This window comes from Prosopis cineraria, unplaced genomic scaffold (assembly GCF_029017545.1).
Source record: "Prosopis cineraria cultivar Desert tree isolate PC_DT_omini unplaced genomic scaffold, ASM2901754v1 PC5, whole genome shotgun sequence".
Taxonomy (NCBI): domain Eukaryota; kingdom Viridiplantae; phylum Streptophyta; class Magnoliopsida; order Fabales; family Fabaceae; genus Prosopis; species Prosopis cineraria.
In genome coordinates, this window is record NW_026555336.1 from 30,283,411 (window position 1) to 30,355,499 (window position 72,089).

Consider the following 72,089-nt stretch of genomic DNA (forward strand, 5'->3'; position numbering starts at 1 on the left):
AACCGCCAAACTTGATAATGAAAGCTTGTATTTCAAGTAATGACACCGTTAATTAGTTGGTTGGGGTTAGTTAGGGTTAGTCATGTTAAGTTTAAAAATATCAAAATAAATTTTTTTAAAAATGTTATTATTTTTTATTTTTAAAAGAAAAAAATGAAAATACCTTAGAATTGTTTTCACTTTCTTTTATTATTTAAAAAAATATTACATTTGATTATTGTAAATATGTTCAGTTATGTTCAATCACCATCAAAGGCGATAATTAACCACTATCAACTATCATTATCGGCCATTTTTAATTTTAAAATTATTTTTAAATTAACATAATCAAATGAATTATTATTTTGTTGTGTTTTGAAAGATACTTTTTAAATTTTGATTTATAAAATAGTTTTTAAAAATAAATAATGACAACAAAACCAAACAAGCCCTAATTGAATCATTGTTCAGTAAAATGTAAATCACATCTTAAAGAAAGATTCAGGTATTAATCACATCTTAAAGAAAGATTCAGGTATTAGTTAAAAAAATTATAAAATATCTAAGCCTGTTAAGTCTCTACGTTAATTGAAAGCCTTGAAGATAAGCACAGACTAATTAGTGGCGGCCTAGTCAAACAAATGTAGATCAATATGAAATAAACAGTAAATCAAATGTGACAAGTAATTTTGTCTTTATATATTCATTGGTTTTTTAATAGTAAATAAAATAATATAGTAAATCAAAAGTATTTTTGTTTTATTTTCTATCGATCAAACAACAGTTCGTGCCCCAGATACGCTGTCAAAAGTAGCTTTCATAACCTTTTTTTTAAAGAAAGGAAAGTAAATGTTTAAATTTAATTAAGAAATAAGGTTTTGAAAATTTAATTTAAATTTAGCAATAAGTATAAAATAGACAAACAAACAAAATCAATTAGAGTGCATAATACGAGGTTCACTGTTTGTGAAAACTAATTAAAAATATTCAATGGGCTGTGAAATTAGAATAGTCTTATGGACTACGAAGGCCCATATGAGAAAATGTTCGGGCTCAAGAAATGGTTTGTGTGAGGCAACACCTTTTGGTTTGGACTGAATTATCTTATTATGGGCCAATCTAGCCTTCCTTTTAATGGCATTGATTTAAATGGGTAAGAAGAAAATGTCTCGCTTCACATATATTTAACTAAAAGTTGGATTTTACCAACCACCCCCCCAAAGAAAAAAAAAGTTGAATTTTACCAAGGCTTCAACTTGTAGAAGGGATAAAATCATTTTATAACTATCGAGGTTGAGTCTTGAAATATATAGTTATGTTAAATAAGTATGTCAAAAAATTCTCTAAGTACCCATAAAACTATTATTAATAATAATGATCTCACACAACGAGTTGAATTTTTTGTTTAAAGAAATCACTTTTTGATTTCTTTTTAATTTCTATTAAATTAGCACCATTGATTCACTAGTTTACATGGAGCTGCATTATATTCAAGCAATTATTATACATCATTCTCTTCAAACCAAACACAAGTCCTTGTTTTTTTTTTTTAATAAATATAAGGAGTAGGCTTTGCCCATAATAAGAAATATCTCTTCTTAGATATTGAGAGTAATGAATAGATCTCTCTTAACTAAATTGTCGCATACACAAAAGTTAAAGTTTGAATCCCCAACCACTTATTTAATATGGGTTAAAATGAAAAGAATCTCCCTTGATTATAACTCGTGTAGATAAGTTTGTTGATCTAAAATTACTTCTAAGGAAGTTTTGTATATTTCTACATTGGTAGGGTTCAAAAATCTACGTCCTCACAATACAAAAAACAGATGAATTCTCCACACTTAAGAATTGTTTTAAATATGATTTAATTATGTTAGAAACCGTGATACACACGCCATCCTCCTTCATTACTCTTGTTTTTTTTTTTTAACTTTATTCAAGCACTTGTATAATAGCACACTAATACTGATAGCCTTGTTGCATGTAATTTTAATTGGATTCATACTATTCACACAGTAGTGTCAATATATTTTAATTTGTGTGCACAAGGCTCTATATATATGTACCAACAAATCCAAAACTACCACACTAGATCTTCTTAGTTTTGTGACTCCAATTTATTTATTGAATTAAAATCATTCACTGACACAGATTAAAAGATATTAATTATTAGAGGTCCCTTCAAACTAAATTTAATTTAAACTATATATATATATATATATATATATATATAGGGATACTATAATGATGCGTCAGAAAAGTCTCCACAAATGGATGTATAAGGATATAAGAGAAATAATCAACTTATACAATTTAAAAAAGTTGGTTAACTGTAATAATATTATTTGAAAATAAAAAAATTTGGACTAAAATATTGTTGTACTTAATCACATAAGTTTGCAATAATGTTTTTTCTCTTATATTTTTTGAAATGTATAATTTTGCTTATTAAAAAAATACCACGTGATAGTTTCTCTTATATTCAGAAATAGAGAATATCTCCTTTGGCAAGAAAGAAAGAAAGAAATGGAGAGAATATGCCTATTATCCATGGGATAATTTTTGGCAGCGTATAGTCCACTCAGAACATTAATAATTGCTAGAATTATATATAATTCTCGTGTAAGAAAATTAATTATCTATAGGCCCCAACTACAACTACTAGTAAATATTGAAGTTCCACATGTAAATATTAAAATTTGAAGACTTGTAAATAAGCTGAAGAAATAATCGATTTACTTATTTAAAGCCTGCTTGTAACAAACAGTACGGTCTATTTGGAGAAACCAAACTTGTATTGTTAACAGCGGATATGACATCGATCTCTCCTCATTTACTGATGGATTTGCATGACTTTAACTCTCAAGTTAAAAGCAAGTTTCCATGGATCAATCAAGTATAGTGTGTGTGTGTGTGGTGCTAGGTCTGTTTCTGATAATGTGAGCCTTGAAGACTGAAGTACACTGGCGTGGCAAGTTAATGGAAATGTGAAACCCTAATAAACAATGCTGAAGAAGAAGAACAGGAGAAGCAGGGTTTGGTAAAAGTAAATAATGAGAAGTGGGGAAAAGGTCCACAGCTTTTCAGAGAATGATGTAAGAGCCTAAGGTATATAGAGAAGAGACAGGGGAGAGCCAGAAAGGAGTTAGAGTTTAAAAATGGAGGAAAATGGCAAGAGGAAAAGGTCAAGCAGAAAAAGGCAAATGTTACACAAGAGGACAGGTTAAGAGAATTAAAGGGATTGAACCAGAAACAGAAATAATAATGAGAACAGGTACGTAATTAAATTAAAGTTAAACTAAAGGCTAAAAAGTTATCAACTTTTATGTGTCTGAATCTGATGCCTGCAGAATCATGCTAGCAGCTATATATATATATATATATATATCAATGGCAGTATCTATCGGAAACTCTGATGACTCCTTTTTCATACTTTATATTTGGTTGAACTTTCTGTGATTGAATCAAAGAGAAGAGACGAAGAGTGTGCCTTTTTAACTTTTTCAGGGAAAACACATCACAACAAAGCCCACTTTTTATTGTCCTCTCGGGACTGCCCGCAGGCACACATTTAATTTTCTGCTGCAGCGGACATCTTCTGCATCGGATGTCCCACCCACAGATTCAGTATTGTTGCTCTCATATATATTAGCTATTAGAATTGAAAATTTAAATTCTTCCTCAAATTATCTCATCTGTTTTATACTAGAAAGGGCTAAATATATGTATATATCATAAATGCTTTTACAACATTTTTAGAACTCCATGAGTAAATTAATTGCAGGAATATAGAAGTGTCTCGCCAAAGGTGCACTTGGTCCTACTAGTCGATGGAGTTGGACCAGCTAATGCTAGGATCTTGGATTTGAGTTCTAAAATATGTAATTGTATTAAATAAGAATACTAAAAGTATCTTCAAGGTATATCCATGAGGCTGTTATTGATAATAATGGTCCCATGAACATGGTGGGAAGATCGAGATTAAATCTGGATGGTTGTTGATAATATTCTTATGTTTCCCAGGACATCAGACATTCAAACAGAAGAAAGTGTCTCATACACGATCATCAAGTGTCTGGTTTAGCTGGCAAAGGTTGTACCCACTTAATCTTGAGTTTGGGTGCATAAGAGTTATGTTATCTTTTGTGATCATGCACGGTTTGATTCGAATTAGTCCGTTAAGTTCAGTTCTCTAGTTGAAGTGGGGTAGACCCAAATGCCACGTGGTCCAATGAAAAAAAAAACCATATGGCATGCATGTTGAACTTAACCAAACCACTTGGAGGAAGAATTCAAATCTATTAGGGGTCATCAAGTTTAAAAATAAAAATAAAAAAAAGAACGAGATAAAGAAAAGAGAGTCTAAAATTGCAACTCGATTTAGACCTCAAGCCGGAACACTCAAGGTCAATGCATGCCTAACTTAACCAACCATGTGTATACATCAGTAACAATAAGTGGAAAAAAGAGCTAATTACAAAAGTGTGGCGAAGAAATTCAAATATGTAGTTCAAAATCAAGCTTTAAATCATGGTTTCCAAAGAAAATCCACATGTTAAGTGTTGACTCTACAAAAGGCAGGGAACACCTTAATCTGTAGTGTCCCTTATTTCTTTAATTGGAATTCAATGTGGCAAGAATTGGTTTGTATTTTTTTCAAAAAAATTCATATAGATTTTTTAGTCTTAAAAAATAACATTTTTACATGATATTAGTTTTGGAGTTCAAAGTATATTTCTGTAAAATGAAAGGGAGTCAGTTTTTTAGATTAGACCAGTGCGGTTTTAAAATTAAACATTTGTTCACACATGAAACAGATTCATCTATATTTGTTATTGGCAAGTGTTGAAATCAAATCCTGCTAAGAATCAATTTAATTAATTAAACATTGTTGATTAAACTGAGTCAAACATTAATTATATGGCAGTACGTAGGTGTTCAGAGATCCTGAGACCAAGTCAGTCAAATAGTCTAATCACATCTGAAATGACGTATCCTATTAAACCACCCTCTAGATTGATTCTTTTGCCCTTTAATCATTCAGCATTCGGCAAAAGATGCCCAAAGAAATATAATATGCAAAATATTTTTTAAAAATCTTTTATTTTTTCAACCATACGCCAATGAGGCAATGACCAAACAAGACACTGTAAATCTGTAATCAGTGAAAATGAATGCATTTTACCCTTGTTGGTTGAGTGAGTTGCTATATATATATATATATATATATTTATTTCATGTCATTGTCGACCATATACTCATTATGAGTAAAAATTTAATGAGTCCCTCTTTCAATTTTCCATATGAGATCTGACAGTCTACAGAAGAAAACTGTTCATATTATTTTCTGCGATCTGCTTCGGTTAACACTTCAATTCCTGACTCCTCGCTGAAACTAATAATACTAATAAGAACAAAGGGGGAAAAAACTACTACTACCACTACTATTTTTTGCCGAGTCAATCTCAACTCTTTGCAAGGGAAACTGTACTCTGTGGTTTTCACCAAAAAATGAACTACACTCTCTGGATCCTCCAAAGTCCAAACTTGTTGATGGCATGTGGGGTATGAGACTAGGAGAGTATCCTAAGTTGTGGGGTACTTTTGATTTTTGAAGTTTTTTGCTTTTTTTTTTTAGAAAATTTAAAACTAATATTTTATTTAGAATACTATTTATTGATAGAAAATAAATAATTTTTTATCCTATTTATAAGTTATGTTACTATATTTTTATTATAATTTTTTTTACTTAGTGAGAAAAAATACTTTATTAAAATATATAATTTAAAAAAGACAAAGATGAATACTTATTAAATTTTTGAATAGAGTTAATAAGTTTTAAAATTCTATTTAATTCTGATAAAACATATTAAAAAGTAAAAACTTATTAATTTTTTTCCAAGTTATTCTAATGAGTACAAAATAGGCTTTCAACTACTCCATTCTTTCCTTTTTTTATTAAAAATAAATAATCAAATTTTAAAAAGGGGCATTTAAAGCATAAAACCATTTAATGGTCCAGATAAGTTAGACAATGACTTATTTCCTCCAAACCATAATATAGAGTATATTTTAGAAATAACGCATGGTCCAAAATGTGGAATATATATTAGGAAATTTTATGATTATTTATTAAACTATACCCTATTATACTTCAATATTTATGACTCTTCTTTAAAAAAGATAATGCTTTAAAATTTCAACTAACATTATTAAGGCACTTATATAAAATATTTCAATTGTTCAAAGTTCTCTTGTAAACAAAACAAAACAAAAAACAAAAAAAGTACTTCCGTAGGTCTTTTGCATAGTAGTGTTATAACTGTAAAATAGTTACTAACACTATATTTTATTACCAAAGACACGATGTCATGATTAATTATGGGTAAAAGTGAAAACTCATGCATATGGTTAGAAAGTGTTTGTTCTTAAATTGTGAGTGAATGAATTTTGTATAAAGAAGAATTACTAATTCAGGCGATGAGGTCATGCATGGATCATAACTTAAGTATGCATGCATGTGCTTCTTTGTAGATAGAGTTGTAAAACGAGCGGGCTCAATCTTTATAGGCTCAACCCTTAAGCACTAGAGCCCTTAAGTCTGATTTTTTTAAAATATCTCATTTTCAAAGCCCGACCTTTATATAAAGGGCTTAAGGCCAAGCTCGTAAGCCCTTATTATTTTTTTTTTATTTTTTAGAATTTTTAAAAATTCAAATTTTTAATTTTAATATTTCATATATTTTTTAAAAATACAAATTATAATGTTTAAAAATTTAAAATAAATAATAAAAATTTTAATTTTAAGGTATAAACATATATTTTAAAGTTTAAATTCAATTTAAAAATTAAAAATATTTTATTTTTTAAGGGAAAAATGAAAATAGGCCTAAAAGGATCGCCCGAGCCCGAGCCCGAGCCCATTTTTTCAGGACCTATCAAAGCTAGGCTTGAAAGCTCAATTTTCTTAAAAAAATATCTTTTTTTAAGCCCGAACTCTTATAAAATGAGCTTAAATGAGTGACACTTTTGACGCAATTTTTATTCTCGACTCTATTTGTAAGAGAGTTTTGAATGTACATGCCTCAAATTGATTCCATGTAGTGAGGAGATTAGTAGTGCACATGAATGACTATAGCTTCACATGGATTCTCAACACCAAATTGAATTACTTAAATTTAATTCATTTATAATTTTAATATTTACAGATTGAACCGAGACGAAAAGAAAATGAAGCATGGAGAGGCAAACCAAAGCACCAATTTATCTCATATTCTCCCACATTTCTATATTCTCCCACATTTCTATATTTTTCCTTAAAAAAATATCTTTTTTTAAGCCCGAACTCTTATAAAATGAGCTTAAATGAGTGACACTTTTGACGCAATTTTTATTCTCGACTCTATTTGTAAGAGAGTTTTGAATGTACATGCCTCAAATTGATTCCATGTAGTGAGGAGATTAGTAGTGCACATGAATGACTATAGCTTCACATGGATTCTCAACACCAAATTGAATTACTTAAATTTAATTCATTTATAATTTTAATATTTACAGATTGAACCGAGACGAAAAGAAAATGAAGCATGGAGAGGCAAACCAAAGCACCAATTTATCTCATATTCTCCCACATTTCTATATTTTTCCTTTATTTTATATCAAAGTGCTCCCTCTGTTTTTGGATATAAGAAAAACTTATACCATGTGTTTCTTTGTTTTTATTTATAAAAAAAACTATAAATTTTAAAAAAAATTTATCACATTTTTCCCAAATTATTATCTTTCATAAAGTTAATGTTTATTTTAACTAGACAAATTTATTTCATTAATTAATGGATAATTTCGTCCAGATTTTTTTAATTTTAGAGACATAATTATTATACATAACTAATTGTTTTGAATTGTGTGAATGAATTAATTTTTTCTTATAGTATTTGAAAATGGAGCCGTACTCTTAGATCTTAGTAACTTTATTTTAAAATTTAATAAGTTTTCACTTCTATCCTTTAATGAGGACAAAAAATTATTTTTAATAATTTTTTTACCATTTAATAAGGGCATAGAGATAAAGATAAATATAAAAATAATAAAGTATTTTATAAATAAAATTAAAATTAATCTTTTTCTGCGTTATAAATAGAATGAAAAAGGTATCATACTCGCTCTACTCATGCATTGTGTGATGTAAATTTTGAGTGGTTAAAGTTTCGAGGGAGTCAATAAAGGGCACAAGTGAAATTCTAATGTCAAACTTGAAAATCTTATCAATTGAAAAGCCTGGCTATGTACCCAACAACGCATTTATATTATCAATTAAAATAATAGAAGAACTTCTCTTGAGGTCATCCATCTTAAAGTTACTCCCTCACAAATACATTTGACTGCAGAGTGACGATGAAACACATCTATCTCTATAATTAAATATAGTATTAACTAAATTTGTAATTAATCAAATCTGATATTAACCAAAAAACTGATTGAAAATATTTTGGGTATATATGTCCATATAATATATCTTGAAACAATATTAATTGAAGAACTGAGAATTGATGAGATGAGTAGTTGTAAGCATTACTTGAATGATGAGATTTGTCTTAACCAGGTAGAACGCGTGGAAGGTAACTTAACACCAAATTCTGTTCAATATACATAAGAAATTAATGTATTTAACAAATAAAAAGTTTGACGAGGAGCTAGTAGGAAAACATAAAGCTAAACAAGTGAAGAAATTAAAGGATTGAAGGAATACATAAGAAGAAAGAAAAGAGGGAAAATGAAAGGGAATCGAGGAAGAGAAGAGAGTACAATTTCCCTCAATACATTATTCAACACTCCCTCCAAGCACCGTCCCGCGATTCCCGCTCACCGTACGAATTGTGCAATTTAATTTCGCAATATCAATTATACTGACTTTTTTAAATGATTATTTGACTTTGAAAGTTTTAAGTATTATCAAATTTAATTAAAAATATTTAATAAATATTTTCTGCATTCAAATTAGAGAGTTCGTATTTACTTATTTTTATTTTATCATCTAATATCTTGGAAAACTTAAAAGGATTATCATCCCTTGCTCACTCTAATACGAATTCATGCTGTGGGAAATTGTTATTGTAACCAGCAGCCTCATAGGTATTTTAAAATACCTTTAATATATTTATTTAATGTCAATCATATTCTATGACTCGAACTTAAAACCCTAAGATAAACTAATTTGATTTCCTCGATCAGTTGAACTAAAATCTCTCCGATCGAGTTTGTGTTTAAAATGTTACAACCTCTTCTTCTACTATAATTAACTAATGCTTTTTGTATATATTATACTCATGTCATCATTAATAACAGTTGTTGGTGTTGTTGTTATAAGTTGAGAAAATTAATCTGCATGTCCTCATAATTTTCCTCAATTTTAAATTTAGTCCATATAGTTTAATTTATTTTAATTAAGCTCTTATAATTTAATTTTTAGATATATTAATCACTAAAAGTTGAAATTATTAATGAATGATTAACTTAATTTCTCAAAACAAAAACACTTTTCAAGTTTATAGAAGATGTGATTTAATGCTTTTGATCAAGAAAAAAAGAAGTTTGATTTAATACAATTTTTATAATTTTATTAAAATTTTTATGAAAATTATTCATGTATAAAAATTAGGAAAAAAAAATCACAAATAGGTCTCACATAAGAAATTTATTTACAAACACATCTCATAATTTTGTGAAAAATACATCCACCAAGTCTTAGAGAACATGATTGTCATTAATTTATCATGTAAAATAATACAAATGTCCTTGACCTCTCACATCTTTGAGTCTTTGTCTAGCATTGACCAACCATTGATAGCCACTTACTAGTCACTAGTCAACTAAAAGTAATTTTTTGAAAAAAAAAATTTGTTAAATTATTCATATTTTAATATTTACTAGTCAAACATCACAAATTTATAAGTAAATATTCATTGCAGCTAACTTCTTACATTTACAAGTTCACATCTTACCACATTAATAGATTAATATTTACAAATTAAAGTTCAAAAATTTTAATAGGTTAATATTTACAGCATTAATATTTAAATATTAAAATATTAATATTTTAATATAAAATATTTTTCCCTAGTTAATGCCAGCCGGTGGCGGTGAACGTTAGCTAAAGGGGTGAGTGTCTGAGGGCATTTGTGTCATTTTATATGGTAAATTAATTACAATTAAGTCTCATGAGACTTATATGTATTTTTACAAATTTATGAGACTTATTTATAAATAAATTTTTTTTGGGACCTATTTATCATTTTCCCTAATTTTCATGTCTTCATAAAAATTTTAATATTTTAATTCTTATTCGTTCATTTTTTTCATAAATATTACTCTTTTTGCTCAAATTATAAGATACTTTTAGATAAAATCTCACATATCAATAAACCTCATTAAATACACTTAATAACTTTATCTTTTTAAAATAAAAATATAAACTTTTCAGAATATCCATCATTTAATATATTGAAAAAAGAAGTGATGGAAATTAATTATAGAGAGAGAAAGGGTAATATTAAAATTAGTGTATTTAATGAAATCTTAATCTACTCAAAGTATCTTATATTTTAAATAAAAAACTCCTTTAAAAGTGTCATATAATTTAGGATGAAGAGAGTATAATATAATGGGCAAATCATTAATGAGCACCTCGGAATATTGCAAATAATTAATCAAAAGTACAAAATAATGAAATTAGATTTTAGAACTATTGCCTTTTTTTGGTAGCTTTTAAAAAATACTTTGACTAAACTGTCTCTGCCTTAAATGTCATCTTAAACTTCACTTGTGTTTAAATTACTTTTTTTAAAAAAATTAATGATAAACGAGGGGTCGCCAAACTACCTGAGAAAGATAGAAATTGATGTTGTCAGGACTTGCTTTTTAGGGGCTCCTGGTGGCTGAATCAAGTGGAAATGAGAAGGGTTTTTTTTTTTTTTTTTAAACGGTGAGAGATAATCTAATGGAATTTCTGTGAAGTCCATCTTATTTAACAGTGTCCAAGTGGGCTCCATTTTGTGGTTGATTTCCTTCTTGTCTTCATCTTTCACCATTTCTGAACCTCTCACCATGACGACCTTCACCTTCATAACTAGTAGTTCCTCTCTTGGCTTGTAGACGACTTGGTGTAAAAAAAACTTATATCAGGTTCTGTAATTTTTGATGTTATTTTTTATTATTATCAGTTAATTATGGTTGAAGTTAACTTTTGTTAATAGTAGAGATTATATTGCATCATTTGTAAAAGTTAAAAAAATAATTTGTGTAATAAATGAGTTCATGATTGATAGTGTTATTAGATCTAAAATTTAAGAGATAATTTTCTCATTCACCCACTACTACAGAATATATCTTTAGAAGCAGGTATTTAGGAGCGCTTCTTTAAAAAGCACTCTAAAATGTAAATGCAGAATTTACTGGAGTGCTTTTCTAAATAAGCGCTCCTGTATGTCAAGGCTTCTCAATAAGATAAAGCTGTTAATTAATATTTAAAAATTTAAAAAAACCTTCAAGAGCACTCTTCCAAGAGTTCCAGAGCTCTCATTAATGAGTATGAGCACTCTGAAAGAGTGGATCATTATTTTTCCTTCTCCTGTCAGTTTTCTTTTCCTCATTCAGTTTCTTTCAAACCTCTCTCTCATTTGCTGCGACCGTGCATTCTCAACGAGTTCTAGATCCGTCACTGGAGCAGTCCTTCCGTCGCTGTATTTCTGCATTGCATTGTCTGTATTTCTGTGTCGCGCCATCCATCTGTCAGTCTTTTGTTCGTCGTTTGTTTCTGCATCACGCCATCTATATTTCTGTGTCACGCCATCTATTTATGTGCTGTGCCTTCTCTATTTTTGCATCGCCATCGCCACCATCTTTGTTTCATCACTGTCTCAGCATTTCTGCATCACATCGCAAAGTCTCTTGCATCGCTGTTCCAGATCTGCATTGCTGTTTTAGATCTGCGTCGCTGCTATACATCAGAGGAAGTGATGTCGCAAAGACCTTCGCTGCTGCCGTGAAGACCACCGTTTTCTGCCGTGAAGACTACACTGTGAAGGTATTTTTTTAATAATTAATTTATAATGTAATATATTAATATATTTATATATATTTGAGAATAAATTTCATATATATATTTTTAATAATTAATATTATAGATAATATATGAATTAAAGTTATTTATATTAAAATTATGGAGTATTTATAGTTGATAATTTAGATTAAAGTTGAGGAAACTACTTGAACATTTTTATTTTATTTATGAAATATTCTTTTAAGGGAGATTGTTGTTATTAATTAAATTACAATTGATTGACAGAATTTAAATGCATTATGCTACTAAATTTTTATTTGGATGAATTAATTTTTTTAGTTTAAATGTATTGTATTTTAGAATTTGATTGCTCGATCATTTGGGAGTTAAGGAAGACGCTGTTAAATTTTTTTAATAGAAATCTAAGTCTTTTGTTTATTGAATTTTGATAATCATATTAGTAATATGGATTGTAAATGGATGTCGACTAATCGACTATCTAAAGAATATTGGGATGGTGTGGATAAATTCATTGAATTTGCATTTTGTCGTGATCAAGACCCTCGTGAAGTCATATGTCCTTGTTTTAAATGTTGCTATGGAAAAAGAGTAAAGCTAATAGAATTAAAAGATCATTTAATATGTAATGGGATTGATCCAACTCATACTTGTTGGACCATGCATGGGGAGACAAGGAATAATGCAAATGATTGGAGGGATAGTGTGAGCTACTCAACATTTGATTGTGATAGTGGGACATATGATGTTGACCGTCTTGATGAAATGATTAATATGATTGAACAGGATCTTAGGGACTGTCTTGAGATGTTTGAGAGGTTGAAGAGTAATGCTGATAAACCATTATACCCCGGTTGTAAAAAATTCACAAAACTATCAATTATTTTGAAATTATACAACCTAAAGCAGCGAATGGATGGAGCGATAAGAGTTTCACGGATTTACTTAAACTCTTATATGAGATGTTACTTGAGTACAATGAGTTTCCACCTAATACTTACGAGGCTAAAAAAGTGCTCTGTTATATTGAGATGAGATATGAGAAGATACATGCATGTCCAAATAATTGTGTCCTCTTTTAGAAAGAGTATTCAACCTTAGATAAGTGTCCAAAATGTGATGTGTCACGGTACAAGAGAAATGGATGTAGCCTAGCGAAGGTATTGTGGTATTTTCCAATCATACCAAAATTTAGACGCCTATACAGCATTGCAGAAGATGCTAAACACTTAACATGGCATGCTGACGAGAGAATTAAGGATGGGAAGCTACAGCACCCTACAGATTCTCCTCAATAGAAAAAGTTTGATCTTATGTACCCTGAGTTTAGGGTTGAAGATAGAAACTTACGACTTGTACTAGCCACTAACGGAATAAACCCACATGGCATGCAAAGCAGTACTCATAGTACATGGTTGGTTATTTTGATGATCTACAACCTCGCTCTAGCATTGGACATGAAGTGCAAATTTATGATGCTATCATTATTGATTTCTAGGCCTCGACAACTAGAAAATGATATAGATGTGTACTTAACTCCTTTGATTGAAGATCTGAAGATTTTGTCGGAGACAGGTATGGAAGTTTATGATGGGTATAGAGAAGAACATTTCATCCTACGAGCAATGTTGTTTGGCACCGTAAATGACTTTCTTGCCTATGGCAATTTATCAGGATACAGTATCAAAGGACGAGATGCATGTCCAGCTTGTGAGGAGCACACTTGTTTGGTGCGATTGGAACATTGTAGGAAGAATGTCTTCATTGGTCATTGACAATTTTGGCTGAAAACACATCATTACCGGTGATTGAAGAAGGCCTTCAATAGCCACCCGGAGAAGGGTAGAGTTCCCATGCCATTAACCGGTGAGCAACTCTTTGAAAAGGTCAAAGATTTAAATATGAAATAGCTAAGATTTTAAGCTAGAACATGAAATAACTAAGATTTTAAGCGAGCTCGAAATGTATTTTCTGCCTTCATTCTTCGCCATCATGGTTCATTTATCATTTTACTTAGTTAGAGAGATAAAGTTGTGTGGCCTCGCTTATTTGAGATGGATGTACCCAGTAGAGTGTTACTTGAAAGTATTAAAAGGATATGTAAAAAATTAAAGTCAGCCCGAGGGGTGTATTGTTAAGAGGTATATCATGGAAGAAGCAGTTGAATTGTGCACTGGATATCTCTCTAATGTGGATGCCATTAGGTTGCCAAAGTACACAAAGGACACCATAGGTGAACACGGTGGAATCATTGGGAAGAAACTCATTAGCATAGACAAGACACAATGGGAGCAAGTTCACTTGTATTTTTACACAACACTAAGGAAGTTCAACCATATATCAACGAACACAAGGCAATAGTTAAGAGTCAGAATAAAGGTAAAAATGAAACTTGGCTAGCAACATATCACAACTGATATTTTATATATTGGTTTAGAGCTCACATCTTTGAGGAGTCCCACCCATCAAAAAGGTTGAGATTTTTGGCTAGGGGTCCCGAATTTGAAGTATTTTCTTATATAGGTTATGTAATTAATGACTTTACATTTTATACGAAAAGCCAAGATGCTCGGAGCACTATGCAAAATAGTGGTGTAACGCTTATAGCTCAATTAATGCATGTCTCTAGTTTTAAAGACAAGAATCCAATCTATGCGATGATGTTATATTTTTGGATTATAGAGCACATTTGGGAATTAGATTATATCAAGTTCCATGAACCTGTCTTTTGTTGCACGTGGGTTGACAATAAAAATGGCTTTTAAATTGATGAGTTAGATTTTATTCAAGTAGATCTTAATAAGGTGGCTCATAAAAATGAACCATTCATTTTGACATCACAAGCTCGACAAGTGTTTTATGTGTCAGATCCAGCGCATAAAAATTGGTTGATCATTCTTTTAACAAATAAAATAGTGGGTAATGAAGATGATGAAGATTTCAATGTCGAGGATGACCCTTTCATAGGAACATCACGGACATTTGATGTTTCAATTGGGGATAATGCCTTCTATATTAGAGAAGATCACGCAAAAGGAATTTGGATTGATGAGGGATATGTAGAACACACAAAAGAAAAAACCAAAAAAAAAAATTTTAACACTTGTAAGTTCTTTATTTAAATTTCCTTTTAGTTGTTAAAAATTTACTTTTAGTTGTTAAAAATTTTCTTTTTATTGCTAAAAATTTACTTTTTGTTGCTAAAAGTTTACTTTTTTTTCTTTCAGGTATATGGCTACCCCACCTGAGAAGAGTGGTGATGCTCCACCCACTGAAAAAGAAGCATTCAAGGAGGTTAAACGGTGTAAAACTGTTATGAAAACAGTGATATGGTATCGAGCAGCTAGTCATAAATTACCAATAAATTGGAATGATAGGGGCCAATTAGTTAAGTCTCCTCAGTTGGTCAATTACAGAGGGGTCTTAGCTCGTCATTATATTCCTTGTTGCATTGCAGACTGGAGAAAGAAAAATGACCCACCGCTTGAAGAAGCAAAAAATAATATATGGGAAGATTTGTGTATATCTTTTGATTTGGATGAGAGTCATAGGCATTACATCATGAGAAAAGCAGCATATGCTCATAAAAGTTTTCGAGCTACTCTCACAACATATCATTTAAAAGATGCAAATGAAGAATTTAATCCTCATCTTCCTAAAATGTATCTAAAAATCTAGCAAGAGCATTGGGATAAATTTATTAAAATGCGCCAGTAGCCTGAATTTCAACAGATCAGCCAGGTCAATTGCTCTAGAGCCGCAAGTACTCCTTTTCAATATAAAGCAGGAAGAAAGAGCTATCCAGATATTGAGCATGGTTTGATAAGTTTCAATTAATATCATCTGTTGATATTACTTATATATATAAGGAAATGTTTTTTAATTATTTTAATTTCTTCTTTAAATAAAGGGAAGAGGTTGGACCTAATGCTCCAATTTCTCAAGCTCTTGTATGAAAGACTACTCGAGAAGATAAAGAAGGCAAATTACCTGATGAACGCACTCGAAAAATCTAGGAGGATTGTGTGAGTATTAATATTTTAGTGTATTACTTTATTTACTGATGCACAAAACCAAAGGCAAAAGAAACATGTTATTTTTAGCTCCTCACAATCCAGGATAAATTGTTATTATTATTTATTTGTAAATTTAGTTGATATTTTAGTTAATGAAATATTTTATTTTTTCAGGCAACATTGAATGCTTGTTTATATCAATCCATTCATCCTTATAATTTATTATCTTGATTCATTAAGAAATAGTGACTTTAAGAACTACAAATCTATGAGGATATTATTTAATCAATAAGTTTAGTTCTATATTCTTTATATATGTTTATTATAACAATTAGTTTTTACTTGGTATGATTAATCATTATATAATAGGGCTGTAGCACATTATCGAGGAGGTGAAGGTCTCCCTCCAAACACCAAAAGACCTGATCCTGTTGAGTTTTATTCATGAAAAAGAATAAAGGTTTGTATTATTTTCTTAATAAAACAAGTTGGTACGTATCTAAATGATTGTTTGATTGATATTTTATGTTTGTTATTTTGGATTGATGTAGAAGTTTTGAAAAATTCTGAAACTTTCAAGTTATAGGGGAGATTCTGCCGGATTTTTTATGACAAATACTTGTATCATATATATAACTTCATCCCTGAAGTATTTTAAATTAAGTTAGAATTTATTTCTACCATATTTTGATAATGACATCTCTTATTGTTTTATAGGTACCTACACAATTACAAGATTGGGAGTATGGATACTATATTATAAAGTTTATGAGAGAAGTAATCACACAACAAGAGTTGATCATTCCTGAAAATGTAAGTCAAAAGTTTTGAAATTAAGTTAATATAATGTTAATTACTTATATATTGCTTTCATATCTTGTATAGTATTTTATTGGAGCAAGATCTTCGCATTTTACTATGGAGCAAATAGAAGATTTAGTTGAAGAGTGGTCATAATATATTATTGGCTGTTTGTGATAGGAAGTTAGATTTCAATGTTAGAAAAATAACAATAGTTTCATTTGTTAGGCTTGTTAAAAATTAAACTAGATTAGTTAAGAAATTAAAATTGTTGTATCAGTTTCAATTTCTTTTCTTGTGTATAAATTTTTATATTGATATCATTTTTAAATTAGTTTTTGATATTATGATTTGTCATTGTTAAAGAGATGTAAAAAGAAAAATTTTAAAAAATTTGATTTAAAAAAATAAAAGTAATATATGAAAGCGCTCATTTGGAAAGCACTCCTGTAGAGTAACATACAGAGCACTCCAGTATGGTGGCCTACGGGAGTACTCCTGTATGTGCTGATGTGTGCCCTTATATATGAGAGTGCTTTTTAGAAAGCGCTCCTATATAGCATACATATAGGAGCGCTTTTGTTAAGCGCTCCTGTACATTTTGGAGCTCTCGATATGGAAGTGCTTTTGAAGCACTCTCTAAGGTCAAAAAAAAATATTCCTATAAGCTTATTTTGTAGTAGTGATCCTAAAAAATATTACTCTCTTTGCCTTGCAAATATAACTAGGAGGAACACATTTCTAATAGATAAGCTCGATTTAAAATACTACTTCCTTTTTTTGTGAAGTTTTTTTATTTCATTTTATATGTTCCTATATAATTTCAATCCAGGACTTTATTATAATTTTTTATAATACCCCTATTTACTTCAACAACTTCAACTCAATATTTATTAAATTTTAAGAACAAATTTGACAATGTAGTAATTTTTTTATGTATTAATATAATTCTTAAGTCATGTGTAAATATCTTTAAAACTCTGTTATATTTTTAACACGAAGGAAGTGAAAAAGGTAATAACTTAGAGTAATATATAGTATTAGAAGGAGAACATAGTTTTGATGGAAAAAATGTGGAAGGAAAATAGAGAGAAGAAAATATTAATACCAACAAAGAGTAGTCCAGTTGGTCAGAATTTAGCCCATAACATACAAGATTGTATAATAAAATCTTGCTATTGATATAAAAACCTTATTGATAGATGATCTGTAAAGCCTCTTTAAACTTTGAAGGCATGTCATAGTCTTAGTGAGCTTTCGAAACTTAACTCAACTAAACTTTTATTAATAAAAAAGAGAATATTAATATAAAAAAGCTTTCAAAAACATATACTTTTTTCATAGGGTTTTCCTAACATTTTCTCATTCCTATTTCCCCTTACAAATTTAGGATAAAGATGATGAATAAGGGATTTGTGAAGTTGAAAAGTGACAATGCATATACACGCATGGCTGCAAACATAACTGCATTGTTTTTTGGGTAAATGTGCAAACAGGGACGGACTTACTTTATGGGTGGCCTCCCCAGATTTTTTTTAATTTGTAAGGTATAGGGAGTTTGTTGGGAGATATTTTCAAGCCTCAAATTTTTTTAATTATATACTCTTAATCTCATAATATAATTTAATCTAGCCCAACTTAAATATATGATTCAACCTAAAACAATTAACCCAACTTAAAATAAATAAGATTTTTTGGGTAAATGTGCAAACAGGGACGGACCTACTTTATGGGTGGCCTCCCTAGATTTTTTTTTAATTTGTAAGGTATAGGGAGTATGTTGGGAGATATTTTCAAGCCTCAAAATTTTTTTATTATATACTCTTAATCTCATAATATAATTTAATCTAGCCCAACTTAAATATATGATTCAGCCTAAAACAATTAACCCAACTTAAAATAAATAAGATTGATATATTTTAAAATAATGATTCAAATTTGTTAATTTGCATGAAGTGTCTGATAAGCTACCTCTGCTCTCGTCTCTCGTGGTCTCGCCTCTACCTTTTTCTGTGTGTTCTGCTCGCCGTCGCCAGCATCTTATTCTCATCCAAGCCTAGGAGCAGTGATTACCCGATGACTTGACCATTAACGACTGTAAAGCAAAGGTATGTTTCCCACTTTGACTTCAGCACTCACTTCCCAAACCCCCAAACCCCTCTTAAGCTATTTTGCTGTTCAATTCGACTTCGACCTTTAGACTTTGGAGACTAGATTTTGAGTTCACATTTCCATTTGAGTTTCTCTGATTTTTTGATGAATGATGATGCAATGTTGAGAATTAGTTTGGGTCTTTTTCTCTGATTCTTGAAATCAATTTAATATGGAGAAATGAGAATGGATAAGGATGATGGATAGCAAAAGCCAAAAAAGGCACACTTCACAACAAACACTAACACTCATTAAGGCTTAGGCACCCACACTTGACATATCACACATGCGTTTTGTGATTTTAGAATTTGGATTTATATGAAATTTAGATGGTTATGTGTTATTTGGATATTTTTATTTATAATTTATATGTTTGTGTTTCCTGTCACTACTTCTATTTATATGTTTTAATTTATATTTCTTAAATTTAAAAAAGATTCTTATTTGTTAGCTTCTTATTATCTTTTTTAATTTTTTAGATGAAAAAGACACTACATTCATTCTTTAAGAGAAAGAATGTGGAAATTTCACAACTTGATGGGGGATTAAGTTCTTTGCTAGAAATTGAACATCAACCTCCTATTGAGGAGCTACTTCCCCAACATCCTCCTTCAAAAATTTCAAGAATGTAGACTAATGAAAATTTTGATATCAATTCATTACAACATGATCCAAGATTGAGGAGACAAATATGGGAATATCCTATTAAGATGCGTGATGAAGTTAGGAGAGCTTATATTAAAGTCGGTCCTTATCAATATTTGTGCTTAAAGTATCCAAAATCTAAAGAAAAACATCCCCATAGTTTCTAAGCATCATGGTTTAAATTCTTTCTATCATGGCTAAAATATTCTCCTAGTGTAGATACTGCATTTTGTCTACCTTGTTATTTATTTCATTCTCAAAATGGACCTTCTAGATTAGATGCATTTACAGTTAATGGATTTTGATCTTGGAAAAGGGTGAGAGATGGGAGAAATTGTGCATTTTTGGCACATATTGGAAAAGATCATAATTCTCCACATCGAACTGTAAAAAAAGCATGTGAAGATCTCATGAATGAAGATATTCATATTGCTCATAGATTTGAAACTTACACATCTCAAGAAATTGTAGAAAATAGACTTCGTTTGAAAGCTTCAATTGAAGTGTGTAAGTGGCCAGCATTTCAAAGTTGCTCTTTTAGAGGTCATGATGAGTCTGAAACATTAATTAATCGTGGCAATTTTTGAAACTTCTAAGTTTCATATCTTCTTACAATGATAAGGTGGCAAATGTTCTGGAAAATGCTCCACAAAATGCGTTATATAAATCACCAAAAATACAAGAAGAAATTTTGTATGTGATGGCAAAAAAAGTGAAAAATGTCATTCATAAAGAAATTGGAGATGTAAAATTCTATATAATTATTCATGAAGCTCGAGATGCATCAAAGAAGGAGAAAATGTCTATTACACTAAGATTTGTTGACAAAAGTGGATGTGTACAAGAGCGCTTTTTTGGGCTTGTTCATGTTCAAGATACCACTGCATTGACATTAAAAGAAGGTATTTTTTTGTCTTCTCTCAACATAATCTTAATGTTTAAAATATTAGAGGACAAGGCTATGATGGTGCAAGTAACATGCATGGAGAATGGAATGAATTACAAGCTTTGATTTCAAATGAATGCCCATATGCATATTATGTATATAGTATGGCACATCGTTTGCAATTAGCATTGGTTGTTGCATCTAAAGAAGTTATTCCTATCCATCAATTTTTTTCTTCATTGGGTACTATTGTTAATATTGTTGGTGCCTCTTGTAAGCGCAATGATCAATTAAAAAGATGCTCATACTGAAAATATTGCCTATTTACTTGAGATTAATGAGCTTGAAAGTGGAAGAGGGCTTAATCAAATTGGTTCTTTACAAAGGGTTGGGGATACTCATTGGAGTTCTCATTTGAAATCTATTTCAAGCTTGATGAAAATGTTTAGTGCTTTATGTGAAGTTTTGATGAATATAATTGAGGATGGAACTACTGCTACTCAACGTGCAGATGCAGATGCTGCTTATGAGATGCTAACTTCCTTTGAGTTTGTTTTCATCATGCATCTTATGAAAGAAATTTTAAAGATTTCTAATTTTCTTTGTCAAGCTCTACAACTTCAATCTCAAGATATTGTGAATGCAATGCATCTTGTTTCATCTACTAAGCTTCTTATTTAGAAATTAAGAGATGATAGATGGAAAGAGTTAGTTATGAAGGTAAAATCTTTTTATGACTTAGTCAATATTCCTGTTCTTGATTTTGATGCTCATTATATTGGTAAAAGAGGAAGGGCTCGCCATCAACAAGATGAATTTACAATAGGGCATCATTATAAAATTGACATTTTCAATGCCGTGATAGACTCTCAATTACAAGAATTGAACAAATTTAATGATGATACGGTGGAGTTGCTTATTCTTAGCTCAGCTTTAGATCCAAGGGAAATGTGCATATTATTTATAATTGATGATATTTGCAAGATGGTAGAAAAGTTCTATCCATAGGATTTTTTGGCACAGAAATGCTACAATTAAAGATACAATTTGAGCATTTTGGCCATGTCTTACAACTTCCTGATTTTCAAACATTGGTTACCATTTCTAATTTATGTTAATGGTTGGTGAAAATAAGAAAATCAGAAAACTATCCTCTTGTATATAGAGTTATGACTTTGCTTCTCACTCTTCCAGTTTCTACAGCTACAACAGAGTGATCTTTTTTAGCTATGAGCACTATTAAGACCATGCTTTGCAACAAGATGGATGAGGGATACCTTTTTGATTCTTTGGTTTTGTATATTGAAAAAAGAATTGTTAAAAAGTTTGATATAGAATCTCTTGTAGATGATTTTAATGACATGAAGGAGAGAAGGGTAAAGCTTTCTTTGTCTAAAAAGACAAGCTAACCTTTCACATATTATTATATAATTTGCAATATCTTTAGTTAAATCTTGTGTCGTTTTTTTACTAAGCATTTGGGCCCCCCAGAATTGGAAGCTAGTTCCGCCCCTGTGTGTAAATATGCTCTCAAAGTTTTCTTGAAAGTGCAATTGATATCTTAAAGTATTTAAAGGTATGATATTGCTCATAACATTTTTTTTAAAGTAAAGCAATTTTATCCTGAGTTGATAAAAGCAAAACGTTGATCGTTGGTTGACTTTTTTATGCTCATGTAGCATTTATATAAAGCATCCATGTCACTTTTTATCATTTTAAAAAAATATGTAGGATAAAATAATAATAATAAATGTTAGTAGGTCCTGCCACTTCTGCCATCAACCTATTGCCTTTCATCTTCCTCCTCTTAACCTCCCATCTTCCAATGCCATGACCTTACCATTTATCTTCTTCTTCTTCTTCTTCTTCTTCTTCCACAACATCATAAGACCATCACCAAGTTCATCTTCTTCTTTAATAAAGGCACTTAAAGCCAGGAAAATAGGTCAAGCTCATAGGTTGACCCATTTGAACAAGTATGATAGGAGAGCTGGGCTTGCAAATAAGAACCTGAAATGATAAATTAGGATTAAACAACCTGGCCCATTTAAGCTCATTTAATTTAGGGCTTTAATGGGCTAACCCTTAAGAGTCAAGGGCTGCTTATTCAAGCCTGCATATATATTATACATTTTAAAAATCAATGTATAATGCTTGATTTCTTTTGAACTTGAAAAAAAAAAATTAAACCAAATATGATATGATTCACATGTGAGCATATATCTGCTAACCTAAGGAGGGAAGCTAAAAAAAAAGACAACCCTAAATCCCCTAATTCATTTAGATAAATAGATTCATGATTCAAGCCTTCACTCTTTACTTTCTTCATTTTGCTTCTCTTCTACTCACTCTTCTCTTCAATCGTCCTAATCATTGACTCTAATTTGCAATGCTTTTTTAATAGATGGAAACAAGACTTTTGAAGGTAGAAAAGGAATGTCAACGATAAATCTAGATAGGATACTTTAGATAACAGGATGACAATGATACTTTGAATATTTGATCTGGAATTGAAAGAGTAGTGTCAACAGTCTCTTGAACGAATCTTGAATGATGGCCTGGAATGAAACTTTAAACAGCTGCTTAGAACATGTCCCTAAATGGCACAACAATGATAGGTTGGTTAGCAAATGATGGCAAGAATCACAATGCTGAAGGGCAAGCTTGGTGGCACATACAACACGATTTGGTTCGATAGAAGGTGAAGAGGGGTTTTAAGTGAAGGCTATGTTATTGTTATGGATTTGAAGATGGGAAAGGCTATCACAAGCTATTGTTGGAGACTTTCTATATATGAATTTTCCAAATTATATTATTATTTGAGTTTGACACTAGTTAGAGACTTTTTGTTAGTAGAATGAAAGATTTTCAGTTTGACAAAAAACTAAAACAGGTAAAAGGCCTAAAGCTTGAAGGGCCTACCTTAAGCCCACTATGTTGAGAGTTGAGCTTCAAATATCAAGCTCTTGAAGGGTAGTTGGACTTAAACAAGCTAGCCTTTTTAGCCTTGAGACTATTAAAGGCTGGCCTAGCCTATTTTCCCAGCTCTAACTACACTAAGCATTTATTTCTTATTCAAACAAGCATTGTTCCTCCCTGATGCTTAGATTGCCAAAGCTCACAATGCCTAAGCCTTACAATTTTCTAGAAGCCATTGACAGGGAGATTGCTTCTTCTTACTCAAATCAGTGTTGTTGCTTACTTAGATTGCTTCCTCTTTCTCTCATGACTTTGTAGCTTCTTCTCCCCTTCACTTGTTGAGATCTAATTCACCAAGATCCCTTGTCTGTGTTTCTGTTTGCAATTTCTCCTTTCACGCCTAGGGTCCCATTCATCAAGGCTTCAAAGAGGTATGGATCCTTTACTCTTCCTTCCTTGAAGTGATAGATTAGCACTGGCTTCCTTCCCTTCTTGGATTACAAAAGTCTAGGGATTTTGAAGAAGCACGAAGACACCTGATTACTAGCAAAATATTGGCAAATCTTTGAATGCAAGTAATACTCGAAGCTTAGAGTTATTTTGTAAATCCTTGATATTCCTCTTCTATAAATTTCTGCTAAATCAATGGAAAATTTTTATTCCCATGTGTGCTAGTGAGATGAAGCTTGATTATATCTTCCTAATGTTCAAAATCTTTGGGGTGTTTGTAAAATTTTTTGCTAGGCAATATTTGCTCGATTTCAATATTATTGCTTATGATAAAGTTAGAACTTAGAAGTGTTAAAGGGGCAGAGTGTTTGATGTGGGAAGAATGGTCAAGACATTTTTCTCAAAGGGAAAAAAGTGAATTGGATGCCACATGAGCATGCCATGTCAGCGTGATAAGTTAACTAATGATCAATGTTTTGTTTTTGTCAACTTAGAGCAACATTACACCATTTTAAAAAATGTCATAGGTAACATTACACCTTTAAATACTTTAGGATATTAATTGTACTTCCAGAAAAACTTTAAGGGCAGATTTTCACATTAACACTTCTTTCTTAATATTGTCCCTACATCCACCTGACCATCTCTCCCTCTTTCCTTGTTTATATCCTTATCGAGTTTAACTTGGAGGAAGAATGATAACTAAGTCTTAGTTTAAGAAATTAATGATAGTTAGATTTTTTGAAAATGAAAGGCAAATATCAATTTAAATAATTACAAATTGAAGAGTTTCAATTTTAAATAAGATATTTAAATTTTAAATATAATTCTTAATTTATAATTTGAATTTTTATTTATAAATGTTTGAATCTATATTTATAATTTATTTTTTTAGATAATTTTTTTTAGAATTTAATTGTTGTTAATTCACAAAATTTAATTGCATTCTCCCAAATCCAAACCCCTTTTTGGTAAAAAGAAAAAAACAAGAAACAGAAGAAGCAACCCCAACCGTTAAAAAACATAAAAAAAAAAAAAATTAATACCACATTCACTTTCATGTTCCATCCCTCCAATCTTATGTTTTTTCTAAATATTTTTTCCATAAATAATAACTTATATTTTACCGTTTTTGTATTTAAATTTAAATATTATTAATTAAAATAAATAAAATGCTGGGAAAAAAAGGGGAACAGAGCCATCCCTAGAATAAGTGGCTCTTTATTTTATAATTTCTTTGTATTTATTATAAGACACTTTCAATTATTTTGCTAGAACAAAAAAATGACAATTAACTTATTAAATATGTCAAAAAATAAAATATTTTTCCAGCTTTACCTTTATTAAAAATAGGAAGAGAGAAATATGAGGAGTTATAAAATTAAATTTATAATGACAATAAACCTGAAAAATGGTAACAAATAACTCTCTGTATGCCTTATATTAAGAATAAACGAAACCTTTTAAGAAGTGCTCAAGGGAAAGGAGGGAATATATTATATTGGTATTGATGATTCCCTTTTATATATTCCGATGATTCTCATTAACCCCCTAAAAAAACTAACAAAGAATGGCAGATAAATCCTTCTAAAATAAAAAAATGATAATTGAATCTTGTAAAATCTAATAATCACAGTGAAATCCCATGTGACTTCTTTGAGATTAAATTTTTGTGTGAAATTACTTTAGTACTCATTTGTAACTATTTTTATATGATTCACAAGTTTAATATAAGTATTCATAAGTTTGATTTTACTAATGATTAAAATGATTTAAAAAATGACAACTTTCTATCAACAATTTTCTTCAATCAATAAAGTTCAACTAATTTTATATCATTTTCAAATTTGATATAAGTATTTGCAAGTTTAGTTCTACTAATGACTAAAAGAATTTAAAAAATTATAATTTTCTATTATCAATTTTCCTCCATAAGCAAAGTCTAACTAATTTTATATTATTTATAAGTTTGATATAAGTATTGGTAAGTTTGATTCCACTAATCATTAAAACAATTAAGAAAATCACAACTTTCTAAATCACCTAGAGATATTAAAGTAGTTTTATATAGGAATTTAATCTCAAAGAAGTTCCCTGAGATATCTCACTGTGATTATCACATTTTATGAAACTAAATTATTATTTTTCTATTTCAAATAGATTTATCTATCATTCTCACAAAAATTTATTACTAAATTAAACTTTTTATTAAAAATTAAGCTAAATCTCTAAATTTAAAATATTTTGGCATCTTTAATCATTCTCAGCTAACTAAAATCATCATTCATCGAATTAGCAAATTATGATCCTCAACGCATAATAAACTACAGAATAAAAAAACAAAGAATTCAATTTGATTCTCAGAATAAAAAATATTACTTCAAAGATGATAACTCTTTAAATGGTACTTAAATTTTTTGAATGATTATTTTCCACAACTATTGATTGTGGGAATACCTTAGACGATGGCAAAAAAAAAGAAGAATTCATATGATTATTAATTACTCATTCAAATATACAATTTGTACTCTTCATTTACATGGAGAAAAAAATATGAGAAAAAAATTCCTTAAAATAGTAAAAAAATATTTTTTTAAAATTTCTCTTCCCTATTTTCTTTCCTCTTTTCCGTCTACCTAAACCAAGTATTAAAGTGCCAATTTTTTATGTAACCAAATAAAGTAAATTTGATTCGAGATATATAATTACGTATATCTTTGAGCAAATTAAACAATTAACTTACTGTTTTGATTATCAATAGAAAACTAATTAATAGATTCAACACTAATAATATATTATACATAAGCTCAATAATAATTTGTAGGATTATTAACAGGATTAAGTTCAGCAAAAGGACTAACACTACTACAACAAATGACATAAATGATGGATTATTTTTGCTTATAAATGAACCGTCATTTATGACCCTGTCATTTAAAGTCCTCCTAAATAAATGATTGATATTTTAAACACCCATCATTATTTTTACAAGAGATACAAAAATATATTTTAAATGACAGGTTATTTAACCATCATTTATTCCTTTGTATAAATGATAGTTAAATAAACTGTCATTTAAAATATATTTTTGTATCTTTTGTAAGAATAATGATGGGTGTTTAAAATACCTGTTATTTATTCTCACCATAAATGATGGGCAAATATTTTTCTATCATAAATATTTACTTGTCATTTATTATTTGGTTACAATAAATGATGGTTAAAAATTTGCCCATCATTTATGATAAGAATATATGACGGGCAAATATTTACCCGTCATATATTCTATGATTTTTTTAAAAAAATAGAGGTTTGTTATTTATGGCAACTTTCCTGTAATAACTATATAAATAATAATCAGACAGCAATTTCAACATTTTTATACATGAATATTAATTATAATCAATACAAAATAAAATAAAACTAATCTCTTATTCTAATCTATCAAGCAATCAATGTATAGAATTTTTTAAAGAAAAATAATTTATCAACTAATATCAAATAATGAATGAAAACTAGTAAAATTATAAACACTAATCCTACTTGCACTAAATCTATTGATTTTCATCTTTGTGCAATGACTACACTTAAAATATGTACTGGCACCACTCTTCAATTACATCATTTATTTGTGCATGCCCAAATTCTTCAATGTAGAAATCCTCATAGTACTGTAAAACATGAATTATCTACCATAAATTTATTTTAATAAATTAAATTCATTAGCAATTATAAAGTAAAAATTAATTGTTCACATTCCATTGCAAGAATTGTGCTCTCATTATGAATAATGATGTCCTTCATAAACCTCATAACATAGAAACCACAATCCAAACTATTTGTCATTTGTCTTGGGCACTACAAATTAAAGAACCAATGAGTACATATTAATGCATTAAAAAATTATGAATATTTAAATTAAAAAATAATATTAATTACCTTTATTATATTCCAAGTGTAGGCTGCATCAAAATTTATAAATGACCTTGAAATTGTTTGTTTAGTATTTGTGCAGTACAACACAATTGCCCTAATAAAAAAGAAAAAATATGTTAGTATAAAAATAAACAAATAAATATATAAAATACTTATTTTTTGCACTTACATATTAACCAACTGCAATAAAATTTGTCTGTTCTCTAATTTTTCACCAAGAGAATCGAGATAATATATCATTGGAGTGCTACCATATGGTTCAGTGGAAATCAACATTCAATGGTCCCTAATGACATTAACAAGTGTTATAAAATTATAACTAATTGACTAAATTAATCTTAACAAATCCATTAATATAAGTAAAAAGTAGGTTACCCTTGGCAATATGGTCTTAAGAATAATATTTCCTTTTGAGCCTTTGCTTTAACATTTTCACTTAATTGTTTGGCTTGATCTAAAATCTTGTCCTTTTTAATTAAAGCATGTGCACCAACCTCATGGAAACTAACAAAAATAAACTTCATTTGTAGGCCGAAAGGGACAATAAATTTTTCATACAAGTACCTACCATCAATATATCAAATGAATTAGTATATATTTAAAATACTAATTATTCATATATGAAAGATAATTTACCGTATATAAAAGCTGAGAATAGTGAGGCTGGTCATCTCATGCAGTAGCACTTCATCTATAATATCAAGTAAAAGCATATCATATTATGGTGCACCATATATGCCTGCCTCAAATGAAATTTGTGAGATTAGAGGATTAGACCTATGAATCATTGCATTTTCCTGAAGTAAATTTTAATGCGAGCTTGACAATTAAGGCTCTTATTCAAACATAGCTACATGTGAAACAATTTTTGAGGAAAGCCTAGATCGAGGCACGGTCTTTTTCTTAGATTGTGCATCTTTGTTAGCTTTTTTTGGACTTGGCATCTTAACATCGATAGCTTGCCATCTAACAAAACTACCCATCGCCTATCCTACAATCCTTGCATCCTTGGTGGGAATAAGTAATGGATAGTTGAGATCTTTAAGTACATATCAATAGCAACTAGTACATAGGATGCAGGGAGTGGCATATTATATAATGTGTCTCCAAGCATATTGAACACTCGACCGATAGCAACCACGTGATGATTCAAGCTATATGCTAACAACTCACATATATTCTCGCCCTATATTAATGAGTAATATACTATATTAATGCTATGGAAAATAAAAAGAGTGAAATATAAGTGAAATAAACAAATACTATTTTACCTTAGGGAGATTTTTAATGGGCTGCATTACACTGAAACTACCTTTCTCACTAGGACTAATATGAAACTCCCCCTCCCGCCTTTTCTTGTCCTTTAGCAAGGTATCAATCAATTTTCATTGCCTAGATAGCTCCTCTTTCAGTATAGCAATCTTAGTCCTTGCGTCCACATCCTCTATTGACTTCGTCTTTTTTTGTGTTCCAAATATTTGCTTTTTTGTGACACTGAAGTTGTAACCCTTAACCCGACCGAAGTGTTCAGGATTACCCAGTGCCTTGCCCAAGACATCTCCATCATTAGGTAAGCCACTTTTCTCTATCTTAGACTGTGTAACATATAGTGAGAAAGTTAAATTTATTAATTAATTATAAAAAAATGATAATATTAAAATAATGTACTTACATATTTGTTAGCAAGTTCATGAACACATTCGTCAACAATATTTCCTTCTTTATTAGTCTGGGCTTCTATGAAGAGTTTATGATGTGAAATAGAACTTGCTCCTGAACCCTCTTGCTCGATCTACGCATTTAAATAAAGTTGAACATTAATAGTGCACATATCAATAAAATAAACTAAAATTATATATCCTAAATATTAACATACCATTTGCTGCTCAATTTCTGCAAATCCTATGCACCCTTTCTTGTAAGGGTATATATCTTTCTCATGCAACTATTTCTTTTAGTTGCTCAATTCCTATGCCAAACACATAGAATCATATCAACAATATATATATATATATATATTGATAATAAAAAATTATAGTTCATACTTGGAATTCCCATTATTTCATTATTCTTGTGAGACTAATGGCCTTATTAATTCGAGAACTTTAGCACTAATGTTTCCGGCCAATTTTTTAATGTATTTCATTCCAACGAAATACTGAAATGTCCACATTGCCTTTCCACCTTACTGAATGACAAATTTCATTTGACTAGCATCAATTGTGAACGCTGATTGTAAAACAAGGAAATTAATTAGATTTGTAGTCAAGTAATTATAATTAATTATAATGATTATGAGTAAAGTATTTTACCTCTACTTGCTTCCAAATATAATTCTTTGTTACTGGACTAACATCGTTCTAACTCCTAATTATAATGGGCACATTTGCCTTTGTCACAACCCCTATGTAGCTATAAATTTATTTTTGTTAGTCTTGATAGGTTAACCTTTGTAATTTCATTCAAGTTTATATTTTTGTCCAATAGCCCTTCTCCTATTTACCTCGCTCATTAATGCCAATCCCCTCATTATTTGATTTGCTTTTTGTTAAATTTGTTAATCATGTGTATCAATGCTAGGATCAGTATTACTAGGTCCATTACGATCATTACTTTTTTGAGAAGTCATTTACCTACAAAAATAGAAAAGACAAATATGGAGAACAAATGAATGATAAATTGATCAAAAAAGTAATTAACTACTCTACATGCAAAAAAATTTAGCAGCATAACGTCATAAAAACAAGTATTTCTCAAGCTCAAAATCATTTTTTAAACTTAACATCTTATATCAATAAGCCAAATTCAATCATACACAATCTCAACAGCAACAAAATCCAACAAAATGACATTTTCAACCATACACAATTCCAAAAAAAAATTCATTGAAAAATCACAGAAAAAAAAAGAAAAATACCATAAACATCAATTCCAATCATTGTTTTTTATCTCATTTATCATTCTAGTGTTACTCATACCTTACAGTAGTAATATCATGCCAAAATAATATCATTCATTATAGCAATTGTCAAAATCTCAATAAAATAGTTATAATTTTTAGAGAAATCGCGCGTCAATTTTGGTCACTCAAATGAACACCAATTATAATAAAATTTGGTACACTGGTACATTTCAATATGTAGTTTTTAACAATAAAACTATCCAAATCAAATAAGGCATATAATTTAAAAAAATATTCAAAAAATTCGTTCAAAATTCATAGAAAAAATACAATCATCATGAATATACATTTCGATCACTCATTTTTATCCTCATAATTATTCTGAGGCTACCCATAACCTCCATTAGCATCCTCAAGCCAAGAACGCATCATATATTATCAATTTCAACAATCCACATTACCAAAATCAAGCAACAATATGCATAGAAAGTTAACTACGTGAATTCAAACAATAAAACTCTACAAAACAATGAATAAATCATTCCCACAGCGAAAAAACCAAAGGACATTGAAAGAAATGGTACAAAACACAAAAAAAAATTGCAAGTTGGAAGAAAATGAATTGAAATGCAATGGCAAACTCAAGGCACAACGAACGGCAATGAGGATGATGGCGAAAACATGATGGAGGTGGGGGATGATGGTCGACTATGGAAATGAAGCCACTTTATGGGTTTACTTGTGATTTCGCATAAAAGTGGAGAAGAGAAGAGAGGAGAGTTCATCAGGCACGTAAGAGAGGATATGAAATGGAAGGAACTAAAAAGTTTTTAACTAAGAATAAATGACAGGCATTTAAATGCTCATCATTTATTCCACTTTATATAACGAGCATTTTAAAAGCCCATCATAGATTATGATGACTTTATATAACAAGCATTTCAAATGTCGATCATAGTCTCATTTTTTTCTTTTTTAAAATTTTAGAAACTTAAACATTATATGACTAGTGTTAAAACACCCATCATATAATGTCGTCAATATAAATGACGAGTGTTTAGAAAGACCGTCATTTATGTTAATATGAATTTTTAATTTTTTTAGAGGTAGAATTTGAAGCCTTATATGATGGGTGTTAAAACACTGGCCATATATGTTAATGAAATAAATGACGGGTGTTTGAACACCCATCATTTATTTTGCAACTATTATCCGCCTCTCTTTTAAATAATAAATTTTCTGAAAATTATCATTTTTAATGATATCATATATCAATAATTTTGTGGTAATGTACAAACTAATTTTTATTTGCAAGAATGTTTGAATTTTGCGAGAAAGATGTGCCAATATTTAGTGGGATTATAATCCTCTAAAGTTTATAGTCTAAAGTTCTGTCAATTTGAGATAATAGTAACTGTTAATTAAATTAAATGGCACAAAATTATCTTATAATAAAAAAGAATTAGAGAGTTTTGTATGGATTAATTATCAACTAATATTGTACTGAAATCACTCCATAACTAAAGCAAACTACCGTACGTTTCTTTCAGTGTTTACAAATTACCCAATCATGAAATTGCTTTTCAATCAATAACTAATATGATCTTAAATTCACAGAGTTTCAGATAACCAAATTCAGAGAAATTTTATCTTATTAAGTAAATGATTATATTTTAAGCAAGATTGTCTCTATTAAGAAGATCCATGTGTATAATAGTAAAAATAATTTGCCGGACCAGCGTCAATATTCAATAACATGCTGTAAGTAGAGAAATAAAATTAAATTCTTTTAAAAATAAGATTAAAATTAAAAAAGATTAGGGAAAACATAATCATTAGTCACTATAGTTTTATCAAATTTTGATTTTAATCCCTATAATTTGTTTTTAGTATTTTCAACCTTTATAATCTCTCTAATTTATTCAGTCAAAAAATAATAATCTCTCTAATTTAACATTATTAAAAACATGAAAAATAAACGTTTTCCCTGTAAAAAAATAAACGTTTTCCCTGTAAAAATAAACGTTTCCCAATCTTATTGTAAATATAAAGATTAAAAAAATTTAAAAAATTATAAAAATTAAAAGCAAAATTTAATAAAGCTACTAGAACGAGGAACTGTGTTTTCCCTGTAAAATTATTATTACCGAACAAAAGGGATTCATTTCTACATGCACGTGGGGCCACTGTGGATGGGGTCGGTGGAGGTGTCTATGGCCATGACATGAGCCTCCATCTTTAATCTCTCAGTCTCTCTAAAGTTAAGAGCTGAGCCATCAATTCTCTCCCTCGCTCTTTCCTCTCTTCATCCCAATCTCAAAGAATTCACATACTTCTTCTTAGTTCGCGCACAGAGAGAGAGAGAGAGAGAGAGGGATCTATCATGGTAGAGAGAGAAAAAGAGGTCGAAATAATTTATGTGGGTGTTTCTCCGGCCGCCATGTGGTTCGCCGGCGTCAGGAGAATCTCGTTCCTTTTCGTGGTGGGCCTTCTGGTAATCTCCGTGCTCTTCGTGTGGGTTTGCTCCCACTCGTGTCGGGTTGAGGCCATTCCAATATCTTCGTCTCCGTCTTCTTCTTCCACAGTGCCGACAAAAGAGAAGCTTAGCTATGGCGTCTTGGATAACAAGAGCAAGCAGGATCTGGTTCACAAGTATTTGAGTGGAAGAAGAGCTTCTGCCCCTCCTGCCATTAAAACTACTCCAAACGGCTTCGAAGAGAGTAAAAGAAGAATTCCCAGTTGCCCAGATCCCCTCCACAATTAATTTCACAAGTAGAATTCCCATCTTCCCTCTCTCTTGATTTTTCTTTAACCTATCTTTCAATTTTTGGTTTTGTAATTTCACGAAGCTCATCCAAAATACCTTCGTTTTTCTCATCATTTTCTCCCAAGAAACATGTCTGGTTATCGCAGATTATGAGGGAAAACCGGGGGTATTTTGGTACATGTGGAAAAAATATCTTCCTTTTCATCAGTGGAGGATTCAGAAATAGATCATCATCATCTTCATTTTCAATATGTTAGCTTGTGTACAGAAGCTCATGAGAGAGGTTGAGTTTTAGATTCAGTGTCGCAGGGTGCCCAGAATCTCTGAGCAATTAGAGAAACTGTGCAACAAATTAAACTCATGTACTTTTTGTAAATTACTAGCTTTTGACTCCTAGAACCGATCGAGAAGGGGAAGGACAAGAATGGCAGAAATATTGTTGAATATATGAGAGCAATTATTTTTCTCCCTAGTTGTTTTCCCAATGCAGGAATTATTATATATATACTTGGCTAGCTTAGTTCTCTCACTGCTGGCCAAGGTGTTTGATGAATAGTTGAAACTTGATATCATCAAAGGTGGTAAAAGATTAAATTTTTTTTTTTTGCCAGAATAAAAGATTAAATGTTTATTCTCAGACTTTGTTGAAGCTTCCGTGCACTGTCTCTATTTCTGGGAAGTGAAAGTTATACTGATGATGATGATGCATGATCTTCTATATATATATGTATATATATGTATGTATGTATATGTATGTATGTATATATGCATTTGCTAGTAACTGGGGACACTGGTAAGTATTCTACTGTGCTGATTCATTCTATACGTTCTAACAATTCTCTCAAATTTTGTTCCACAATCCATTATCCATCATCATTGTTGCAGAAAATATTGGAGATTCTCCATATTTTTCTGCGCTTCTTTTCCCTTCAAATTATTTGACAAAGACCTGACTATTGGAATCTCATCGTCTAACTAATATTGTCCACCAAATCTTAGCCGTTGATTTCATTGACTTTGTTCTTTTAGCCCATAACCTCATTTCTGGTCACTTTATTTGGTAGAGTAACTTGGTTGGGGCAAAAATTAAAATTCATTTCAGTCTTAAATATGAGAGTTGGTTGGAAAATTTGTTTTAGTCATGAACGTAAGTAGGATCTCAATCTCTTTTACTCCTCTAATCCTTTTTATAGGATAGAAGAATTATTTATTTTGATTTTATTTGTAAAGCATATCTTTAATTTTTATGTCTATCTTTATCTTTTTTGCTCTTGCTTAATGTTAAAAAAAATTATTAAATATTAGATTATTTTATTTTAAAGTATGGATATTTAATAGGGATAAAGTTTTTTAAATAAATTTAATAAGGTTTAAGATTTTCTTAATTTCAGTTAAACAAGTTGACAGTAATATTTATATTTTCTTTTTGTCCATATTATCCCCTATTGAATGCGCAAATATTCTCACGTGAGTTACATTAGAGAAACTCTAATTGGGTGAGGTATTTTAAAACCAGCACATATTTTTTTACAAATAATTAACTTACCTGAATGTAATGGAATGACGGATTTTCATGTGTCTTTACACTAACCAAGGTAATTTGTAAATGCTGTGTTAGAATGTGTATGTCGGGACCATTCCCCTTCTCGATTAATATTTGAATTTTGAACACGCCTTCTAGTTTGTGTATCTTCGATTTATATACCTACATTGGATAAACATAACATAAAATATAATCAGACGCATAATTTAATTTTTAGTATGTTATACCGAGATTGATTGTATTTATTATATAACGGGACTATGAATGTTTAAATGCATGCGTTTTCACATGTTACAACTCTAACGCAAGCAATCTAGCGATGTGATAATCAAATAGATTTTACGGATGGAGTGGAGATTTGATAATCAAATAAACATTTTTTGTCACAAAAAAGCCAATTTTATTAACCACGAAAAAAAATATTACAATTAGTAATAGCCAAAGCCAAAAAGCATTATTAAAAAAGAAACATAAGATACAACGTAACACACAACTCATAAAACAAAATAAAAGCAAAACAACAACCCAGAAATAGTATCAATATAGTCCAAGTGTAAAACCAAAACAACATATTAATTAATGCCCTCTTCATTCTGAAAGGAACTAGTAACAAAAGAAAAATTAATTAGGACAATTAGTAGCTTCCAAATTAGCAAGTAACAACCCGAATAAAGATGTAGCTATAAAGAACTATTCTATCGGACACATCTTCTTAAAGCTCATTAATGTTAAAAAGTTGGCAGCTTCATTACCTTAGCAAGCCACCAAGAAAAAACAAGCATAATTGCACAATTCTTTCGCTACAAGAATATCCTACACAATTCTCAAACATTTTTAATCATAATCAAAATCAAGTTTACCTCATAACATTTCCACAGGGACCATCTAACTAGAATATCACTAAGCCACCCTCAAACCTTCATAACAGTCAAGCATTCAACCATATGAGAGTAGAATTGGCAATAATATTCTTCCCACAACCACCCAAGAAATTCCCAAATTCAACTTTGCAAATAAGACCAATACCAAAAGACTTCAAGACACTATTAAACGAGCTATCAACATTAATCTTAACTCCCCTTGATAAATGTCTCCTCCAAGACAAACTTCTATCAAGTGAGTCCATAAGCGCATTGTATTTCTTCAATTTATGATGGAACTGCAAATTTTTACATTCAATCACAATCCTAAAGGCATTAAAAATAACTTTCTCAGCATTCACACTTCCCCCATTAAATACCCAACCACACCTACTTTTTCAAATTTCCCAACAAATGGAAGCAACAAGTGCCGTTTCAAAAGCCCCAATTGCATTATTATCACAAAAAATATCAATTAGCCAAGCAGAGACTGTAGGAATATTAATATTAGATATCAATATTCCTAAACTACAACCAAACCAACAAGATCTTACCTAAGGACAGTGGAAAAGCAAAAGTTAAGTTGTCTCCTCCTCATTCAAACAGATTGGGCATAAGGAATCAGCAGCACACTTGCTTTTGGATGGGGCAACTTTTTTAGCAATAACATCATTCAACACCCTCCAAATGAAATGACAAATCTTAGGACTAGGAGCTACTTCCAAATCCCAACTCTATTCCATAATCAAATAGACAAGTAGAATTCTTTACATGCTTCAACGTACGTAACGCCTTAGATATGTTTTTATGTTACACATCTAACACCATAGTAAAAACTTTGTACTTTTTTGGGTGAGAGGGCTGGTATAATAAAAGTTTGGAGGGAAATTGCTAGTGTTTTGGATAGAATAATGAAAATGAAAGGACGATTAACGCTATGCCAGCGAACAATATTATCTAATTAATAAGTCATTATTCACGAGCATCTTGTCATCTTGAATTATTGATGACAACTGTTTTGTGTTAAAATGCACATATAATCAATTAAATTAAAGAATCTAATCAACAATTATATGCAGTCTTGTCCCAAAAAAAATTCAAAAAGTATATATGACCTGGAGCAAGAAAAATGAATTCATTATTCCTTGTACGGCAGATTAGACCGCAAGTTCTATTACCAAAGACTCTTATTAATGATCCAAATTAATGAAATTTGTGGTCATCATATGAATAGTTTCTTTTCAAATGAAACATGACGAGGGTAAAAAAATTGGCATATTCTATCTGGTTGTCTTTATAAATTAAATTACATTCAACATGTTTTATTGAAATTATAAAAATTTAAAATTCATTAACTACTCCCTCCGATCCAGTTCTTAATATATAATACTCCCTCCGTCTCAAATTATAAAATATTTTTAAATAAAATCTCATATACTAATAAATCTCATTAAATACACTTAACAATATTATCTTTCCAAAACAAAAATATGAACTTTCCAGAATACTCATAATTTAATATATTAAAAAGAGAAGTGATGAAAATTAATTATAGAGAGAGAAATGATAATGTTATAATCGATACATTTAATGAAATGTTAATCTATTTAAAGTGTCTTATATTTTGAGATGGAGAAACTCCTTTAAAAGTACCCTATGATTTGGGACGGAGGGAGTATAAATTTTAAAAGCTTATTTGATCCTTAATATAAGGCAAAGTGTGAGTAATTAATTGTTTTTTCCTCCAATTTTATCCCTTGTTTATTTATTATGATTTGAATTCTTAGACAACAATTTAAAGTTAAAGTATACATATAATCTATTAACTTTATACAATGTTTCGTTTTAATCTTTTGATATTATGAAACGTCTCTTTAGTCTTTTAAATCTAATATTGTTAGTTTTATCCCAAGAAATTTTTATATTAAACTTTTAAATATTAACAAAATATTTTTAAATGTTAACATATTAATTTTAATTTTTTAAAAATAATAATGATTGAGATAAAAAATAATCATTTAAAATTAATGATGTTAGGGTTAAAGGATTAAAAATATATATTTTAGATATATTTTATAAAATTAAAAGACTAAATTAAAACCTTATATAAAGTTAGATGACTAAAACTATACTTTAGCCAAAATTTAATATGGCTATTAATTGCCAACAAAGTGAACAATTGGAAAGTTATATATATATTTTACAATTTTAAGGATATACTCCTTCTGTTTTTATATATAAAAGAAAAAAATGTATCACATTATAGTTTAAGAAAATAAGTTAGCTATAATAATTAGGTAAAGCCATAAATTTTTTTCCACAGGTACTCAATATCTTTAAGTGAAAGATGATGCAAGAGTGTTCATAATGTTAATAAAGTGGATGCAAAAGTGTCTAAACCATTAAATTTGACTAATGTCTATTAATATTGACTAGTAAAAAATAAATAAAAGCTACAAAAATACCTATAAGTTTTTTCTTCAGGTGCTTCTAGTATCATAAAGTAAATAATAGTGTAGGGGTACTCATTAATATTATAAAAATTGCCAACCTTTCACAATCTATTAAGTTCTATTCTCAAAATGTCACAGTCAAAATGAAGTTATCTTAACGAATTGAGAAAGATTAGATGTGATTAAACATTAGTACTGGGTTTGGGAGTTTTAGAATTTTTTTTTTTTTTTACTTTGGAGTTATTTGGGTCTCTTGAATAAGCTTGAAAATTATCCACGCCAATTCCAAACTAGAATGGGCTTAGCCCAAGTACTTGAATTCTTTTTTATTATTAATAAAATAAAATTAAAATTAGATAAAAATTGAAATTGACTAAAAATAAAAAATAAAATGAATATTAATTACAATTTGAGTATTTTAGCCAGCTCAAATAAGTCCAAAAGCTCAAGTTGTTAGGGTCGAGCTTAGTTATATTGCCCCTTTTATAAGTTAATAGATAATCATGCATCATTATTGGTTAATATTAACGGACATTAGTCAAATTTAACGATTTGAGCACTTCTGCACTCAATTCATCAACATTATGGTCTTGTGGGTACTCTCGCGTCGGATTTTACTTAAAGATACTAGATATCCTCAAAGAAAAAGTTATGTCTAAAAAAATTGGATTAAAATACCATATATTAATCAATATAAATACGCATTAATTGTTTCTCGTTAATGTAAATTATAAGAGTTAATTTAAAAAATTTATAATTAATACTTATTGAGATATGTGATTTTGTTTATTAGAAAAACAAATCAAAAGTGATAATTTATGCAATAAATAAAAATGGAGGGAGTAACTATTGGTTGATTCGTATCCTTAAGAACCAAAGGGCATATGTCTAAAAATATAATAAAATTTCAACTTTTACCTATATTAAATATACATATAAAAACCTCCCTGTCTTATAAATAGCAATGTATTGAAAATTAAATTGGGTCATTGAACCGGTCAAAGTATTGGTTTAAAAGTTAATGATCAAAACTGTTATTAAACCGGTCGTAAACAAAATATTTTATTAAACTGGTTAAAAAACTGGTTTAATAATTCAACTTGATCGGTTCATCAGATTTCCACGGGGATGTTAGGTCGACTTTTGTTGCTGTAAGTGTAAACTAGTGGATACACAGATAGGGTAGCAGCAACCTTGTTATAGAGGAGTTTTGTCTGGTACTTGAAATAGTGCGTGAAGACATGCAATGCAAACATTGCATCACAGAGCTGGCGACATTTAAAAAGTCTAAACTTCTTGATGGATCTGAAGAGATCAAAAATGATGACTTTTTGTTGCCTTTTGCATACTCATTGCCGTGACTGCGATTAAAGGGGCTTTTGTGTTTGTGAAATGTGTGGGAATTATATGAGGAGGAAGAAGAAGAGGGACCAGAGAGAAGAAGAGAGCAGAGAAATCGATGTGGGATAGCGCCACGTATTATGCGGTGATGTAGAGGATTTTAATAAAAGCTATGCAGCAATTCGCAGTCCCCTACTTTGTCTGCTTCTCTTTTGGATTTGGAATCAATTTTGACTGTCTCTCTCTCTTCCTTCATCATTTCTCCTCTCATTCACCTCATCCACGCATTTCCCCTCCTACCAAAGCCTGTATATGTCCTCTTCTTCATCACTATCGTCACTAGTACACTACTACAAAAACATCTTATAATAAGGCCCATTTATAAATTATTTTTAATATAATTTATCATAATTAAGAAAAATCTTGAAAATTTTATTCAATAAATTTCTAACTTTACCTTTATAAAATATGTATATTTTAAAAATAAAATACTCCCAACATTTAATAACCTTCATAATATTTAATAAAGATAAAAAGATAAAATAAATACAAAAATTATAGAAATACTCTATAAATAAAACTAAAATAAATACTCTCTTTACTCTATATATGAATGTTACTGCAATTTATCCCTCAGTTTTAATGGTGTTTTTCAAATTTGATAAAGTATGATAACTTTACACAAATAACAAAGCGTGTCTGCTTGGCCAAAAACAAAGCCTGTCTGTTATGTTTTTATTGGCTTCATTTTTCACAATAACATCAATATCCTTTTAATTAATAAGAATATTGATGAAAATTGAGATATTTTTACAAATAAAGTAACAAAAAAAAATTTTCTCAATTTGCATTAAAAAAATATCCCAAACACCTTATAAAAAGAATGAGAGGGAATATTTTTGTTACAATATAATATATCTTTCATCATCACAACCTGCTCCTTTGTTTATCTCTTTTGTTATTGGATGGTTGTTTAATTCGTCATATGATTGAAATGCAGATCCGTCCAACTGAATAATAACATTTGTCTGATCTTGTGCCTGTTTGGATAATGTCATTGTTCAATTTTAGAGGTCAAAATCGTGGTTTTACAAAAATAAATCCAAATACTCTTATTACATATTAAAATTAACTATGTACCTAAAATTATATTTTTCTAAAAATATCCAAACACCCATTATACATACCAAGATCAATGTTGAACCTAAAGTCATGTTTTCTTTAAAATATCCAAACACATCTATATATGTCAAAATCAATCATATGCCCAAAAATATGATTTTTTAAAATATGATTTTTGAAAAAGTATAATTGAAAGTATGAATTGAAAAGTAGGTGATGGTAACTTATGAAATAATCATAATTTTGGGTTCATAATTGACTTGGCATGTATGGGGGTGTTCGGGTATTTTTTTAAAAAAACTATAATTTTGGGTTCATAATGGATTTTGGCATGTCTAATGAGTGTTTGGATATTTTTTTGAAAAACATGATTTTGGATTAATAACTGATTTTAACATGCAACAGAGATGCTTGGATATGTTTTCATAAAACCAGGATTTTACTTGATTTTCAATTCTGCTTTTCAATTTTTCTTTTTAATTCTACTTTTCAATTATGATTAAAATTAATTTTATAAATCAACTATATACCTCATAGTATAATGAATTATATTCAAAATATTTCTTATTAATTAATTTTTTTCATAATCAATTATATTCAATTGAAATTCAAACACACCTCTTATCTGACAGTGAACGTGGACATAGAATTCCCCCACAACCAGACCCTATGATAAAGAAAATATGAAACTTGAAGGCTTGCATGATAATTGGGTCTGGTGCTCGGCCCAGCTCAGTCCAGTCAGTGCAAACCAGCAACAGATATATATATATATATATATATATATGGGCTTCTATGATCAATTGTGTGTGGGCTTTATGCCTAAATGACAACCAATTAAACTTCTATGTTATGATATATCCATAAGTGAATTAGGCCCAATGGGTTTGAGGCATGTTTGTTGAGGTTCGGTGATTTCTACCTACTCTTAACTTACATTGATATTGTATGAGATCATTGCTTCTGTCTTTAATCATTGCTTCTATTGTATTGCTAAATTACCTTTCCGCATACAATATTGAATATAGATCTGGATTTTGGTTACACTTAAGTATAAACTCAAAGGGCTTGTCCAAATTTATCCCTTTTGCCCAACAAAATCCAGTCTCAGAGATGTTTTTGATCTGGAAATGACAACAATAAAGCACAAGAAAAAGAAAAATGATGCAGGAAGAAAGAGACAGACTGAATTTAGGAATTGAGAATCTAGAGGAAAGTAGGAAACCATAAGTTTCAAACCAAGGCCATAAAAAAAAAAAAAAAACACTAGAGTTTTCCGGTATATGAGAGGAAAAACCATGGGCACCACAAGAAAAAAAGTGTATGGATCAAAGGAAGCAAACAAAATAGAAAAAGCAAAGAAATACTTTTTCATTCCAAATCATGAGACAACTTTAGATGTATTACATCATTCCAAAATATAAAATAATTTTAAAAAAAATAAAATTTTATTAATGATAATTTTTTAATATTACCCTTTAAGTAAAGAAAGAATTAAAATGACCGCAATGTAATAAATAAATGTGTAGATTTAAAGTTATATTAAATGAAAAGTAATTTTGAAATTTTATATTTTTATTTTACAAAATAAATTTATAAATTATCATTATTGAGTTTTATTAATATGCCTAATCTTATTTTAAATTGTCTTTTGGTAGTACAAGATGCCACTTGGTTCATTGTATAGTAGCAAAGTAATTCACTCTTGTATGAAAAAGGTGATGGATTCTATCTTTCACAATTCACCGGGCTAGACTAGTTTACTCTTTTTCCAATTTAAAAAAAAAACAAAAAGAAATATAAGATGCCCTTGATTTTGTACAGTTATTGTTGTTTTTGGTTTTGGGGAGTTACGGTTTTTTCTTCCATTATTATTTTATTATTAAATTATATGCGCACATTGATTTTTTTTTTTTTCTTTTTGGACCAGTGCGCACATTGATTAATTTGCTAAGTGTTCAACTTTCCCCTTTTTCTCCCCATTTTCTTCTCATTTGCCCTTTTCCATATTTATATGATATACCCCCACTGCTTTTTTCATTTTTACCTTAATCATAAATCTTCATATTCTAATATGATGTGATACACATTGACAGGCTTTATTATTATTTTTTAAACAAAAAACACACAGTAACGAATTGACCTATTTACCCCTGGAGACTTCCCTGGGACGGCCTTGGCGTGTTGCGTAATATTGCATTGCATGGAGGGCAATAAAGAAACAAGAGCAAGCCAAAACGAAGGAGCATATGCGAAACAGAGTCGACTGAGGAAGCCCACAAATCGGCAAAACCACTGCACCCACCCAGCTCCTTCGGCTTAATTCAGCTTTGCCAGGTTCACTCACTGTGTTCCCAATAAATACTTGAAACTACAAACAGTGAAGTCAGTCAGAACGTAGCTTAGGTTCATAGGCCACAGTCCCAAGCCACCATGAGACTCAGCTGCAACGGTTGCCGCATTCTCCGAAAAGGCTGCACCGACTCCTGCATCATCCGGCCTTGCCTCCAATGGATCCATTCTCCTGAATCTCAGGCCAACGCCACCCTCTTTCTCGCCAAATTCTACGGCCGCGCCGGCCTCCTCAACCTCCTCCACGCCGCCCCGCCTCACCTCGGCCCAGGTCAGTGCCCTTAACTTCCTTACATCCATTGCCTGACCTTTCATTTCTGAGAATTTTTCTTTATTATTCAGCTGTGTTCAAGTCGTTGCTGTATGAGTCTTGTGGGAGGATTGTTAATCCGGTGTATGGCTCGATGGGTTTGTTCTGGAATGGGGAGTGGGATCGCTGCCAGGCCGCCGTGGATGCGGTGATGATGGGGTCGGAGATCAACAGCGTCGTGGCGGTTTCTTCGGATTCGCAAGGGGCTGATCTAGGTGTTTTCGCTGCGTGCGATATACGGCACGTGGCGAGAGATCAGGGGCAGGTTGGGGAGACGGAGAAGGAGCAGGAGAAAGACGAGTTGAGTAAGGTGAGAGGGAAGGGCCGGTTCAAGAGGAGTGGGAAGGTGATAAAGCCGAAGGCGCGAGTGGGTTGGGTCGATTCGTCGGCGCTGTGGAAGCCGGTTCAGGAATTTTCGGAGAGCGAAAGCGCGTTCTCTGGGGAAACTGTGGAGGCCAGCTTGGCGAACCGGTTGGGGTATAATGGAGATCAAGATGCGAACCGAACCAGAAAAGAGCCAGTTAATCTGAATTTGAGTCTTGGACAGGAGTAAATGCGGGATGAATCGAATAGAATAGAACAGAACTGTGGTTTCTGTTTATTGTTTAAGGGTGTCTCGGGGAAATCAAGTTTGCTTGTTTGTTTTCTTTAAATGTTTTTGGTTTTCGTTAATTTCGTCCCCGATTTGAAGGATAGAGATCAGGGAGTGATGGTAAATATAAAGGTCAAGCGAGGGCTTTTGTGTAAATACAGGGGAGAGGACACAGATGAAACCCGAATGACTGAATCGATTAATGAACCCTTAATTTGGCTTAAGATTTAATGGTAAAAAATTTGATGGTAATTTAGTGTGTCGCGTTAATTTTGTGGAAATGCAAGAACAAAGATGACTAAAATCACGTCATAATTCGTTGTTATAATTAATTGCAGTACATTCATTTTTGCCATTTCCCAATGAATCCAAACTCATTTGGTAAAGTGTTCCCCCCCCCCCCCTCTCACACGCGACATCTTGAAGCGTTCATTGCATGCTTAGTTCACTTCAGTCTAATTTAAATGCCCGTTTAGATGGGATCCTTTTTAAAAGGATTTTGCAAGTATTATTAATGAGACATGCTTTACAATTTTAGTTATGTTGTTATATACTTCGAGATTCAAACATAAGACTTTAAATTAAACTGTTTAAGTTCCTAATTACTTAAACAAGCACACATTAGCTTCATTTGATAAAGATGCAACCAGACATTGTTGTGCGGATGTGTCAATGGGTCACCTATCTGAGATAGTGGTGAAAATAGACTAGACACCTGTCACAAAGGCGGACCTAGGGGCATTGAGAGGGGCCAGCCCAACGGCACCGTCCCTTTATTTATATATATATATATATATAATGTACGTACATATTGTGCGTGGGGAGTGGGGACGGGCGGCCTTTAATAAATAAATAAATAAATAAAGAAGGAAGATTACTCCCCCCTCCTCTCACTTACACATACAATTATATTTTTCAATTTGTATAGTACTTCTTTTATTTAAAAATATATAATACATGTTTAAAAAAATTAAATATTTAAAAATATAAAAAATTTTTAACTTTACAATGTGTAATTAGTAATTTTTTAAAAAAAATTTTAATAAATAAAGCACTTAACTTTTTACTTTTAAGTAAGAAAACTAAAGGCAAATATAAAAAAATGGTATTAGTAAGATAATTAACTAATTTATTAGGGAGTATAATTAGGTTAAAATTGATTTATATTTTTAAATGGAAGGAATATTATTGATGCATGATGAATGTTAAATTTTTATTGGTTAAAAAGTGAAATTTTTTATTTATGTCATATATATTAGCTTTCTTATTAGATTGATTATTGATGCTTTATATGTTAGTTTTATTATATTGTAAGAGCATTTTAATAAAAATTTTATTCCTAAATATTAAAAAAATTTAAGAAATAAATTATGAACATATATAACAACCTTCATTTAAATTTGGCCTGCCCTCACTTTCAATCTTGATTTTGCTCCTGCCCTATTAAAAAGCAATGATTTACATTCGAGTTTATTTCAAGTTCAACCTAACCTACTTACTAAATAGGTATAGGTCAAATTTAAATTTTTTATTAGACTTATTTAGTTAAATAGGTTATGCTTATTTTTACAAGGCTTAAACTATAAGTATAACAGGCTAGCCTGTTTACATATATATATATATATATATTATTGTTAAATATGTTACATACATATTAATTTCACCATTTAATTGTTATTCAATCTATTATTTTTTTTATTTTTAGTTATATTTTTAATCAAATTAGACTTATATTGATTTTAATATTATTACTTTATTGTTATATTGTAGTTAGTAGGTCATCTTAATTATTATACACTGAAATTGTTAAATCATATTACATAAATACATACTTTAATAGTTCGAAAGGAAACTTGAGACATTGAAAACTAATATATAAGTTTATTTAAAAAGGTTACTTTTTAATACATTTTTAAATAGATTTGCAAGTTAGATCAGGCTAAGTTTTAGGTAAGATTAGGCTTAAACCTTAAAAAAAATGTTTTATACAAGTTTAGGGTTAGAGTTAGACCTCTGATCTCCCACATAAGGTCAAGCATATCTGGTCAAAACTTAACTCAACCTAACATATTTTCACCCCTAATTAAAGTTGACAATAGAGATTGAGCTTGTTGGAATACATCTTTAAAGTTTAAACCTTTTTTCATGACTTGGATTTTGAAATTTGAGATACTTTATATAAAATTACTTCCAAGTAATCCAGCCCATTTTAACCATGATTATACTCAGTTTTTATGATTTTTTGTGTTAAGAAGTTACAGCGTCTAAGTTGTATTAAATTAACAAATTATAGAAATTAAGTTGTTCGAGTAAGTAAATCATAAAGATTAAGTTATTTTGAATCAAAATTCATAAACTGAGTTGATAATTTAGAAAAAAAATTCAAAAACCAAAAATTATATTTCTCAATTTTTAATATAATCTTTTTTATAAAAAAAACTACTTCCATCTTTATCTAAATCTTTACTTCTTTGTTTGAAGAATGATTTGTGTGCAGCGCAGTGCAGTGTAGCCGAGCACCATTCACCTCTACTTTCTTTTCTTCTTCTTCTTCTTCTTTTTTTTTGACAAATGTTGAAATGTTTGCACCTGCGGGTTGAACCCATGATATGAACATCACAAGGACATCTTTGTGGTGGTTTTTTTGTTTTTGCACCTAATGTCATAAAGCGTTTGGACATGTTAAGTTCATTATAATATTGGACAAGCTGGTTGTTGGCCTGCAAATATTTACCAAATTTTTTTTAATAATTTAAAATTTATGTAATATAAAAATATATATTTATTTCACATTTTAGGAAAATGCTCAATTAAAAAACTTGTAAATAAATATAAAATTTAACCAAACAAATTCATTTTACTATATTTTTATTATTAATCATCTTCTTATTTAAGTGTGTTATAAACTCATATTATTTTTTTAATGGATTCATATTTATAATTTTAATCAATAGATCTTATGAGATTAATAAATAATATATATTCAAAATATTTCTATACAAATTAATAAAGCATCCATTTAAAAACTATAACAAAAATTTTATTTACAAATTGTAAAAAAGATTTACATTATATTTTAAATGTAAAGAATATATTTGAGAGTCATAAATTATATATTGAGGAATGTTATCATTACTATTAATTTATAAAAAAATATAATGTGATTAAAAAATAAAAAATATTTTTAAAAAAATATGCTAGCTCGTGGGGCTAGCGCATTTTAGCCTACTAGTTTTGTGTGTTAGGCTAGCCCAACTCATTTTTAAAAAATAGCTAATTTATTCAACCCAACCTGTTAAATTTTGTAAGTTAAACAGGTTAGCCTGCGGGCTCAACTCATTTTCTCAACTCTAGTTCATTGCTCACCTAATCTACTCCAGACTGATTCAAATTTTTGCTTAGGTGAGATACTTTTTGAGGGAATTTCATAGATAGAGACATATTTTGCATGCTTAGCTATCTTTGTGCTCATTGAATTAAAGGATATTGTCTCATTTTTTGGAAGTCATATACTTTGGCTAGTTTTGCAACAAATGTGATTTCTCAAATGACCCCATTTTATATTAGAAAGCCCAAATTTTTTTAACTCATCAATGGCCCAAATTACATTTCATTAATTGAAGCCACGTCTTTTAGAACAACTAGTAAAATACTCGCGCGATGCATGGGTCATATATCACAATTTTTATAAATAAGTGTTAATCTTGTAGGAAAATTTTTCTTAAAAGAATATTTCATAATAGACACATTTTCCATATCATCATATAATATATATGCAATGGAGCTGTGTAATTATTGTCATAACATCAAATATGCATATAGAGTAAAACAAATGGTAGGAAAATAAATGCCTATGGTGTAAATGGATGCAGTGAGAAATAGATTAACAAAAATTCATAATTATTTAAATTAAATTATTGAAGACTTTTATATAAAATACATTATAAGTTCTAATGTGAAGCAACCATCCTTATCTAGAACTAATATTTTTTAAAACCTCCTTACTTCGAACATGAGAAACAAAAATGTATAACTATGGACATGGATAAGAACATGACAAGGAAAGTATAAACCAACATAATGTTGGCTCTGTCCCTCAATCTTATTAATAATCATAATAAAGGCCAACATTATGGGAAATTGACACATTATCATAGTAAATGGCAACCTAGAATTAGATGGACACATAATAGTGTGTCACACGCAAGCATGCACGCACACACGCACACTCATCCCTACATTTGATCTAAACATTTCTTAGATCTTAATAACATATTTTTTAGTTCGTGTATGTATGAGATGTATATTATTACACGATTCTATAGATTTATCAATATCCTGCATTAAATAATTAGAGTACCTACTTTTAGCCTTATTTATGATTTAGGAGGCTTAATATTGAAATTGAATTTAAAAAATTTATAGAGTACAGGTCATCAAGTAAATACATGTTCCCCATCATTTTTCACAACACTATCTAAGTTTAAGTATACAACTTCCTCACTAGACAATATAATTATTATTTGATAATAAATCTCTAATTTTTCTTTGCAAAATAAAAATCAATAGAAGAAGAAATATTGAGGTAGACTTGATGTGAACAAATTAATGAAAGACTAAATAATATCAGCAATGTAAATACATGATGAGGTCGAAAGATAATTATGATAAACCTATCTGTACAATTAAAGGTGAGCAAAACCGAACCGAAATCGAAAATCAAACCGAATCGAATCGAATTTTATCTATTTGATTCGGTCTATTTGATTTTTTGGTTCGATTCAGTTTTTTTATTTTAAATATTTCAGTTGATCGGTTCGATTCGGTTAATAAAATTTAAAATCGAATAGACCAAACCGACCGAATTACATATAATTTATTAATTTATAAATTATATTTAATTTATAAATTATTTTATTTTTATTTTTATTTTTTATTTTAATAAAGAATAAAAAATAATAACATCACTTGAAACCCCATTTCAATCAGTCACTTTCATCAGTAGGTATTGTGACTGGATTATGAGGCTATTATTTGATCATTGGTATTTATTTATGATTGTTTATTTGATTATCCATGCCTTTATAATATTTGGGTTTTATGTCATATGGGTATAATTAGAATGGGCTCATATTGAAAAAAACGAATAGAAAAAAGGATCAATTTTGTAGTGTTGTTTGTTTTAATATTTAAAAAATAGGCCCAAACCGAAAAACTGAATTAACTGACCGAACCGAATTATCAAATTTCGGTTCGGTCCTTGTTCGGTTCGATTGGCTTGTTCGATTCGATTCGATTTTCATTTTTAGTGTTATTCGATCGATCAGTTCTGCATATTTTGAGACCGAACCGAATCGAACCGAACTGACCGATGCTCACCCCTATGTACAATAAACTCATAAATGATAGAGTTAATCAAAGTCATAATCGTGAAATGAAGTGATAGCCTACATTAAAGAAAATTTTAAATTTAGATTGCTAATCTAACTTAACTATCAGATATGCTTGAAATTTAAATCTAAAAACTTTCTCTTGAATAATAACATAATTCCTTTTTTATTGTTTTATTCCTTTGGCATTGGAATAAAAGTTCAAGTTCATCATCCATTGATTAATTGCATAGTTTAGATGTTTAAATAGTCAGTATTATATTGATATTTATTAAATGGTTATATTACGTTTTATCTCATTTGAATTAATATATTAAAAACAACTAATGAATCAAGATTTTTGTAATTCAAGTAGCAAATTCAAACCAAATTACTAATTGAAGTTACTTATGAACAAAATCAATTAGTATTTTTATGTAACTTTAAATTTTTAAAGTCCAATCTCATTTAATCTTTATCATTTTCTCTCAAACTCCTCCATTGTTCTTTTCACAATAATAAATATACTTCCTTCCTTTTAATTATAAATATTATATTTTATGAAAATCCATCCAAATCTAAACAATTAAAATTCAAATTACAATATTTCATAATTATATAAAATAACTCAATATCATAAAATATATTAATGTTCAAATAGAACTACTCAATGGTGTTTGACCACCATACCTCGAATATAATTGCCCTTAATAAGCAAAAAAAATATAAAACTAGTAAAATAAAAATATATAACAATCCATACTATTAAGTCATAGATAATTTATTAAGTTACTTTTCAAATTATATATTGTGAATAAAGAAATATCTTTTTTAAAAAAATAGAAAAGTATAATTAGTAATAGATGAAAATTCATTCTACTTTCTTTCAACCAATTGAATTTTATGTTACTTTTTTTAAACAAATTAGATATCTCAATTCATATGTGCTAGATAAGAAATTTGTGAATAATTAGGTAGGACTCACAAATTTTTATTAAAAATGTCAAGCTAAAATTTTTCAAATATAAAATGAAAAATAAAAATTGAAGAACATTAAAAAAATTAAATAAGTATAATAAAAAGTATAAAGTATAAAAAATTTAATCAGTTTTAACTTGGTTTGGAAATTATATGATTGATTAAAAAATTATTCTAAGTATTTTTTTATTATATGGTTTTGGAGTTAATAAGCTACCAATTTTAAATTTGCAAATAGCACACACAAATTTTGAAATTTGATTATATTTAGCACAACTAATTAAATATATAAGATCTTATTGAATTTCATCTAAATTTAAATACTTGAAATTCAAATCATAATATTTTAAATTATATAAAAACAAGTTGATAGCATATGTGATGTACAATTAGGACCTCATAATGATATTCAAGTGAGTGAATTTGAATCTCACATATTTAAATTATATCACTAACCGTACTTACCTTGAAATCAACAACCACTTAATTTCTGAAACACATAATTAAAAAAGTGGCGCTTGAAGCATATAATCATGGATCCAAAAAAATTCTAAAAATATATCTGAGTAAAATATATCTTAATTTTTTATAGTCTTTTCTTTTTTATTATTTATTTTTATTTAATTTATTAATTTGAATTATATCTTCATCAACTTACTCTAATTAATGATTCATTTCATCCATTAATATGATGAGTAGAGAAAATTTACCCTCTTTTGGATTAGAAAAAAAGCTGAGAGGAAAGAGAGATAAAAAATAAAAAGAAGAGAAAATTGGAAAAAAAATTATCTATCATTGTGTTTGGATGGAAAAAAAGAAATAAAAAAAAGAAAATGAATAAATACTACAATGACTGCAATTATTTATTTCAAAATACATAATATTTCATATAATTTTCTTTATAAAAATAAATTGAAGGAAAAATTATATCAAAATCAATTTCTTCAAAATAATTTGTAATAAAATTATCTATTTAAAATATATTTTCATATTATTATATTTTAAAATCAAATAATTTAATGAAAATATATTATTTTTCTATTTAAAAATAAAAAGTGAATAATTTATTAATTAAAGTTAAATATATTTTGATTTCGGTATATATTAAAAAAAGTCCATTAACATATCCTAAAATAAAAAAATTATAAATTCATCAAAAGTGAAATTTAATAGCAAAAGTAGAAAAGGAAAACAAAAATAAAGTTATTTATTAGTTGCTTTGCCTAACCTAATTGTCACCATGGAATAAAATTAGATATATCAAAAAAATTGAAGAAAATGAAGAGGCCTACTAATAAAAAGACATAAGAATTCTAGAAGATAAGGAGGCGTGGTGATAAAACCTATACAATTAGTAAAAAATTCTATATAAGTTGAATTATTTGATGAAGTTTGCTTAGTCATATTTTAAAGATAAATTACTCAAACCATGATATGTTAGTCACACCTTGTGGGAATATATAAATTGTTCCTATCCTGCAACAAAATAAAACAAATATCAATTAAATGAATAACCCAAACTAACAAAATAGGAAATGATTAATTCTTATGTACATTATTGAAGAGACAAAAAAATAATGATGAGGTATATGAATATACAATAGCCTCACAAATAAATAAAATATAACAACAAAAATCAGAATCGATGAATGAATATTTATCTAATTTGCTCTATTTATAATCAATATCAAGGTTTATGTTGGAGGGAATTTTGAATTTGAAATTTCAATCAAATAAAATTTAAATTAAATTAAAATTCAAGCAAAATAACTAATCAACAACTGAAGCAATGATTATCATTAATATTAACATATATAAATTAAAATTAAAATTCAAGCCGTCAATTCATAATCTCAATATAATTTAAATTTAAACTTAAATTTGAATATCTTTTCTAATAGTTTACTTTTTAAATAAGTAGATTTCTTGTTATCCATTATCTAATTATATAATGATAGAATAATATGATCAAAACTATGTTTTTGTTTAGATTATATACTTCAAAAAATATATTGTCACCAAAAAATAATAGAATAAAAACATATCACGAGCTAATAGTTTGTTCTTAAATTTTGGTCATCTTAATTTTTTTTTCACACCTTAATTTTCTATCAAAACATTTAATATTGAAATAATTTTTTTCTACAGCAAAAACATAGAGAAAAAAATTCAAATGAACATTATAAAAAAAATAACATAAAGAAAGCATATTTAGAGTTAATAGACCATTCTTAAAATTTCTTCATTTTATTTTTTTTTCCACCTTAATTTTTTATTAAAATGTTTAATATTAAATATATAAAAATGTTGATTTGAATTTCAAATAAATAGACCAAAAATCTTTAATTCTAACCAAAAATCTTTATTTGAGGCTTCAATTCTTTTACCTCTTTTTAAATGCTATAAGAGGAATTTTGACCATTTTAAAATTGAAATTAATTCATAGTCTAGATTAGAAAGTATGCAAATTTTGATGTCCTTAATGCTAGGCATGTTAATCATTTGGTGCAACCTAATTAATGATGAATGGATCACAAACTTCAATAGTATTGACTGTTGAGTGATTGATTGATGTTGGTAGATGATATGGATGTCCCTTCATGCTTCCAACAATAATAGTATTACCTATATCTTAAATTATAAAATATTTTTTAAAAAATTTTTATTTTAAAATATAAGATACTTTACAACAGCCCTAGTTTATTAAGGATTTCTCTCTCTAAACTTTTGCTGTGCTGGACACATTTCCTCTTAAGCCCCACAAGGGATGACTCCTCTTAAGAGAAGGTTAGGAGACAAGGCTTCCTCACAATAGTATATGGGATTATTCTCCTACGATAAATATCACGAGGAGAGCCTCCCCAAATTCAATCTTCTAACCTCTCTTATTTAATAAAGTTAAGACTGAACCTCGCCACTATGTGTTTTTGGAACTATCACTATAAAAAAAAATGGAAAGACTTTTGATGATGACTTTTAGCGGTAATGAAAAAAGTCACCGTAAAAGGTCTACTTTTCACCGTGTCAGCTAAAAGCCGTCGCTAGAAGTAAATCTTTGGTGATAACATTGTATAACTGCTAAAAAGTACCACCAAAGATCCTTTTTTAGAGGTGACTTTTAATTGTCACAACTAAAAAGACTTTTGGTGGTAACAAAAAAGTATTTTTATAAAAATAATTAAAAAATTTTGTAATTATATTTAGTGACAACAAAATATTTTTTAAAAAATAATTAAAAATTTAAAATAATTTATATAATTACTTTTACTATTGGAAAACTTATTTTAAAAAAATACTTAAAAAATTAAAATTAAAAATAATTTATGTAATTAATTTTGATAGCGATAGTTAGTTACCACCAAAAATTTTTATAAAAAATAAAAATAATTTATTTAATTAGTTTTAGCAGCGATACTTCATTGCCACCAAACATATTTTTATAAAAAATAATTTAAAAATAAAAAATAATTTATATAATTATTTTTAAAAATAATATATTTGTAAAAAATAATTAAAAATTTAAAATAATTTATGTAATTATTTTTAGTTATGGCAGTTAGTCTCCAACAAAAGTATTTTTTATAAAAAATAATTTAAAAAATAAAAATAACTCATATGATTACTTTTCACAGCTACATTTTGTTCCCACCAAAATTATTTCTATAAAAAATAATTTATATAATTACTTTTGTCACTATCAAAAATATTCTTATAAAATATAATTTACATAATTACTTTTAATGATAAAATTTATTGCCACTAAAATTATTTTTTAATAACATTAAATAAATTTAAATTATATCCAATAATTTATAAAAATTTTATTAGAAAATATTTCTTGTGAATTATTTTAAAAAATTAAAATGAAATAAAATCATTCAATAGATATTTATGAAATTAAATTTCTTATTTTATGTAGAGAATAAGAAATGAATTATATATAAGATTAATAATGATTACTTTGAAAAATAATGATCTTATTAAACTAGTGTTTTAATAATTATTAAAAAATAATAATCTTACGTTAATAATTGCATTTGAAATAATCTCTTATAGATTATTTTTTAATAATGATCTCATTAAGTTAATATACATAATCAGGCTAAGTTATATATAAATTATAAATAAATTATTATTAATAATTTCTTATGAATTATTTTAAAAAATTAAACTATAATCAAGCTAAGTTATATATAAATACTTATGTACATACATATATATAAATAGTATGGAAATGCTAAAATTATGTTGATATTATAAGACGCAAATGGCTTATATGTATGTAAAGTTGGAATGTTAAATTTGTATAAATTTTTTTAATAGTCATTGGAATGTTAAATTATAAAGAAGTTATTAATAAAATTTTTATAACAAATTATTACTAAAAAATGTGAAAAATTATTCAAATATACCTTATTGTTATGAGGTAAAGAATAATTAGAAGTGAGCTAGATCAGTCACACATGAGATCTTTATAATTATTTTGTATTGTAAAAGTTATTAGCATTCATTAAAAATTTAAAATTGTTAAAAATGATTATTAAAAAATTTATATGTTTAAAACAGGTTTTTTTTTTGTTAACATATTTCTTTACGATAACTAAGAACTTGTAGATAAAATTTATATTCAATAAAAAAAGGGGAAGCATTTAACTTGGAAAAAGATAAAAATTTAATCATTTATTTATTAATTTTTGAGAAAATATATGGAAGAAAAAGATAAAAAAATATTTAATCATTTATTATGTTATGCTTTCATATCTTTTTGGTGTTCAGTCATCAGGCTTCCAACTAGTTTATTTTTAATTTTCATTACCACAAAATTATTTAAATAAGATGATCAAGACTTGATGATTATTTAAAATAATTAACAAATAAAATAAGAGGTGAATACTTGACAGTTTTTAACTGTCAAGTAAGGGTGGCTATAATATATGTCGCATCATTACTTGATAATTAAAAATTATCATGTATTGAAATATTTTTGGTATTGTTTTTTCATCCGATTCTTATTCTTCAAGTTACTCAAATTGTTAAATTTGTAATGTTAAATCTATTAGAATTATTGTTGGATGATAACTGTAAACTTGATTGTTTGATTTATGTTAATATTTAAATTATGGATGAAATTATGTATAAACTTATTAAAGTTTGTTTATTTTAAATTGTAAAGTTATTGAAACATATTTTTAATATCTTGAGATTAACTTTGTTTAAGAGATTTTAATGAAAGTTTAAACTAATTTAGATTGAGTCAAGATAAAATTTTGATTAAAAAGTATAATTTTTTTACCAATTGAACCAAAATGTTCTTCATCATCTTTCTATTTTGATTATGAAATATTCACTTAAATTTTTGATTTAGATATTTTTTATTTTGCATTTAGTTTTATTTTATCACATGTCTACGCATTTTCTATCTCAAAGATAATGAAAAATAATTGTTCAAAAAAGCTATTAATAAAATTTATATGGGTAAAATAAATTTTTTATTAAAACATTTTTTTAGGATAATTGAAAATTTTTTGATAAAAATTAGTTTTAATAAAAGAAGGGGAAGCGTTTAATTTGATAGAAGATAAAATTTTAATCATTTATTTATTAATTTTTGAGAAAAATATGGAAAAAAAGTACAAGATATTTAACATTAACTAATATAATACATACTTATAAATAAATTATTTACTTAATTATTTTCATTTAAAGATAAAAATAAAATTTAAAAATTGGTTAAAATGTTTATAAGACAAATATTTAATATTTAAAGATTATTTCATTTTAAGGTCATTTTTCTAACAAAAATAATATTTGCTAAAAAATAATATTTTATTAAAAAAATATAATACACACACTCATATAAATTATTTTATCATATTAATAGATGAAAATAAATAAAATATATACATATATATTTTTAATATATTTAATTTCATATATAATAATTATAGATTTATTTTAATTTAATTGACAAAAAAGGAGGTCTTAAGACTTGAAAGGTGGAGATCAAGGATTCAGACCTTGGTTTGGACATATTTTATAATAATTATGTGATGATTTTTGATGCAATATTCTCTTTCAGCATTTAAAAATGATGCAATGTCTAACTGTGATTGTTAGTTGATAAAAAAAATTATATAGAAGCCTAAAATATATATATATATAATGACCTAAAAAATTATAAAAAAAGACATAGAAAATTATAAATAAATACCATATAAAAAATTTAACTCAAAAAATTATTGCATAGGTTCAAGCTATAAAATAAATTGTATCCAATTAATCACTGGTATCAATAATATTCAGTCTGTTTGGATTGCCTCATTAATCGATTTTTGAGGCAAAAAATCAATTAATATGAAAAGTTAGCCAAACAGTCGAAAATCATCAAAAATCGATTATGGGTCAGGACGCGCGTTTTTCCGTAAGTTCTCTCCGTCAGCTTTTGCAGAACGTTTATCAAAAAGCGTTGGGAAAAATTACAAAGAAAGGCCCAAGAAAAAATTACAAAGGAAGCACATAATTTAATAAAAATAAAATTAAACTCTCTTCTTTTCCCTTTTTTTTTCCTTAATAAAATTTAAACTTTGTATATTCAAAAAATTAATATTTAGTATTTAAAAATTAAATTATATAGTAATTTATATAGTTAAAAATTAATTCTGATTAAATTATCCAAACATCTTCAATTTTGTTAAAATCAATTTTAAAAAAACAGTATCCAAACAGATTACGTTATCACATAATCAATTATGATTAAAATCTACCACTTAATCAATTATTTTCATAATCTATTATATCCAACTGAAATTCAAACGGATCCATTACAGGATGAGAATCTAAAGAGAGTAGATGTGAATTATTTGAATAGAAGAAGAAAAGGGGCAATATGTTACAATCAGGCATTGAAAGTTGGACAAAATGGGGTTGGATTTTTGGATAGAAATCCAAATGAAGAAAGTTAAGGAGCGGAAAGGGAAGTAACATGGTGGGGAAGGAGGAGGTAGAAAGCACAACATGGCACAATCTGAATAGGAAAGTTTATCTGTGACGCCTCAGGGTGGGCCCCACAAGCAAGGGGGACCACCTTAATAATTGGCCACGTCACCCCTCTATTTGTTAAGAAAATGCCACCTCTCTCATTTAATACAATCCCCCACCATCACCATCACCTCCTTCCCTTTTCACTAATTTTATTATTTTTTATTTGAATAATTAGTTCATACTTATCCCATTTTCCTGGAAGCTCCTTATGCACTATTATATTAAGTAATTCAACGCTTAATACTTCTGATTTGTGGAAATTAAAGAATGGCTAGTATCTCACGTCAAGAGTTTTTTTTTTTTTTTAACGAATAACTTGTAAGTATTTTTACAAGTATTTTTCAAGCATGATAACAAATATCGACCTAGGTAAATTCTCATGATCTAATTCATTTAAGTTTTTTACCCAAAAAAAAAACTCCATAATCATGTGTGAATTAAGACAAGAGCCGAGACACAAAGGGGAAAACTGTCCTCTTAACAAATTATGCGTTTTGTATGCGTTTTTTTTTTAATTGCTTGTGTATTTGGTATTCTGGACATGTCTCATGTTAAATTGATGGAACTTGACAAAGGCATAGACCAGTGGCAGATTCAAGACCCTAGATTAACAGGGGAAGGATAAACTATTAGAATTGAAATTTGGTGGGGTCAAAATATTAAAACTAGTGGGGTTAAAAAGTTAATTTTACACGCTTTACATGTAACTTTCGTAAAAGTGAGTGGAGGCAAGTATTCACCCTCATTATAACGTAGGTTCGCCATGGGCATAAACTAATAGAGATTGAGTATTGACGAATTCTTTTGGGCAGCGGGGTTTACAGCAGAGTCTTAACGCTGCAACATTATCAAAACTCAAACTCAAAACACACTGGATAAATTAAAATAATCCTTACCAGTTGAACCAGGGGTCGGTGGGTTGTTTTTTTTTTTCCTTAACTTCAATGGAGTGGCAACACAGCATAATATCCATTTAAACTAATTCGGGCAGCGCAGCAGAATCATATTATTTGGACTTCAAACTCACAATGAACCGTAATCAAATATAATTTAAATAAATAAATTTTAATTTACACTAGCGCATTTGGAAAATCCAAAGTTATTATTGTATCCAATCTTGCTCTTTGATTATTTATGCCTTTCAATTTTTTTCTGAGTTTAATTAACAATATAAATTGGGTTATATATTATATATTCCCTCCGTCCTTTCTTGTATATAAGAGGTTTTCTATAACTTTTTTTTTATTCCTAAATATAAGAGATTATTAGCATATTTTTTAATAAATGAACCATTATACCCTTATTAAATTGGAAAGAGAAAAATATAAGTATTTTTATTAATTTACTTTGAAAAAAATATTCATTTTTTATTTATAATAATTAGGGATAAAATTAAAATGTTAATGTACTTTTAATTAAATAACAAACTTTTATTAATTTTTATAATTTAATTAAAAATATTTTATATATAAAGTCGGAGGGAGTATAAATATAATTTGCATTCAAGAAGATTTCATGCTTCAATCCCACCTCCTTTTTAAAGCTACGCCTCTAAACTATAAGGATATGCATGTTTTGAAAGAAAAGAGTCAGAAAAGGAAAGAATTATATGCTCACTTAGGTGAGATTATGAGTTTAAACTTTTGAAATGAAAAATAATAGATTAATAGAGTTATCTAATTTACATTCCTATTCTATCCATTTTGGAGTGTCTTTGAGGGCATATTTGAATACTCTTTGAGAATCAATTAGGGGGGCCTAAAATCATGGTTCTGGAAAAAGGCATCCGTACACCCCTATAGTTTCATTTGTTTTTTCAATGGTTGTAGGGATTGAAAATATTAAAAAATAATATAAAAATTAAAATAAAATTTGATAAAATTATAAGGATTAAAAATTATATTTTTTTGTTTAATAGTATTAGGGGGAAAATGATGAAAATTCAAACAAATTGGACACACATTTTCAATATTTTATTTCATAAATTATGGGTCATATATGGTAATTGAACCTTCCCTCTTCTCACCTAATATTTTACTCTCCTGCTGTTTCTTTTCATACAATTTTTTTTTAAAATTTTTTTTAACTGAGTTACATAGATAAAAAAATTAGTGGAATTAGTTAAGTGTTTGATTTTTTTTAAATTAATTTCACCAATATTACCCTTATATCTCAAATAGTATTATTTAGTTTATTTCCTTTGCAATAAATATTGTTACAAGGCAATTATAAATTTTTTCTTACCAAAATAAGAATTTTAAAGGGGCTTTCCAATCTTAATAATAATAATGTTTTCTTGGAAGAACTTAATAAAGGCTTCATTATTTTTCATAAAAGATGCTATATTTAGAAACATGAAAAAAATTTAGGTGCTGCCTGGATTTATATTTTGAATTTAATTTTTAAATTTTAAATTTAAAATCCAAACGCATACTTAGATTTTCTTTTTTTTTTTTTTAACCGTGGAATATTTTACGGTTTTCAATTAAGACTAAGAGACCATCATTTTCATGCCAAAAAAAATTGAGTTCTTTCTTTTAAGAAAAAAATATAATTTTAAATTTTTAAATTTTACTCATATTTTGTTATTGATTCTTACACTTTTATTTTTTATTATTTTAGATTTCTCAATGAATAAGGTATAAGAATCTTGAAGAAACTTAAAATAATAAGAAATAAAAGTATATGGACAAAAAAAATAAAAAAAAACTATAGAGATTAATAATAAAATGTGAATAAAATAGGAAACTAAAATTATGTTTTTATTTTTTAAAATTTATTGGTGAAAAATTATTAGACGAAGCCTTTATAATTTAACCCCTACATATGAACCACTCGAATCAGGCACACGACTTTAAGTCCTTGCTAGTTTCACACGACAATCATCTACGTTGAAATTATTTGGCAGAGGATGACAAAAAAGAAAAAAACGTGGATTTATGTTACTGTTTAGCTGTACTGAACTACAGGACAGGCCAAGCCAGATCTGCTAAGAAAGATGCCGCTTCCTGTTTTCCACATTTTACTCACCCCCTCCAAAGGAGACTACAAAATCAGTACTTCCTTTACTGTTGCATGCTTTGGCTCTTTCTTTGCATTGAGGCTCTCCGGCCCAGTCATCGTCACTGTAAAGGGCTTGAAAAGAAAGCCATGCTGACAACCAGTTATATAATTCAAAAAACTCCATTAATTATTCATTCATTCATTAATATCGGAACTGTGTACACATCAAGTTTGATAGATGATGGAATATATATATAGCTATATATTTATAACCATGGGCATCGCAACATTTAATGGCAGGGGAAGCTAGTAGGTAGTTAGCAAAGCTGAAAATTAAAGAAAGGCTTTGACTTGATTCATTTGCTGAGCAGAGGAAACGAAGATGGTGCTGGGACTGTGAACGAAGCTCTCTTTACGAACCTCCCTTTCATTCTGGGTCTCTTCTCAGCATTCAATTTGCGAACCTCGTACCTAATTTTCTTCGAGAACAACCTCGTCCTCCTCTTCTCTCTGTACCTCGACACCCTCGCTTCCCTTCCTCCGTCTCCGATCCCCGCGTGACAACCGTACGTCCCCATTTCTCCATAGTAGGGTTGATGAAGCTCCAGCCCACACGTTCCCTGTTTCTATCATTTCAATATCAGTTACTATAATCTTGGCAATGCAAATCAACACAGTTTCATTCTGTTCAAATGTAAATATGTGATATGAAATAGATGTACCATGCACTCCGGCCAACAATCGTCGGGGTCGAAGTCTGGTTTGCCACCGTTCGTCCATGGAGATTTTTGACATGCCCAAGCGGATATGACTGCTTCGTAGTCTAACTGCAACAGTATTTTCTTCTTCTTTCTCTGATTGCTATTTTCTCTGAGCTCTCCTTCGTTGTTTCTAATCTCATTAGCCATAACCAAATCGACCTTCTTCTCCTCCTCGTCAGCCTGTTCACGTGTCGCCGGAGAGTCGTAGTCGAAGTTCAATTCAAACGGTTCTCTGATTTCCATCTCCATCTCGCTCGTCGTCTCGACCTTACAAGGGCTCTCTTCATCCTCCACCTTCACTTTTTCACTGTCCGCACAACACTCCCTTGATTCCTTCTCTTTAGTGTCGATTAGCCCCAAATCGTCCATGCCTATACACTCATTGTCTAATCCCCTGCCCAGTAAACTCTCAACATCGGCAGCAAACTGTGCTAGTTCCGTTTCCGTCGGAAGAAACCCGTGTAAATTGTCCACCCCGCTATTGCTTTTATTTGCCGATGAGACTTTGCTCTCTGCTTGCTTCGTCTCTTTATTGTCCGTCTGGTTTCGACCGGGTGTCGCTGCTGTTGTTGCTGTTTTAGCCGAAGTCAGAGAGTACGGAGGAGTACATAGCTCGGTCACCAACGGATCGAATATGGGTACCCGATAAAGAAGCTGCTCTTCGTTTTCATCATGCGAATTGGAATACTCATCGGAACCCACTTCCGGAACCAGATGGAAAGGATTTCTGGCGGGTTCGTAACGTCCTCTGGGTGTTTCAAGTGCGGCGGAAGACTGGTTATTCTTTCCATGTCGAGGAGTGCGAGCCTTCTTGGTGATGCCTCGGTGCCATGAGGGAGCCAGAGAGAGATCCATGGCAGCTAAAACAAGGACATCGGAGGAGGAGGAGGAGGAAGATGATTTCAACGACGCTGTTTTTAATCGGAGCCGTTCATGGCGACGAGCCAATTGATTGGCGGAGTGAACCAGAGAGTCACAGGACTGGCAGAGGAAAGCATCGTCGGCGGCACAGTACCAACGAGCTCGCTTCCTTATGCAGCTGTCGCAGGCTCTGGCAGTCTTGCCGCCGACGGAGTTGGCGGCGTGCTTAGTAGAAGTCATGAAAACAAGATTTAAGATTCGGAGAAGAAGAGTGAAATGCAAAGGAGAGACAAGGTTGAAGGAAAGAAGTGGGATTATTTGAGAGGAGAAGGGGAAGGGGGAAGGAAGGGGGTGACCCACAAGAGGCGCTTTTGCAGTATAAGTAAGAGGGAGAGGAAGCACTTTTGATTGCAGTGGAAGTGGTCCAAGGCCTTATCTGGTTCGTGATTGGTTGAGCTGGGAAAGTTGATCCTAAACTCTGTGTTATGATTGGGTAAGTTTCTAATCACAGGGATTTCTGGTGGCACCCCACTTGGGCCCCACTTGCGGCATCAGCATGGCCCTCCCTCTCTACCATACAGCATACACCCTCCTTTGTTCTCTCTCCTCGAAACAGTCCCAACAATGCTGCCAATGACCATGTTTTTTTTTATTAGGTCGGTTAAATAAAGGAGAATCAGTCTAAAGTTTTATGTAAGCACTTTAAATACGCTGAAGTTTCATAAATTTAAAAAATAACTGCCAGGTCCCTAGAAACTTAAGAGTGAATAAGTCTGAAAGTGAAATTACCCATTTGCCCTCTAACATTGAAAATAAGATTTTGCTTGCGCGCACATGTCTAAGGAAACCCATGATCAGCAATAGTGAAGGTTGCTGCATATCCATGGTTGTTGATCACGGTAGGATCATCTTCACTTCCTCACGTCCATGATTACAGCCGTTGTCTTCATCTAAGTGAGTTGGGAGTGTTTCTTCTGTAACAGCAGCATTTCATCGGCAGAAAATAAATTTTTTAGGTAAACGATAGTTGGCCGTAAATGGTTACGTAAATTACTGATCAATAGTAGCATATCCATTGTTAGCTGGGTAAACGATTTCTTGTGCGTTAATGATTTCATTATTGTTTAAGGGTAGAATAATGCTTTCTGGGTAAACCTGCGATCATTCAGTTTGCATTGCTGATATATGGAATAATCTGGTGCAACACTGTTTCGTTGACAAATATCTGATATGAATATCTCTCTACATGTTGTCAATAGTATTTTGTTGTGTTGTCAATATGAGATGAATAGTTGTCAATACATTGTACTGTGCAGGCTAACCAATAAGAATGCAAGCACTACTGGAAAACATGTATTATATTATTTTTTTCATATAGGACAATTTATATATTATTCCCAAGCATCTGAGGTAAGCTTGTTTTGTTGAAAAATCTCTGCTATTAATGAACACTACGTCTTGTCAATAGTGGATAAATATGTTGTTAATACACATTGTCTAGTTGTCAATATACTGTGTGTGGTGCAAGTTGACCTGTAAGATGGCAAGTTCTTCAGGAGAACATATATTATGTTTTTTCCATATAGGGGGGCATTTTCAAAATGATGACCAAGGAAGTATGCAATATGTTGGGGGGAGTGTTAGAACTAGAATAATAAAGGAAGGGACAACATATGAAGAGTTGACAAGAATGATATCATCAATTATAGGGAATGAAAGTAATATGATCAAGTTAAAATTCACAGTCAATGTTGATGCAAGCACACTTGTAGATCTAGTTGATGATGATGGAGTAGAACATCTGATCAAATATAACAAACAAAGTGGACATGTGTATGTAGTTGCAAATGGGAATGACACCATAGAAGCATCACTGGATTGCCCATTAGAGAACCAACACGTGTAAGTTGTGTAAATTTGTTTGTTAATGCAAATATGTTGGAAAGAACAATTGTAATGTTGTCATTGAATGCAGGATTGATAATTTATTGAGAGTTTCAGATAGATGCTCTTTCTCTCCACCAAGTATCTATCCTGAGATTGAAGACTCGGAATTGGCATGCGCTGTACAAATGGTACCTACACCAATACCTGAAATGAGTTCTATGAAATGGAAGGATTTGTTAGTAGGTAAAGGGCAATTTTTTCCTAATGTTGATGCCTTTAGGCAAGCATTGTACAAGTATAGCATCTCCTACAAGTTTTCATACAAGTTTAAGAAGAATAACAAAGAGAAGATCATTGCATATTGCAAGGTGGAGGGCTGTGAATGGAACATTGCAGCATATTCAATAGGGAAAGATAATGAGATTTTAAGGGTTACAAAATTCAACAATGATCACACCTATAATGTGCAAGACAACCTTATTGTGTCACACCCGACAAGGTCAAAATTAACATCATCAATCATGGTTGATGCTCTAAGGTCTAATATAGATAAAGGTGTCAATGAACTTGCAAGAGATTTGTATAAAGAGTATGGTGTGCGATTGAGCTACAGTCAAGCCTATAGGGGAAGAGAAAAAGCATTGCGAGAAATACATGGTCGTGCAGAAGATTCTTATAGCATAATCCCTTGGATTTGTGATCGATTAATGGAAACTGATCCGATGACAATTGCAAAATGGAATGCCTCAAATAATAGATTTGAGAGGCTATTCATTGCTTATGGATGCTCTATATCTGGTTTTTTAGGAGGTTGTCGAGCCATACTTTATGTAGACGGATGTCACCTAAGCGGTCCATACAAGGGAACAATGCTGTCAGCATGTACATATGATGCTGATAATGACTTATTTCTGGTAGCATATGCCATTGTTAGTGGGGAAACATTAGAAGATTGGTCTTGGTTTCTTCAAAATGTCAAAGACATATCAAGATCAGTGGAGTTAACAATTATTTTTGATCAGAATAATGCGATTATTGGTGCCGTGCAAGCTATATTTGGTAGTGGTGAGAGACATGCATTTTACTACCGTTATGTGAAGGAAAATTTTAGCACAGCATTTACGAAAATTAATAGAGGTAAGACGCGTACCTCGAGCAACATGAAAGATGATGCATTGAAATTACTTGATGCAATTGCCTATGCAAGGCATGAGGCTGAATTTAATGTTGCAATGGGGAATCTAAGATTATTTTGTCCACAATTGGCATAATGGGTTGAAACCCAAGGGGATGTAGATCGATGGGCTCAATGCAAGTTTGGATATAAACGATGGGATAATATCACAGCTAATCTTGCAGAATCCTTTAATGCTTGGATTGTGAAAGAGAGAAAACACAATGTTAATGTCTTGATTCATGAGCATAGAGAGAAATTGGCAAAGAAGATGGTCGCTAGCAAAGCGACTATGGGAAATTGAAAACATGGTGTCGGGCCTAACGTTGAGGCAAAAGTTATGGAGCAAGTTGTGAGAGTTGAAAATTTACACGCACAAATTTATAGAGAAAATTTGATCTCTGTGCAAACTATATCAGTTAATGGACTAATACACTTGAATGTTGATCTTGCAGCACATACATGCTCTTGTTTAGCATGGCAAATGAGTGAAATACCTTGTGCACATGCTTGTGCAGCAATCAAGCTACTTCATGGCAATGTGTACAATTTTATGGATGAATGTTACAAGTTTACTGCTCAAGAACAGATATATGCCACCAGCGTGAAGCCGATAGCCACATATGACTGTCCACATCCAGAAGCATTGACGGTGACAAATTTATTAACCGAAACCTTTTTGGAGCCACCAATGACTAGAAGGCCTCCTGGTAGGCCAAAGAGTAAAAGAAGGGAATCTCAATTCCAAAACAAAAAGGTGTGCCATTGTGGAATATGTCATGAGATTGGTCATACCTCCAAGACTTGCAAGAATCCTAATCCATGCTAGAAAATATTACAGACAAGTGTATTTTTTTGTTTATATATATTGAACTTGTTTTTGTTTACTTTTTGGTTTATTGTACATAATGTATTAGCACTTTTCAATGGCAAATGCATAAATTGTAAATGAATTGATACCTTATAATCAAGGACTAATGGCAAGTAGTCAATAGGTTCTTGCACCTGATTGATTTTCGCAGGGATTAACAGCACCAAGTGCATCAACACTTGTAAATGGAGAATTAACACATTGTCAATATAGTTATATCCACTTTTCAATAGGCAACGGAAGTAGTCAACAGGTTCTTACACCTTGTTGAATTTTAAAGGGAATAACAGCACTTACTGCTTCAGCACTTGTTAATGTCGAATTACTACCTTGTCAATATAGTTAATAGTACTTGTTAATATCCAAAGCTAAGTAGTCAACAGGTTCTTGCACCTTGTTGAATTTTAAAGGGAATAGCAGCACTTACTGCCTCAGCATTTGTCAATGACGAATTACTACCTTATCAATATAGTTAATAGTACTTGTCAATCTTTAAAGCTAAGTAGTCAACTGGTTCATTTAACTAGCTGATTTTCCAAGGAAACGATAGCACTTACTACCTCAGTACTTATCAATGGCAAATTACTACCTTGTCAATATAGTTAATAGTACTTGTCAATCTCCAAAGCTAAGTAGTCAACTGGTTCATTTAACTAGCTGATTTTCCAAGGAAACGACAGCACTTACTACCTCAGCACTTGTCAATAGCGAATTACTACCTTATCAATATAGTTAATAGTACTTGTCAATCTCCAAAGCTAAGTAGTCAACTGGTTCATTTAACTAGCTAATTTTCTAAAGAAACGACAGCACTTACTACCTCAGCACTTGTCAATAGCGAATTACTACCTTGTCAATATAGTTAATAGTACTTGTCAATCTCCAAAGCTAAGTAGTCAACTGGTTCATTTAACTAGCTAATTTTCCAAGGAAACGACAGCACTTACTACCTCAGCACTTGTCAATGGCGAATTACTACCTTGTCAATATAGTTAATAGTACTTGTCAATCTTCAAAGCTAAGTAGTCAACTGGTTCATTTAACTAGCTAATTTTTCAAGGAAACGATAGCACTTACTACCTCAGCACTTGTCAATGGCGAATTACTACATTGTCAATATAGTTAATAGTACTTGTTAATCTCCAAAGCTAAGTAGTCAACTGGTTCATTTAACTAGCTGATTTTCCAAGGAAATGACAGCACTTACTACCTCAACACTTGTCAATGACGAATTACTACCTTATCAATATAGTTAATAGTACTTGTCAATCTCCAAAGCTAAGTAGTCAACTGGTTCATTTAACTAGCTGATTTTCAAGGAAACGACAGCACTTACTACCTCAGCACTTGTCAATGGCGAATTACTACCTTGTCAATATAGTTAATAGTACTTGTCAATCTCTAAAGCTAAGTAGTCAACTGGTTCATTTAACTAGCTGATTTTCTAAGAAAACGACAGCACTTACTACCTCAGTACTTATCAATGGCGAATTACTACCTTATCAATATAGTTAATAGTACTTGTCAACAGTGAATTATTAACTTGTTAATGTGCTTATAGACACTTGTCAATAAAGTGATAACAACTTGTTGACATGCAATTAATAAAACAGACTGTCTGCCACATTTACAAACTTGTAATCAGCTTTTATAACCAGCGTTATGTAAGTTAACTACACAAAATGAGCTAACTATACAAAGGGATATGATGATCAATAAAATTACATCCTAAGGATCTATAAAAAATCTTCTATTTCCTTTTCCTCATCACTTGGGATCCTACCTTCACATTGTTATGATGACTCAGTAGCCACCACAAGAGTTCTACCTTCTTCTTATAGAGGTCATCCTGCACCACAAGTAAGTCTTATAAGGGATAACAACAAATATGTAGTACATGAAAGAGGAAAAATGTAAAGCAAAGAATGCATACGTCAGAGTATTTTGGCATCATATACCCATTCTTATCCACAGTGTTGTCCCACGATTGTAACCATGTCATAACGTGCACCCCACAAGTATGGCTAAAAACAAAATAAAAAACATAACGTAAAATTAATTTTTCACGTGTAAATATAAGCTTAATGATGTATAAACATAAAAGGAACTCACGTATCAGTTTGCACATGAACTTTAGCCCATATAATGTCTGTGCTAACATCATCCTCAAACAATTGTGGCTTGACTGCACGAAGTAGAGAGTGAAAGCAATTCCTTTGCAAACTCAAGACTTGCAATGTTAGTAATGTTAATTTACAACTAATCTAGAAGACAACGACAAATATAGATGTTGGTAATGTTGAGTGATAAGTATAGACATACGCATCCTCTTGCCATCATTTCTTTGGGATCCAGTTGTCCTTTCTTCTTCTTCTTCTCCTTTCCCTTGCCCTTCTTCTCAACATTCTCTTCTTCTTCCTCTTCCTGCTGTCTTTGGAAATACTCCCTGTTACTGACCAATGAATCTAACACATAGAAGTTCTTACTCTTGGTCTCAAAGACATAGCAAAACCAGTGACTATGGAACAGAGTTAGGCCAAAAATAAAATCACAATCAGTAATGTTATATCCAACAAACTCAGGAAATATTTCTCCCTTGTTGTCATCTACCGTCCATTTCAATGGGTTGCTGATAATTTTTAGCATGAATTCAGAACCAAAGATATGTCTCTGGACTTTCCTTCATTTTCCTCTTAGTCACCTACCAAAGTTCGGGCAACCATTGACATCACCCTGTCACTAATCCATCTCTTTCCACCAAAACATTGTAGCTCTGCACGAGTCAAGTAGTAACTATACAAATCTACAATGATCCTATTAAAGAAGAAGGAAAAATTAAATAGATTGTCACTAATACTTTAGTCAGTCAATTTTTAGGCACAGTATAGGGACTTACTTGTCTCCCTCATCTTCCTCACATGGTGTTGTGCATATTTGAAATAATTGCTCCTTCTCATCCATTTTTCTCTTCTTTCCAACATTAGTTCTAACCCATGGAGATTTCATAGCAGATCTTTTATATCCTTTTGATCTTCTGGGATGTTTACTTAATTGTTCTTCTCCTCTCCCTTCCTCGTCCTCGGCAGAATCTTTCCCTCCTACACCTGCCTCCTTAGCCTCTTCCTCTTTTGAATCGTCATTGTTGCCCTTTTCTTTAAGAGAACCTTGCTGTTCATCATCTTTTTCTTTATCTTCTTCACCTTTTAATTTTTCTTCTTCATTCTCTTCCTCTTTTGATTGTTCAGCTCCTTCTTCGTTGTATTCTTCCTCTTCTAATTTTTCTTCTTCATTCTCTTCCTCTTTTGATTGTTTAGCCCCTTCTTCGTTATATTCTTCCTCTTCTAATTTTTCTTCTTCATTTTTTTCCTCTGAAGCTGTCCCCTCATCAACAAGTCCTTCCTCTTCTATTTTTTCATCTTCATTCTTTCCCTCAGAATCTATCCCTTTATCATCATCTTCTTCCTCTTGTGATTTTTCCCTTTCTTCCTCTCTTGAGCCTTGTCCAAGCAGCATTGATTGTAAGCTCATTAACTCCTCTCCAATGTCAGACACAAATGACAGTACTTTTCCATATAGCCTCCTTACTTCCTGCAAGATTACTAACTCAGTGCATAAATAAGACCATATATATCTATCCATTGTACTCTATTTTATACATACCGGGTGAATAAATGCTGATTCTTGATACACCTTGGTAGATGAACTACCATGTACAGTAGTTGGCTCATGCAAGATGCCTCGGTTGCTCTTTTTCTCCAACTTTATTCTTATATTCACTTTATCATCGTCCCAATATTTCAGAGCATCTACGGATTTTGGACAACCTTGGCCAATTGGAAAATTCTGGAAGCCCCATACCTAAAAACTTGACAAATCAGTATAAACATAAAACCTTTACATAGAAAACTTTGAAAGGCTATCACTTTGGATTAATGTAAATTGAACACACACTTACCATTAGAAAGTAGATACATCCCCCAACGTTCTTCCTCGTCCTTCCCTTCCCTTTGCTCAGCTGTTTCTTGTAGTCTTCTACCTCCTTGTAAAGTTCATTAAAAATGAACGTACCCCAATCATATGCGCTTGGTTTCTTTTGTGTCTCATAAACGACCTTCAATATACGGTCGCTAACCTCAAGACTTGCGGTTAGCAATAGCAAGGTTCTCAATGCATACATTACAAAAAGTAACTCAAATTTAGCTACCTCTTTTCTAGATATAATCATTTCAGCTATTTCCTTGTAAGGCATTTTATAGTAAGTATTTCTCAAATTCTTAAAAGCTCTATCATTCACATTGACATCCCCAGTAATTTGCTTACCCTCACTATGTAAGCCCATCAAGTCATTCACATCCTTGGCCTTCATTTGCTTGATTTTCCCCCTTATACATATTTCACTAGTTGGGGGGTCAAAGGCACGTATCAACTCTCCACAAATATCTCTTTGAATTTTTTTACAAGACACATCAAGAAGCCTATGGAATCCTAGCTTCTCAACCTTTTTTGTAATTTCTCATCTTTCTTAACATATTTTGCCACTTCACCAAATTAGCTAGGAGAGCAGTGCGTATGAAATGGTACGGTATATCTCTTCACTGTTGTCTTTGCTTTATCTTTCATCTTCCTTTATCTGGAAAACAAATAGAAAAGTTCAATTACATGTGTTGAAAAGAGATATATGCATACTAGTCATTATTAAGTTCCAACTCACAGATTTCTGCACTGGCATTGTTTATTAGTAAGAAAAAAACACAAGTCACAAACGCATGACGGTTCACTAGTTATGACAGTTCTCTAGTCAATGGAGCATACTGTTGTTGTCAATGGAGTTTATGGTTGTAGTCATTGAAGTAATTAGTTGTCATTCATGGAATAAATAATTTTGGTTAATATAGCATATGGTTGTTGTCAACAAAGAAAGCAGTTGTCGTCAATGGAGCATCCATATTTAAAATTACATATTTTTAAGCCGAATTGGAAGTTAAACTAACCACAATAACAATATAAAACACAAGAGGAGTAGTTGAAAGTTGAAGCATGCAAATACGCGCCTTAAGTAATTACAAAAATCTCATGCATAGCTACACTTTTGCAACATATCAGAAATATACTTGGTAAGCTTGACTTGATAAACATTAGAGAACTGTGTGACCAAGTTTTGTCTCTTTCACAATACAGAGCACAACTATATTATTATCTTAAGAGCAGGATGAACACTATTGCACCCAATTTGACCGCTCTTGTTAGGAAGCTTGTTGGTGCTCGCCTTATTGCCCATGGTGGTAGTTTCCTCAATCTTGCAAAGCTGCCAGAGAGTACTGTACAGATACTTGGTGCTGAAAAGGCTCTCTTTAGGGCCTTAAAGACTAAGCATGCTACCCGAAAATATGAGCTTATTTATTATGCATCATTAATTGGTCAGCCTGCTCAAAACTTTAAGGGTAAAATTTCTCGATCACTTGCTGCAAAGACAGCATTGGTGATTATGGAAGATGCTCTTGGACATGGTCAACATAATTCAATGGGATTGGAAAACAGAGCCAAGGTGCTTGTGCTATTCTTTAGTTAGTTCTACTACTTTTGTTGTCACTTGCTACCATTTCTTATATATACTTGCACACAGCTTGAAGCACGCCTAAGGAGTCTTGAAGGCAACGAGCTAGGTAGACTTGCCGGTTCAACTAAAGAAAAGCCAAAGATAGAAAGCTATGACAAAGATTGGAAGAAGGGAGTTGGAGGCTTCCGTCAAGCTCCTTACGGTGCGTCTGTGGATGAGGAAATGCAAGAGCTTCCTGTTGCTGAAGAAAAGAAAGAAAAGAAGAAAAAGAAGAAAGAGAGAAGTAGGGACGACGATGCTACTCTACAAGCTGATGCTGGCAAGGAATCAGATCAGGTGGAAACTGCAAAGAAGGAGAAGAAGAAGAAACGTAGGGATTCTGCTGAGGATGGCCAGGTGCAGGCCGAGGAGGATTACAGAGACGGTGAATTACAGTGAGAAGAAAACTGACATACGAGCAAAAAAACAGAGACGGAGAATTAC

General features: G+C 30.3%; 5 protein-coding genes across 6 annotated transcripts; 4 read left to right on the top strand and 1 right to left on the bottom strand.

The window, feature by feature from the left end:
- Positions 1-33,147: 33,147 nt before the first annotated feature.
- On the top strand, positions 33,148-33,528 carry LOC129310818 (CLAVATA3/ESR (CLE)-related protein 43-like). Its single transcript, XM_054952732.1, has one exon. The coding sequence runs from the start codon at positions 33,148-33,150 to the stop codon at positions 33,526-33,528; it is 381 nt and encodes a 126-aa protein (XP_054808707.1).
- A 9,524-nt stretch (positions 33,529-43,052) lies between these two features.
- On the top strand, positions 43,053-44,341 carry LOC129310290 (LOB domain-containing protein 40-like). The gene is made up of 2 exons (XM_054952102.1): positions 43,053-43,473; positions 43,545-44,341. Exons 1-2 carry the CDS (start codon positions 43,284-43,286, stop codon positions 44,063-44,065), a joined length of 711 nt encoding a protein of 236 aa, XP_054808077.1. The 5' UTR covers positions 43,053-43,283; the 3' UTR covers positions 44,066-44,341.
- A 16,315-nt stretch (positions 44,342-60,656) lies between these two features.
- Positions 60,657-62,475, bottom strand: LOC129311419 (zinc finger protein CONSTANS-LIKE 16-like). 2 transcript variants are annotated; one of them, XM_054953728.1, is made up of 2 exons: positions 61,218-62,475; positions 60,657-61,115 (listed from the first exon to the last, which is right to left on the bottom strand). In XM_054953728.1, the coding sequence occupies exons 1-2, from the start codon at positions 62,355-62,357 to the stop codon at positions 60,852-60,854; spliced, it is 1,404 nt and encodes a 467-aa protein (XP_054809703.1). In that variant the 5' UTR covers positions 62,358-62,475; the 3' UTR covers positions 60,657-60,851. The 2 variants fall into 2 exon arrangements, with proteins under 2 accessions (XP_054809703.1, XP_054809702.1); XM_054953727.1 differs by having other exon boundaries at positions 60,657-61,121.
- A 1,332-nt stretch (positions 62,476-63,807) lies between these two features.
- Positions 63,808-65,275, top strand: LOC129310819 (uncharacterized). The gene is made up of 2 exons (XM_054952734.1): positions 63,808-64,019; positions 64,093-65,275. The coding sequence occupies exons 1-2, from the start codon at positions 63,808-63,810 to the stop codon at positions 65,273-65,275; spliced, it is 1,395 nt and encodes a 464-aa protein (XP_054808709.1).
- Positions 65,276-71,258: 5,983 nt separating this feature from the next.
- Positions 71,259-72,044, top strand: LOC129310820 (probable nucleolar protein 5-1). Its single transcript, XM_054952735.1, has 2 exons — positions 71,259-71,594; positions 71,673-72,044. Exons 1-2 carry the CDS (start codon positions 71,259-71,261, stop codon positions 72,042-72,044), a joined length of 708 nt encoding a protein of 235 aa, XP_054808710.1.
- The last annotated feature ends 45 nt before the right edge of the window (positions 72,045-72,089 follow it).

Coding starts and splice junctions, on each gene's coding strand:
- LOC129311419 (XM_054953727.1), bottom strand. CDS start 62,357: ATGACTTCTACTAAGCACGCCGCCAACTCCGTCGGCGGCAAGACTGCC. Junction 61,122..61,217: donor ATTGTTGGCCGGAGTGCATG/GTACATCTATTT, acceptor TTGAAATGATAG/AAACAGGGAACGTGTGGGCT.
- LOC129310818 (XM_054952732.1), top strand. CDS start 33,148: ATGGTAGAGAGAGAAAAAGAGGTCGAAATAATTTATGTGGGTGTTTCT.
- LOC129310290 (XM_054952102.1), top strand. CDS start 43,284: ATGAGACTCAGCTGCAACGGTTGCCGCATTCTCCGAAAAGGCTGCACC. Junction 43,474..43,544: donor CCCGCCTCACCTCGGCCCAG/GTCAGTGCCCTT, acceptor TTTATTATTCAG/CTGTGTTCAAGTCGTTGCTG.
- LOC129310819 (XM_054952734.1), top strand. CDS start 63,808: ATGATATCATCAATTATAGGGAATGAAAGTAATATGATCAAGTTAAAA. Junction 64,020..64,092: donor CCATTAGAGAACCAACACGT/GTAAGTTGTGTA, acceptor CATTGAATGCAG/GATTGATAATTTATTGAGAG.
- LOC129310820 (XM_054952735.1), top strand. CDS start 71,259: ATGAACACTATTGCACCCAATTTGACCGCTCTTGTTAGGAAGCTTGTT. Junction 71,595..71,672: donor GATTGGAAAACAGAGCCAAG/GTGCTTGTGCTA, acceptor ACTTGCACACAG/CTTGAAGCACGCCTAAGGAG.